The following is a 72,089-nucleotide window of genomic DNA, read 5'->3' as shown; positions in this document are numbered from 1 at the left end:
GCACCAGGCATTAAAGATGCAGGTCAGTGCAATTTCTTTCATGGGATGCATGCACATACGTTAGGTCAAAATCATCTAGAATGAAAAGTGCTACCTCATTCACTGCAAAGATTCTTTTAGGAATCTGGAAAATTAATGAAGTGGGTTCATGAGAAAGATTCCACAGCCTTCTTCAAGCGGTAGTCATATACTTTACCCTGTTAGGGGAAACGTGGAGTTCAAACAACTGGAAAGAAAACATCATCTGCTAGAAAAAAAAAAAAAAAAATCAAAGGATTTGGACTCAGGAAGAGTTTGGATTAAATACTAGCTTGGCAATGGGCTAATTGAGTAAATCTGGTACAATACTTAACTTCTGTGAGTATCTGTTTTCTGCTCTGTACAGTGAAAATAATACCTAACAAGCAGTGATTGTGAAGACCTAATAAAATATTGTATATCTATAATTTGGAAGAGCTCTCGGCATATTGTTAGTGCTCAATAAATCTTACCAATAGTTTATATTTAGTGTCATCTTCAAAATTAAAAAAAATGATGTAAAAACATTTTAATAGAATTGTAAAAACCTACATAGGAAACATAATTTAGAAGAGGAAAGGCAAAGATGGTTCACAGATGAGGTGAGGAGAGAATTCGGTCTCAGAGGATGGATGGGAGATACTTGGGAAGAGGAGGGAGTTTCCAGGCGATAAGAATGATAAGGCTTTGTTTGAGAAGGAGAAGTGTACATGGTTCTTTTGGTAAATAGCAAGGGGTTTGCTGTGCCTGAAATGGGAGTAGATGGTGAGTGAGTAGTATATGTATGACTATGAGAATATAATTTTTTTAATCAGATAGGAGGAAAAATTATAAAGTTTCATGTAAGCCATTTGAAGGAATCTAGATTTTTTTTTTTCTGGTATATTCAGCAGTGTGTTTTGGAAAAATTGAAAATAAGATGAGTCACAGCATTAGATGTTTGTTTAATAAAGATATCCCTGTTTTCAGTGTGTAAGTTGTATTTGAGGGGTCTAACATGAATTGGTTACAGCAATGGTTTAGGGTCTACAATGAAGCAGTGTCGATGTGATAGAGATGGAGTGAATTCGGAAGATTCACATGGATCAAATGTTATGGAAAGTGAAGAAGAGGATTTGATGTGGAGTTCAATGTTTGTGCTTGGGTGTAAGTGAGAAAAATATTAACTGAGATGGTAAAGGAAAGGAGCTACCAGTTTAAAGGTGAGCAGGATGGGACCTTTCTCCATGAGGTAATTGTCAATATGGTCTGGATCGCAGAGGAGAGTTATAGATTTCGGAGTGAACAGCTGATAAGTGAGAGCTGAAGCCACTGGAAGAAGATTAGTTTGCTCTAAAAGATGGCTTTAGGCACTGTAACAGTTTAGAAATAAGGGAGTGAGAGGAGGAGAAAGCATCTGCAATGAAAATAGTATATAAGCGAAAAGAGAATTTCAAGATTATTTCATACTTGTTTAGAATTGAAAAAGCTGGCATTAGTGGGAAGGGAGAGTAAGAAGATAGGATAAAGGGGAAATTGACCAATAAAAATTCTCAAAGAGGTGAAAAGAGATGAGATCCAAACCCAGACAGGGCTGATTGGCAAGATAAAGGATTCCTCCTAACATATAATTTAAAATATAAACAATAATAAACCAAAATAAGTGTAGGGAAGGCCAACAAAGTTTGTGGAAAAAAACTAATAAAACATCCTACCCCCCACCTACAAAACAAATTTTGAATCAAGAGAAAATGTATAAAATAGAAATCATGGCCTTCCTTACTAAGAATCATACTAGACATAAAAAGTTCTCTGTATTGCCTTTTTATACTATGTACTTGCACTCGTTTATTAAAATAAAATATAATTAAAAAAACAGGTGACAAGCGAAAGAGAGGCATGGACATATATACACTACCAAACGTAAGGTAGATAGCTAGTGGGAAGCAGCCGCATAGCACAGGGAGATCAGCTCCTTTCTTTGTGACCACCTGGAGGGGTGAGATAGGGAGGGTGGGAGGGAGGGAGACGCAAGAGGGAAGAGATATGGGAACATATGTATATGTATAACTGATTCACTTTGTTATAAAGCAGAAACTAACCATTGTAAAGTAATTATACCCCAATAAAGATGTTAAAAAATAGAAAACAAATAAACAAACAAACAAAAAACAAGTCTCGGGCTTCCCTGGTGGCGCAGTGGTTGAGAGTCCGCCTGCCGATGCAGGGGACACAGGTTCGTGTCCCGGTCCGGGAAGATCCCACATGCTGCGGAGCAGCTGGGCCCGTGAGCCATGGCCGCTGAGCCTGCGCGTCCAGAGCCTGTGCTCCTCAACGGGAGAGGCCACAACAATGAGAGGTCCACATGCCGCAAAAAAAAAAAAAAAAAAAAAAAAAGTCTCTGTAGTACATGATATATATATATATATATATATATATATATCTCCTTATATCTATCTCACATATGTATATCCTATCACATATATGTAATATATGTTATATATATAACTTTTTTGAAAAATAAAATCATAAAGAATTTCTCCTTTTAAGGCTTCGCTGGTGGCGCGCTGGTTGAGAGTCCGCCTGCCGATGCAGGGGACACGGGTTCATGCCCCGGTCCGGGAAGATCCCACGTGCCGTGGAGCGGCTAGGCCCGTGAGCCGTGGCCACTGGGCCTGCGTGTCCGGAGCCTGTGCTCCGCAATGGGAGAGGCCACAGCAGTGAGAAGCCCGCATACCGCAAAAAAACAAAAAAAAAGAATTTCTCCTTTTATATATTCTTTGCTTACATCCGTAAATCCTGCAGTCAAGTTATGAGGAAAAGACCAGTTTTTCTCAAACACTGTACCACTCTGCCTACATAGTTTACTTGAAAAGTTGGATTAACTTTTTTTATAAAGAAAATTAAAAGTAATTTTTATGTTAAAATTATGTTGAATTCTTGATTTAAAAATAATATTGAGATAATGGATCTAGAAAAATACATTAAATGCTAAAAATGTATTTAAATAACACACTCTTGTAATTCAATAGTGCACTAAAATATGAAACACTTAAATGCATTTTGTATTTTAATACATTTAATGTAAATAACTTGTAATTTATGATATAACATGTGAGGTAGGATAAGGAGTTTTTAAGTATAAAAAAGAAAACTATAAAGAAAATTAATATGTTAGTAATAAAGGGGGATATTGAGGTATGCCAGTTACTTTTTAAGTCTTCAAACTTTCTTGGTTTTCAAGACACTTTCCAAATCATAAACACAATTGATGGGTTTTGCAATTCATTGAAATAACTGGACTATTTGATAGAACTGTTTACAATGAGCACGTTGACCACACATTTCTTAGCAACCTCTACTTTCCCAAAAGTATATGCTTGGACCTTAAATTCCTGTTAATAAGGATTTTGGTGACTACTTCTTAAAAAGTAAGAGGAAAGGAAGGCAGAGAAAACTGATTTTATTTCTACTCAGAGCTTGATTGCAAATATGCACACCCCCAACTACGTAATCCTGTACACAAGGATCTCATTGTTTATTTTCATAGTTGCTGCTTTATTTAAAATTTTGTCTCTAAAGTTTATATTTGGCAAGACCAATAATGAAAATAAGCTGGTTTATATTTTTCTTATTCTAAGGTGTGCTTGTGTATGTGTGTGTATGTTTTAATTTTTTGTGGTTTATCCAGATGAGGGTATCAGTCTTAGAGACATGGCAACCCATGTAGGAGTGTTTATATACAGTGGGGTGGAGAAGATCAACCAAGTCCAAATTCTAATTTAGATCACTTTCACCTTGGTAATGTTAAAACTGTATGATTCTTCTCAATTTCTCTATTCCCCCTTCTCTCCTGCACTCCTGCTCAGAAAAGCATTAAGTTCAACTCAGGTGTATTTATTAATAAAATCCTTCAATTTCAGGTTTTTAAAAGTCATTGGAAGCAGAGCCCATGTCCTTATAAATTTCCACAATAAAACATTCACTTTCATGAGCTATGTGTATCTAGATGGTGACGTTATTATTAGGGGGAAAAAAAGAGAGGCCATTTGGTAACTATGGCAACAGAGATGTTTCGAAAGAAATATGAACTATTTTTCCTTGAAGAAATTAGATATTTTCCTTGACTGGTACATAGGGATCCAAGTCTAGAGAATAAATAGGATTTTTTTAAGGTTCACTACTGTAGTTTCTTTTTTTTCTTTCTTTTGGAAGTTGTTCCCCAGTCACATCTGACAAAATAAAGGATTTAATTTGAGGCTGCTGAAATAAAATTGTTGTTAAATTTGTCAGCATCTAGTCCATGTGAGGGTAAGCAATCACAGTAGATTCCCATTTATCTAAAATTTAAGCAATGGTACTGCTCAAAAAATAATTTTTTATTATTCTTTTTTCTTTAAAAGATACACAAAAAGTAAATGTTCTTATTACTGAGATTTATTGCAAAAGTCATTTCTAGTGTAAGTCATTACATAATGATTCAACCTAAGTCCCAAGTCAATAGTTTTGAACAATTTATTTTCACTGCAAAGATTCTGAGATACTATATGACTATGAATTATCACCTAAATCACACATTTTTTGGGCATATTTTTAAGGTTGAATGTGCATTATTCACATACAAAGTCTTTAAAAATGATGATATTAAGTATGATATGCTTCCAACCATCATCATATAAGAAAAGATCTCATTGTGAGCTCAGGGAGGAGGTGAACACAGTGATGTCTATGTGCAGGGCAGTGCTAGTGGAAAGGGAGAGCTTAAATAGGGCAACAGAATAAAACTTACTTGTATAAAAAGGAGTCAGAGATAGGACAAAAATATTCCATCCATGTACAATAAGGCATCAAATTTTAGTGTGCCTGTGAATAAGATCCAGAGTTAGTGAACACATTCATGTACAGTCTGACAGCAGTGAATATAGAGGTAATATGAGGAAACTGGGGTGGTTATGCCAGTAAGTTTGGGGGATTTCTGTGATTTTTTTGAAAGGTTTGATCTTTTAAACATTTCACAGAATGTGTAAACATTGAATTCATCAAAATATTCAGTTGACATAAAACATCTATTTTGTACTCATTCTAGTTAAACTAATTTTTATATTATCTGTATGTAAGTATAAATCCTTGAACACATTCACACACATATACAAAGATAAACCACTCTCTAAGCATAGCTTCTGCTTGCAAGAAAGTAAGGACAAGTGTTTGCCTTCATGTCTCTTCTCCATTTGGATTAAAGCTGATGAAACTCAATGCTATTTGATACCAAGATAGACTTTATGTAACAGTCTGTACACATTCTGTGGGGGAAGACAACCCAGAATGTTAGATATAAAGGTAGTTTACCCTTCTCTTCAATCAGTAGAATAATATATTTTGATGTATGCATCATCTTCCTCTGAATCCTCTTTGTAAGATAGCTTACTTTCTCTTCTGTGGAGGGGAATAGACAGGTAGCAGAATGGATGGTTAGATGGATAGATAGATAGATAGATAGATAGATAGATAGATAGATAGATAGATAAATTTTCTTCAAGACAGACATAGAAGAATGCTATTGCAATAGAAACTGCTAAACAAGATTGGACTGCCCCACTGAGTGTTTTACTTGAAATTGGTTAATAGCCAATTGATTTTTTCAAAGTGGAGCAAATCCATCAGATTGATCTATCATCTATCTACCTATCTATCTATTGATCTCTCATCTATCTATATTTGAAACTGATTAGGATTGTTTACACTGTTCATGACTGTTTCTTTTTAGTTTTCCTTCCTTATTTTTTTAATTTCTTCTAGTCTATTTCTTCTACCACTTTTTGAGTCATCTTAATGTGATGGCTACCTAGAAAGCTCCTATCTATTTTCTGAATATTTGCCTTAAACCATTCTAAGTATAGCTTCTTTCTGCAATAAAGTAAGGGTAAGCTTTGTCTTCATGCCTTTTCTCCAACTAAATTAAAGTTGTGGAACTCTAATGCTTTTGCTCTTATGATAGCTTTTGCATAACATTCTATTCCTTATGAGAACAAACAATGAAAGATTTACAAATTGGAGTACCATTCCTTTCAATAGGTATAAAGGTATAAGATGGTTTGATATTTATATTTTTTTCCAATTCTTCTTTTTTTTTTTTAAACATATTTATTGGGGTATAATTGCTTTACAATGGTGTGTTAGTTTCTGCTTTATAACAAAGTGAATCAGCTATACATATACATATGTTCCCATATGTCTTCCCTCTTGCGTCTCCCTCCCTCCCACTCTCCCCATCCCACCCTTCCAGGCTGTCACAAAGCACCGAGCTAATATCCCTGTGCCTTGCGGCTGCTTCCCCCCAGCTATCTACCTTACTACGTTTGTTAGTGTGTATATGTCCATGACTCTCTCTCGCCCTGTCAAAACTCACCCTTCCCCCTCCCCATACCCTCAAATCCGTTCTCCAGTAGGTCTGCGTCTTTATTCCTGTCTTACCCCTAGGTTCTTCATGACATTTTTTCCCCTTAAATTCCATATATATGTGTTAGCATACGGTATTTGTCCTTTTCTTTCTGACTTACTTCACTCTGTATGACAGACTCTAGGTCTATCCATCTCATTACAAATAGCTCAATTTCATTTCTTTTTAAGGCTGAGTAATATTCCATTGTGTATATGTGCCACATCTTCTTTATCCATTCATCCGATGATGGGCGCTTAGGTTGTTTCCATCTCCGGGCTATTGTAAATAGAGCTGCAATGAACATTTTGGTACATGACTCTTTGTGAATTTTGGTTTTCTCAGGGTATATGCCCAGTAGTGGGATTGCTGGGTCATATGGTAGCTCTATTTGTAGTTTTTTAAGGAACCTCCATACTGTTCTCCATAGTGGCTGAACCATTTCATATTCCCACCAGCAGTGCAAGAGTGTCCCCTTTTCTCCACACCCTCTCCAGCATTTATTGTTTATAGATTTTTTGATGATGGCCATTCTGACTGGTGTGAGATGATATCTCATTGTAGTTTTGATTTGCATTTCTCTAATGATTAATGATGTTGAGCATTCTTTCATGTGTTTGTTGGCATTCTGTATATCTTCTTTGGAGAAATGTCTATTTAGGTCTTCTGCCCATTTTTGGATGGGGTTGTTTGTTTTTTTGTTATTGAGCTGCATGAGCTGCTTGTAAATTTTGGAGATTAATCCTTTGTCAGTTGCTTCATTTGCAAATGTTTTCTCCCATTCTGAGGGTTGTCTTTTGGTCTTGGTTATGGTTTCCTTTGCTGTGCAAAAGCTTTGAAGTTTCATTAGGTCCCATTTGTTTATTTTTGTTTTTATTTCCATTACTCTAGGAGGTGGGTCAGAAAGGATCTTGCTGTGATTTATGTCATAGAGTGTTCTTCCTATGTTTTCTTCTAAGAGTTTGATAGTTTCTGGCCTTACATTTAGGTCTTTAATCCATTTTGAGCTTATTTTTGTCTATGGTGTTAGGGAGTGATCTAATCTCATACTTTTACATGTACCTGTCCAGTTTTCCCAGCACCATTTATTGAAGAGGCTGTCCTTTCTCCACTGTACATTCCTGACTCCTTTATCAAAGATAAGGTGTCCATATGTGCGTGGGTTTATCTCTGGGCTTTCTATCCTGTTCCATTGATCTATCTTTCTGTTTTTGTGCCAGTACCATACTGTCTTGATTACTGTTGCTTTGTAATATAGTCTGAAGTCAGGGAGCCTGATTCCTCCAGCTCCTTTTTTCGTTCTCAAGATTGCTTTGGCTATTCGGGGTCTTTTGTGTTTCCATACAAATTGCGAAATTTTTTGTTCTAGTTCTGTGAAAAATGCCAGTGGTAGTTTGATAGGGATTGCATTGAATCTGTAGATTGCTTTGGGTAGTAGAGTCATTTTCACAATGTTGATTCTTCCCATCCAAGAACATGGTATATCTCTCCATCTATTTGTATCATCTTTAATTTCTTTCATCAGTGTCTTATAATTTTCTGCATACAGGTCTTTCGTCTCCTTAGGTAGGTTTATTCCTAGATATTTTATTCTTTTTGTTGCAATGGTAAATTGGAGTGTTTTCTTGATTTCACTTTCAGATTTTTCATCATTAGTATATAGGAATGCCAGAGATTTCTGTGCATTAATTTTGTATCCTGCTACTTTACCAAATTCATTGATTAGCTCTAGTAGTTTTCTGGTAGCATCTTTAGGATTCTCGATGTATAGTATCATGTCATCTGCAAACAGTGACAGCTTTACTTCTTCTTTTCCGATTTGGATTCCTTTTATTTCCTTTTCTTCTCTGATTGCTGTGGCTAAAACTTCCAAAAGTATGTTGAATAAGAGTGGTGAGAGTGGGCAACCTTGTCTTGTTCCTGATCTTAGTGGAAATGCTTTCAGTTTTTGACCATTGAGGATGATGTTTGCTGTGGGCTTGTCATATATGGCCTTTATTATGTTGAGGAAAGTTCCCTCTATGCCTACTTTCTGCAGGGTTTTTATCATAAATGGGTGTTGAATTTTGTCGAAAGCTTTCTCTGCATCTATTGAGATGATCATATGGTTTTTCTCCTTCAATTTGTTAATATGGTTTATCACATTGATAGATTTGTGTATATTGAAGAATCCTTGCATTCCTGGAATAAATCCCACTTGATCATGGTGTATGATCCTTTTAATGTGCTGTTGGATTCTGTTTGCTAGTATTTTGTTGAGGATTTTTGCATCTATGTTCATCAGTGATATTGGCCTGTAGTTTTCTTTCTTTGTGACATCCTTGTCTGGTTTTGGTATCAAGGTGATGGTGGCCTCGTAGAAGGAATTTGGGAGTGTTCCTCCCTCTGCTATATTTTGGAAGAGTTCGAGAAGGATAGGTGTTAGCTCTTCTCTAAACATTTGATAGAATTCACCTGTGAAGCCATCTGGTCCTGGGCTTTTGTTTGTTGGAAGGTTTTTAATCACAGTTTCAATTTCAGTGCTTGTCATTGGTCTGTTCATATTTTCTATTTCTTCCTGATTCAGTCTTGGCAGGTTGTGCCTTTCTAAGAATTTGTCCATTTCTTCCAGATTGTCCATTTTATTGGCATAGAGTTGCTTGTAGTAATCTCTCATGATTTTTTTTATTTCTGCAGTGTCAGTTGTTACTTCTCCTTTTTCATTTCTAATTCTATTGATTTGAGTCTTCTCCCTTTTTTTCTTGATGAGTCTGGCTAGCAGTTTATCTATTTTGTTTATCTTCTCAAAGAACCAGCTTTTAGTTTTATTGATCTTTGCTATCGTTTCCTTCATTTCTTTTTCATTTATTTCTGATCTGATTTTTATGATTTCTTTCCTTCTGCTAGCTTTGGGGTTTTTTTGTTCTTCTTTCTCTAATTGCTTGAGGTGCAAGGTTAGGTTGTTTATTCGAGATGTTTCCTGCTTCTTAAGGTGGGCTTGTATTGCTATAAACTTCCCCCTTAGAACTGCTTTTGCTGCATCCCATAGGTTTTGGGTCGTTGTGTCTCCATTGTCATTTGTTTCTAGGTATTTTTTTATTTCCTCTTTGATTTCTTCAGTGATCACTTCATTATTAAGTAGTGTGTTGTTTAGCCTCCATGTGTTTGTATTTTTTACAGATATTTTCCTGTAATTGATATCTAGTCTCATGGCGTTGTGGTCAGAAAAGATACTTGATACAATTTCAGTTTTCTTAAATTTACCAAGGCTTGATTTGTGACCCAAGATATGATCTATCCTGGAGAATGTTCCATGAGCACTTGAGAAAAATGTGTATTCTGTTGTTTTTGGATGGAGTGTCCTATAAATATCAATTAAGTCCATCTTGTTTAATGTATCATTTAAAGCTTGTGTTTCCTTATTTATTTTCATTTTGGATGATATGTCCATGGGTGAAAGTGGGGTGTTAAAGTCCCCTACTATGAATGTGTTACTGTTGATCTCCCCTTTTATGGTTGTTAGTATTTGCCTTATGTATTGAGGTGCTCCTATGTTGGGTGCATAAATATTTACAATTGTTATATCTTCTTCTTGGATCCATCCCTTGATCATTATGTAGTGTCCTTCTTTGTCCCTTTTAATAGTCCTTATTTTAAAGTCTATTTTGTCTGATATGAGAATTGCTACTCCAGCTTTCTTTTGGTTTCCATTTGCATGGAATATCTTTTTCCATCCCCTTACTTTCAGTCTGTATGTGTCTCTAGGTCTGAAGTGGGTCTCTTGTAGACAGCATATATAAGGGTCTTGTTTTTGTATCCATTCAGCCAATCTGTGTCTTTTGGTGGGAGCATTTAGTCCATTTACATTTAAGGTAATTATCGATATGTGTGTTCCTATTTCCATTTTCTATATTGTTTTGGGTTCGCTACTATAGGTCGTTTCCTTCTCTTGTGTTTCGTGTCTAGAGAAGTTCCTTTAGCATTTGTTGTAAAGCTGGTTTGGTGGTGCTGAACTCTCTCAGCTTTTGCTTGTCTGTAAAGGTTTTAATTTCTCCATCAAATCTGAATGAGATCCTTGCTGGGTAGAGTAGTCTTGGTTGCAGGCTTTTCTCCTTCATCACTTTCAGTATGTCCTGCCACTCCCTTCTGGCTTGTAGGGTTTCTGCTGAGAGATCAGCTGTTAACCTTATGGGGATTCCCTTGTGTGTTATTTGTTGTTTTTCCCTTGCTGCTTTTAATATGCTTTCTTTGTATTTAATTTTTGACAGTTTGATTAATATGTGTCTTGGCGTGTTTCTCCTTGTATTTATCCTGTATGGGACTCTCTGTGCTTCCTGCACTTGATTAACTATTTCCTTTCCCATATTAGGGAAGTTTTCAACTATAATCTCTTCAAATATTTTCTCAGTCCCTTTCTTTCTTTCTTCGTCTTCTGGAACCCCTATAATTCGAATGTTGGTGCGTTTCATGTTGTCCCAGAGGTCTCTGAGACTGTCCTCAGTTCTTTTCATTCTTTTTTCTTTATTCTGCTCTGCAGTAGTTATTTCCACTACTTTATCTTCCAGGTCACTTATCCGTTCTTCTGCCTCAGTTATTGTGCTATTGATCCTATCTAGAGTGGTTTTAATTTCATTTATTGCATTGTTCATTGTTGCTTGTTTCATCTTTAGTTCTTGTAGGTCCTTGTTAACTGTTTCTTGCATTTTGTCCATTCTACTTCCAAGATTTCGGATCATCCTTACTATCATTATTCTAAATTCTTTTTCAGGTAGATTGCCTATTTCCTCTTCATTTGTTAGGTCTGGTGGGTTTTTATCTTGCTCCTTCATCTGCTGTGTGTTTTTCTGTCTTCTCATTTTGCTTATCTTACTGTGTTTAGGGTCTCCTTTTTGCAGTCTGCACTTTCGTAGTTCCCATTGTTTTTGATGTCTGTCTCCAGTGGCTAAGGTTGTTTCAGTGGGTTGTGTAGGCTTCCTGGTGGAGGGGACTAGTGCCTGTGTTGTGGTGGATGAGGCTGCATCTTGTCTCTCTAGTGGGCAGGTTCACGTCTGGTGGTGTGTTTTGGGGTGTCTGTGGCCTTATTATGATTTTAGGCAGCCTCTCTGCTAATGGGTGGGGTTGTGTTCCTGTTTTGCTAGTTGTTTGGCATAGGTTGTCCAGCACTGTGGCTTGCTGGTCGTTGAGTGAAGCTGGGTGCTGGTGTTAAGATGGAGGTCTCTGGGAGATTTCCACCGTTTAATATTATGTGGAGCTGGGAGGTCTCTTGTTGACCAGTGTCCTGAAGTTGGCTCTCCTACCTCAGAGGCAGAGCCCTGACTCCTGGCTGGAGCACCAAGAGCCTTTCATCCACACGGCTCAGAATAAAAGGGAGAAAAAGTAGAGAGAATTAGTAGAAGTATGAGTAAAGAAAGAAGGAAAGGAGGAAAGGAAGGAAGGAAGAAAGAAGCAAAGAAGGAAAGAAAGGAGGGAGGGAGGGAGGGAGGAAGGAAGGAAGGAAGGAGGGAAAGAAGGAAAAAAGTCAGAAAGATGATACAGTAAAAATAAAATAAAGTATAATATAGTTATTGAATTAAAAAATATTTAGAAAAAAAAAAAAAAAAGGGACGGATAGAACCTTAGGACAAATGTTGGAAACAAAGCTATACAGAGAAAATCTTACACAGAAGCATACACGTACACCTTCACAAAAAGAGGTAAAGGGGGAAAAATCATAAATCCTGCTCCCAGAGACCACCTCCTCAATTTGGGGTGATTCGTTGTCTAAAGGAGGGAAGGAAGGAAGGAAAGAAAGAAAGAACGAAGGTAAAGTATAATAAAGTTATTACAATTAAACTTAATTATTAAGAAAAAGAATTTTTTTAAAAAAATCATGGACGGATAGAGCCCTAGGACAAATGGTGGAAGCAAGAGTATACAGACAAGATCTCACACAGAAGCATACACGTACACATTCACGAAAAGAGGAAAAGGGGAAAAAATCATAGATCTCGCTCCTAAATTACCCCTCTTCAATTTGGGATCATTCCTTGTCTATTCAGGTATTCCACAGATACAGGGTATATCAAGTTGATTGTGGAGCTTTAATCCGCTGCTTCTGTGGCTGCTGGGAGAGATTTCCCTTTCTCTTCTTTGTTCTCACAGCTCACAGGAGCTCAGCTTTGGATTTGGCCCTGCCTCTGCATGTAGGTCGCTGGTGGGCGTCTGGTTTTTCGCTCAGACAGGACGGGGTTAAAGGAGCCGCTGATTCGGGGCCTCCGGCTCACTCAGGCCTGGGGTTGGGGGATGGGGGAAGGAGGGGCACTGCGTGCGGGGCGGGCCTTCGGCGGCAGAGGCAGCGTGACGTTGCGGCAGAGGCCGGTGTGACGTTGCACCAGCCTGAGGCCCGCTGTGCGTTGTCCCGGGGAAGTTGTCCCTGGATCCCGGGAACCTGGCAGTGGCGGGCTGCACAGGCTCCGCGGAAGAGGGGTGTGGAGAGTGACCTGTGCTCGCACACAGGCCCCTTGGTGGCGGCAGCAGCAGCCTTAGCGTCTCCCGCCCGTCTCTGGGGTCCGCGGTTTTAGCCGCGGCTCGCTCCCGTCTCTGGGGTTCGCGCTTTTAGCCGCGTCTCGCGCCCGTCTCTGCGGTCCGCGCTTTTAGCCGCGGCTCGTGCCCGTCTCTGGAGATCCTTTAAGCAGCGCTCTTAAACCCCTCTCCTCACGCACCAGGAAACAAAGAGGGAAGAAAAAGTCTCTTGCCTCTTCGGCAGGTGCAGGCTTTTCCCCGAACTCCCTCCCGGCTAGTCGTGGTGCACTAACCGCTTCAGGCTATGTTCAAGCCGCCAACCCCAGTCCTCTCCCTGAGCTCCGTCCAAAACCAAAACCCGAGCCTCAGCTCGCAGCCCCGCCCGCCTCGGCGGGTTAGCAGACAAGCCTCTCGGGTTGGTGAGTGCTGGTCGGCACCGATCGTCTGTGCAGGAATCTCCCCGCTTTGCCCTCCGCACCCGTCGCTGTGCACTACTCCGCGGTCCCGAAACTCCCCCCTCCGCCTCCCGCAGTCTCCGCCCGTGGAGGGGCTTCCTAGTGTGTGGAAACTTTTCCTCCTTCACAGCTCCCTCCCACTGGTGCAGGTGCCGTCCTTATTCTTTTGTCTCTGTCTTTTCTTTTGCCCTACCCAGGTACGTGGGGAGTTTCTTGCCTTTTGGGAGGTCTGAGGTCTTCTGCCAGCCTTCAGTAGGAGTTCTGTAGGAGTTGTTCCACGTGTGGATGTATTTCTGGTGTATACGTGGGGAGGAAGGCGATCTCCGCGTCTTACTCTTCCGCCATCTTCAAGGTCCCCCCCAATTCTTCTTTATAACATAGCTTGCTCTTCCCTCTTCTGAATCCTGGGCTCTCTTTCTTTTTATGTTTTTCTACATTTTAATTTTTTATTTTTGATCTGCATAATTCAATGTATAATAAGAAAAGCAATGAGTGGCAAGACAGTTCAAAATAGTAAGAAAAAGCTGCATTGCTGAACAACTTTATAGAAATATGACTGCTTACATTCCAGTCAGTAGTATTCTAACTTCCATGTGGCCCCTACTTTTTATAATTGTTTTTTTTTCTTCACAAACACACACACACACACACACACACACACACACACACACACACACTGTATTTTATTTTTACAAGAGGTAAATAAAATGACACCAAGCATTGTGCATGGATGATCACAACAAAAGCAACAATGGTAGCAATTACCAAACATGAAACACACTCATACTATGTCATAATATTGACATTCAGTCCAGTAATCCTCCACTGTAACAGCTCCTTTACTTTGCAGTGATAATTGATTTGTATATTTTTTGCTTCTGAGTCCTTATGGGATTTTTTTTTTATTCAAACTGAAAGTGACAAAAATTATAATCATCCTTATCAGTTCACTCAGTCCCATGTAATTAATATTTTTTCACCTTGATCTTTTGTTAGCACTTTTATGAATTCATCAGTTTTCCATTAGAGTTCTGAAAATGCTTATTCATTCAATTCAGCAGTAGAGTCAGTTACCAGAAACTTGTACTTGTCAGAGTCTTTTCCATGAATTCCTTGAAGATGAAACCCTTTTATAGGAACATTTTTACAAAAACATCAGAGTACACCCAGAACTGTCTGTAAATGCCAAAAGACTTAAAAATGACCATGGTTAAAGATTTGATGAAAGTTCAAAATAATGCAATTGACAAGGAAATTTAGTTATTTTTGAGATATACATTTTAAAGTAATAACTAGAATTATGACTTATAACATTATACCAGAACATATAAGATTTTTAGAAACTTCATGTAATGTCTGAAACATTTATATTAACATATTTCCATACAAATAACCCAAAGAAAATTTAGTATTAGTTGTTTTTATTGTTTGTTTGTTTGTTTGTTTATAAAGTTCTTATTAGTCATCAATTTTATACACATCAGTGTATACATGTCAATCCCAATAGCACAATTCAGCACACCACCATCCCCACGCCACCACGCTTTTCTTCCCTTAGTGTCCATACGTTAGTTCTCTACATCTGTGTCTCAACTTCTTCCCTGCAAACCATTTCATCTGTACCATTTTTCTAGGTTCCACATACATGTGTTAATATATGATATTTGTTTTTCTCTTTCTGACTTACTTCCCTCTGTATGACAGTCTCTAGATTCATCCATGTCTCAACAAATGAATCAATTTCATTCCTTTTTATGGCTGAGTAATATTCCATTGTATATATGTACCACATCTTCTTTATCCATTCGTCTGTCAATGGGCATTTAGGTTTCTTCCATGACCTGGCTATTGTAAATAGCGCTGCAATGAACATTGGGGTGCGTGTGTCTTTTTGAATTACGGTTTTCTCTGGGTATATGCCCAGGAGTGAGATTGCTGGGTCATATGGTAATTCTATTTTTAGTCTTTTAAGCAACCTCCATACTGTTCTATATAGTGGCTGTATCAATTTACATTCCCACCAAAAGTGCAAGAGGGTTCCCTTTTATCCACTCCCTCTCCAGCATTTGTTGTTTGTAGATTTTCTGATGATGCCCATTTTAACTGGTGTGAGGTGATACCTCATTGTAGATTTGATTTGCAATTTTAAAATAATTAGTGATGTTGAGCAGCTTTTCATGTGCCTCCTGGCCATCTGAAAGTCTTCTTTGGAGAAATGTCTATTTAGGTCTTCTGCCCATTTTTGGATTGGGTTGTTTGTTTCTTTAATATTGAGCTGCATGAGCTGTTTATATATTTTGGAGATTAATCCTTTGTCTGTTGATTCGTTTGCAAATATTTTATCCCATTTTGAGGGTTGTCTTTTCGTCTTATTTATGGTTTCCTTTGCTGTGCAAAAGTTTTGAAGTTTCATTAGGTCCCATTTCTTTATTTTTGTTTCCATTACTCTAAGAGGTGGATTAAAAAAGATCTTGCTGTGATTTATGTGAAACAGTGTTCTTCCTATGTTTTCCTCTAAGAGTTTTATAGTGTCCAGTCTTACATTTAGGTCTCGAATCCATTTTGAGTTTATTTTTGCGTATGGTGTTAGGGAGTGCTCTAATTTCATGATTTTACATGTAGCTGTCGAGTTTTCCCAGCACCACTTATTGAATAGACTGTCTTTTCTCCATTGTATATCTTTGCCTCCTTTGTCATAGATTAGTTGACCATAGGTGTGTGGGTTTATGTCTGGGCTTTCTATCTTGTTACATTGACCTATGTTTCTGTTTTTGTGCCAGTACCATATTGTCTTCATTACTGCAGCTTTGTAGAATAGTCTGAAGTCAGGGAGTCTGATTTCTCCAGCTTCGTTTTTTTCCCTCAATACTGCTTTGTCTATTTGGGGTCTTTTGTGTCTCCATATAAATTTTAAGATGATTTGTTCTAGTTCTGTGAAAAATGCCATTAGTAGTTTGATAGGGATTGCATTGAATCTGTAGATTGCTTTGGGTAGTACAGTCATTTTCACAATATTGATTCTTCCAATCCAAGAACATGGTATATCTCTCCATCTGTTGGTATCATCGTTAATTACTTTCATCAATGTCTTATAGTTTTCTTCAGACAGGTCTTTTGTCTCCCTAGGTAGGTTTATTCCTAAGTATTTTATTCTTTTTGTTGCAATGGTAAATGGAGTGTTTCCATAATTTCTCTTTCAGATTTTTCACCATTAGTGTATAGGAATGCAAGAGATTTCTGTGCATGAATTCTGTATCCTGAAACTTTACCACATTCATTGATTAGCTCTAGTAGTTTTCTGGTGGCATTTTTAGGATTCTCTATGTATAGTATCATGTCATCTGCAAACAGTGACAGTTTTACTTCTTCTTTTCCAATATATACTCCTTTTATTTCTTTTTCTTCTCTGATTGCCATGGCTAGGACTTCCAAAACTATTTTGAATAATGGTGAGATTGGACATCCTTGTCTCGTTCTTGATCTTAGAGGAAATGCTTTCCGTTTTTCACCACTAAGAATGATGTTTGCTGTAGTTTTGTCACATATGTCCTTTATTATATTGAGGTAGGTTCCCTCTATGTCCACTTTCTGGAGAGTTTTTATCATAAATTGGTGTTGAATTTTGTCAAAAGCATTCTCTGCATCTATTGAGATGATCTTTTTTTTTTTAACATCTTTATTGGGGTATAATTGCTTTACAATGGTGTGTTAGTTTCTGCTTTATAACAAAGTGAATCAGTTATACATATACATATGTTCCCATATGTCTTCCCTCTTGCGTCTCCCACCCTCCCACTTTCCCTATCCCACCCCTCCAGGCTGTCACAAAGCACAGAGCTAATATCCCTGTGCCTTGCGGCTGCTTCCCTCTAGCTATCTACCTTACTATGTTTGTTAGTGTGTATATGTCCATGACTCTCTCTCGCCCTGTCAAAGCTAACCCTTCCCCCTCCCCATATCCTCAAGTCCGTTCTCCAGTAGGTCTGCATCTTTATTCCAGTCTTACCACTAGGTTCTTCATGACATTTTTCCTTAAATTCCATATATATGTGTTAGCATACGGTATTTGTCTTTTTCTTTCTGACTTACTTCACTCTGTATAACAGACTCTAGGTCTATCCATCTCTTTACAAATAGCTCAATTTCATTTTTTTTTAAGGCTGAGTAATATTCCATTGTATATATGTGCCACATCTTCTTTATCCATTCATCTGATGATGGGCGCTTAGGTTGTTTCCATCTCCATGCTATTGTAAATAGAGCTGCAATGAACATTTTGGTACATGACTCTTTTTGAATTTTGGTTTTCTCAGGGTATATGCCCAGTAGTGGGATTGCTGGGTCATATGGTAATTCTATTTGTAGTTTTTTAAGGAACCTCCATACTGTTCTCCATAGGGGCTGAACCAATTCACATTCCCACCAGCAGTGCAAGAGTGTTCCCTTTTCTCTACACCCTCTACAGCATTTAATGTTTCTAGATTTTTTGATGATGGCCATTCTGACTGGTGTGAGATGATATCTCATTGTAGTTTTGATTTGCATTTCTCTAATGATTAATGATGTTGAGCATTCTTTCATGTGTTTGTTGGCATTCTGTATATTTTCTTTGGAGAAATGTCTGTTTAGGTCTTCTGCCCATTTTTGGATTGAGTTGTTTGTTTTTTTGTTATTGAGCTGCATGAGCTGCTTGTAAATTTTGGAGATTAATCCTTTGTCAGTTGCTTCATTTGCAAATATTTTCTCCCATTTTGAGGGTTGTCTTTTGGTCTTGATTATGGTTTCCTTTGCTGTGCAAAAGCTTTGAAATTTCATTAGGTCCCATTTGTTTATTTTTGTTTTTATTTCCATTACTCTAGGAGGTGGGTCAGAAAGGATCTTGCTGTGATTTATGTCATAGAGTGTTCTGCCTATGTTTTCCTCTAGGAGTTTGATAGTTTCTGGCCTTACATTTAGGTCTTTAATCCATTTTGAGCTTATTTTTGTGTATGGTGTTAGGGAGTGATCTAATCTCATACTTTTACATGTACCTGTCCAGTTTTCCCAGCACCATTTATTGAAGAGGCTGTCCTTTCTCCACTGTACATTCCTGCCACCTTTATCAAAGATAAGGTGTCCGTATGTGCGTGGGTTTATCTCTGGGCTTTCTATCCTGTTCCATTGATCTATCTTTCTGTTTTTGTGCCAGTACCATACTGTCTTGATTACTGTAGCTTTGTAGTATAGTCTGAAGTCAGGGAGCCTGATTCCTCCAGCTCCTTTTTTCATTCTCAAGATTGCTTTGGCTATTCGGGGTCTTTTGTGTTTCCATACAAATTGCGAAATTTTTTGTTCTAGTTCTGTGAAAAATGCCAGTGGTAGTTTGATAGGGATTGCATTGAATCTGTAGATTGCTATGGGTAGTAGAGTCATTTTCACAATGTTGATTCTTCCCATCCAAGAACATGATATATCTCTCCATCTATTTGTATCATCTTTAATTTCTTCATCAGTGTCTTATAATTTTCTGCATACAGGTCTTTCGTCTCCTTAGGTAGGTTTATTCCTAGATATTTTTTTGTTGTTGTTGTTGCAATGGTAAATGGGAGTGTTTTCTTGATTTCACTTTCAGATTTTTCATCATTAGTATATAGGAATGCCAGAGATTTCTGTGCATTAATTTTGTATCCTGCTACTTTACCAAATTCATTGATTAGCTCTAGTAGTTTTCTGGTAGCATCTTTACGATTCTCGATGTATAGTATCATGTCACCTGCAAACAGTGACAGCTTTACTTCTTCTTTTCCGATTTGGATTCCTTTTATTTCCTTTTCTTCTCTGATTGCTGTGGCTAAAACTTCCAAAACTATGTTGAATAAGAGTGGTGAGAGTGGGCAACCTTGTCTTGTTCCTGATCTTAGTGGAAATGCTTTCAGTTTTTGACCATTGAGGATGATGTTTGCTGTGGGCTTGTCATATATGGCCTTTATTATGTTGAGGAAAGTTCCCTCTATGCCTACTTTCTGCAGGGTTTTTATCATAAATGGGTGTTGAATTTTGTCGAAAGCTTTCTCTGCATCTATTGAGATGGTCATATGGTTTTTCTCCTTCAATTTGTTATTATGGTTTATCACATTGATAGATTTGCGTATATTGAAGAATCCTTGCATTCCTGGAATAAACCCCACTTGATCATGGTGTATGATCCTTTTAATGTGCTGTTGGATTCTGTTTGCTAGTATTTTGTTGAGGATTTTTGCATCTATGTTCATCAGTGATATTGGCCTGTAGTTTTCTTTCTTTGTGACATCTTTGTCTGGTTTTGGTATCAAGATGATGGTGGCCTCGTAGAAGGAATTTGGGAGTGTTCCTCCCTCTGCTATATTTTGGAAGAGTTCGAGAAGGATAGGTGTTAGCTCTTCTCTAAACGTTTGATAGAATTCACCTGTGAAGCCATCTGGTCCTGGGCTTTTGTTTGTTGGAAGATTTTTAATCACAGTTTCTATTTCAGTGCTTGTGATTGGTCTGTTCATATTTTCTATTTCTTCCTGATTCTATCTTGGCAGCTTGTGCATTTCTAAGAATTTGTCCATTTCTTCCAGATTGTCCATTTTATTGGCATAGAGTTGCTTGTAATAACCTCTCATGATTTTTTTTATTTCTGCAGTATCAGTTGTTACTTCTCCTTTCTCATTTCTAATTGTATTGATTTGAGTCTTCTCCCTTTTTTTCTTGATGAGTCTGGCTAGTGGTTTATCTATTTTGTTTATCTTCTCAAAGAACCAGCTTTTAGTTTTATTGATCTTTGCTATCGTCTCCTTCATTTCCTTTTCATTTATTTCTGATCTGATTTTTATGATTTCTTTCCTTTTGCTAGCTTTGAGGATTTTTTGTTCTTCTTTCCCTAATTGCTTTAGGTGCAAGGTTAGGTTGTTTATTCGAGATGTTTCCTGCTTCTTAAGGTGGGCTTGTATTGCTATAAACTTCCCCCTTAGAACTGCTTTAGCTGCATCCCATAGGTTTTGGGTCGTTGTGTCTGCATTGTCATTTGTTTCTAGGTATTTTTTAATTTCCTCTTTGATTTCTTCAGTGATCACTTCATTATTAAGTAGTGTATTATTTAGCCTCCATGTATATGTATTTTTTACAGATCTTTTCCTGTAATTGATATCTAGTCTCATGGCGTTGTGGTCAGAAAAGATACTTGATACAATTTCAATTTTCTTAAATTTACCAAGGCTTGATTTGTGACCCAAGATATGATCTATCCTGGAGAATGTTCCATGAGCACTTGAGAAAAATGTGTATTCTGTTGTTTTTGGATGGAGTGTCCTATAAATATCAATTAAGTCCATCTTGTTTAATGTATCATTTAAAGCTTGTGTTTCCTTATTTATTTTCATTTTGGATGATATGTCCATGGGTGAAAGTGGGGTGTTAAAGTCCCCTACTATGAATGTGTTACTGTCAATTTCCCCTTTTATGGCTGTTAGCATTTGCCTTATGTATTGAGGTGCTCCTATGTTGGGTGCATATATATTTACAATTGTTATATCTTCTTCTTGGATCCATCCCTTGATCATTATGTAGTGTCCTTCTTTGTCTCTTCTAATAGTCCTTATTTTAAAGTCTATTTTTTCTGATATGAGAATTGCTACTCCAGCTTTCTTTTGGTTTCCATTTGCATGGAATATCTTTTTCCATCCCCTTACTTTCAGTCTGTATGTGTCTCTAGGTCTGAAGTGGGTCTCTTGTAGACAGCATATATAAGGGTCTTGTTTTTGTATCCATTCAGTCAATCTATGTCTTTTGGTTGGAGCATTTAGTCCATTTACATGTAAGGTAATTATCGATATGTATGTTCCTGTTCCCATTTTCTATATTGTTTTGGGTTCATTATTATAGGTCTTTTCCTTCTCTTGTGTTTCTTGTCTAGAGAAGTTTCTTCAGCATTTGTTGTAAAGCTGGTTTTGTGGTGCTGAACTCTCTCAGCTTTTGCTTGTCTGTAAAGGTTTTAATTTCTCCATCAAATCTGAATGAGATCCTTGCTTGGTAGAGTAGTCTTGGTTGCAGGTTTTTCTCCTTCATCACTTTCAGTATGTCCTGCCACTCCCTTCTGGCTTGTAGGGTTTCTGCTGAGAGATCAGCTGTTAACCCTATGGGGATTCCCTTGTGTGTTATTTGTTGTTTTTCCCTTGCTGCTTTTAATATGCTTTCTTTGTATTTAATTTTTGACAGTTTGATTAATATGTGTCTTGGCGTGTTTCTCCTTGGGACTCTCTGTGCTTCCTGGACTTGATTAACTATTTCCTTTCCCATATTAGGGAAGTTTTCAACTATAATCTCTTCAAATATTTTCTCAGTCCCTTTCTTTTTCTCTTCTTCTTCTGGAACCCCTATAATTCGAATGTTGGTGCATTTAATGTTGTCCCAGAGGTCTCTGAGACTGTCCTCAGTTCTTTTCATTCTTTTTTCTTTATTCTGCTCTGCAGTAGTTATTTCCACTATTTTATCTTCCAGGTCACTTATCCATTCTTCCGCCTCAGTTTTTCTGCTATTGATCCCATCTAGAGTACTTTTAATTTCACTTATTGTGTTGTTCATTGTTTCTTGTTTCATCTTTATTTCTTCTAGGTCTTTGTTAACTGTTTCTTGCATTTTGTCCATTCTACTTCCTAGATTTCGGATCATCCTTACTATCATTATTCTGAATTGTTTTTCAGGTAGACTGCCTATTTCCTCTTCATTTGTTAGGTCTGGTGCATTTTTATCTTGTTCCTTCATCTGCTGTGTGTTTTTCTGTCTTCTCATTTTGCTTATCTTACTGTGTTTGTGGTCTCCTTTTTGCAGGCTGCACGTTCTTAGTTCCCATTGTTTTTGATGTCTGTCTCCAGTGGCTAAGGTTGTTTCAGTGGGTTGTGTAGGCTTCCTGGTGGAGGGGACTAGTGCCTGTGTTGTGGTGGATGAGGCTGCATCTTGTCTCTCTAGTGGGCAGGTTCACGTCTGGTGGTGTGTTTTGGGGTGTCTGTGGCCTTATTATGATTTTAGGCAGCCTCTCTGCTAATGGGTGGGGTTGTGTTCCTGTTTTGCTAGTTGTTTGGCATAGGTTGTCCAGCACTGTGGCTTGCTGGTCGTTGAGTGAAGCTGGGTGCTGGTGTTAAGATGGAGGTCTCTGGGAGATTTCTGCCGTTTAATATTATGTGGAGCTGGGAGGTCTCTTGTTGACCAGTTTCCTGAAGTTGGCTCTCCTACCTCAGTGGCAGAGCCCTGACTCTTGGCTGGAGCACCAAAAGCCTTTCATCCACACGGCTCAGAATAAAAGGGAGAAAAAGTGGAGAGAATAATTAGAAGTATGGGGAAAGAAAGAAGGAAAGGAGGAAAGGAAGGAAGGAAGAAAGAAGGAAAGAAAGGAGGGAGGGAGGGAGGGAAAGAAGGAAAAAAGACAGAAAGAAAGAAGATACAGTAAAAATAAAATAAAGTATAATATAGTTATTGAATTTAAAATATTTAGAAAAAAATAAAAAGGGATTGATAGAACCTTAGGACAAATGTTGGAAGCAAAGCTATACAGAGAAAATCTTACACAGAAGCATACACGTACACCTTCACAAAAGGAGGTAAAGGGGGAAAAATCATAAATCTTGTTCTCAGAGACCACCTCCTCAATTTGGGGTGATTCGTTGTCTAAAGGAGGGAAGGAAGGAAGGAAGGAAAGAAAGAAAGAATGAAGGTAAAGTATAATAAAGGTATTACAATTAAAATTAATTATTAAGAAAAAAATTTTTTTAAATAACCATGGACGGATAGAGCCCTAGGACAAATGGTGGAAGCAAGAGTATACAGACAAGATCTCACACAGAAGCATACACGTACACATTCACAAAAAGAGGAAAAGGGAAAAAAATCATAGATCTCGCTCCTAAATTCCACCTCTTCAATTTGGGATCATTCCTTGTCTATTCAGGTATTCCACAGATACAGGGTATATCAAGTTGATTGTGGAGCTTTAATCCGCTGCTTCTGTGGCTGCTGGGAGAGATTTCCCTTTCTCTTCTTTGTTCTCACAGCTCACAGGAGCCCAGCTTTGGATTTGGCCCTGCCTCTGCGTTTAGGTCGCTGGAGGGCGTCTGTTTTTTGCTCATACAGGACGGGGTTAAAGGAGCCGCTGATTCGGTGTCTCCGGCTCACTCAGGCCGGGGGTTGGGGGAAGGAGGGGCACTGCGTGCGGGGCAGGCCTGCGGCGGCAGAGGCCGGCGTGACGTTGCTCCAGCCTGAGACCTGCCGTGCGTTTTCCCGGGGAAGTTGTCCCTGGATCCCGGGAACCTGGCAGTGGCGGGCTGCACAGGCTCCGCGGAAGAGGGGTGTGGAGTGACCTGTGTTCGCACACAGGCCCCTTGGTGGCGGCAGCAGCAGCCTTAGCGTCTCCTTGTTCCCAGTCTTAGAGGAAAAGCTTCTAGTTTCTCAGTGTTAAGTATGATGACACCTGTAGGATTTTTGTGAATGTTCTTTATTAGATTTAGGGAGCTCTTTCACCTCTATTTTAGTTTGTTGAAAATTTTTTATTATGGATAGTTGTTGAATTTGGTCGTATGCCTTTGTGTCAATCAATATGATTATATGACCTTCTTCTTTATTAATCTGTCATGTGGTGAATTACATTGATTTTTGAATGTAGAACAGCTTTGCCTACCTGGAGTAAGTCCCACCTGACTGTGGTATAGAATTATTTTTATGTATTTTCAAATTTCATTTGATAATATTTTATTGAGAAATTTTACATCTATGCTTGTAAGAGGTACTGATTTTCAGTTTTCCTTTCTGTAATATCTTTACCTGATTTTAGTGTTAGGGTAATGCAGGCTTCATAGAATGAGTTAAGAATGTTCCTTCTCTTTCTACTTTTTGAAAGAGATTGTGGATAAATAGTACAATTGCTATTTTTAAATGTTTGGTAGAATTCACTGTGGTGGTCTGAGAACATACTTTTTATTATTATATTCTTTAAAATATTCAGGGTATAGACCCAGTAGTGGGATTTCTGGGTCATATAGTAATTCTATTTTTAGTTTTTTAAGGAACCTCCTTATTGTTCTCCATAGTGGCTGTATCAATTTACACTCCTACCAAAAGCGCAAGAGGTTTCCCTTTTCTCCACACCCTCTCCAGCATTTATTTTTTCTAGATTTTTTGATAATGGCCATTCTGACTGGTGTGAAGTGTCTGTCATACAGAGTGAAGTAAGTCTGAAAGAGAAAATCAAATACCTTATGCTAATGCATACATATGGAACTAAACACACACAAAAAATAATGGTACTGATGAACCTAGTGGCAGGGCAGAAATAAAGATGCAGATATAGAGAATGGACTTGAGGACACGGAAGTGGGAGGGGGAAGCTGGGGTGAAGTGAGAGTAGCATTGACATATATACACTACTAAATGTAAAATAGATAGCTAGCGGGAAGAAGCAGCAGAGCACAGGGAGATCAGCTTTGTGCTTTGCGATGACCTAGAGAGGAAGGATAGGTTTGGTGGGAGGGAGGCTCAAGAGGGAGGGGATATAGGGATATATGTGTGCCTATGTCTGGTTCACTTTCTTGTACAGCAGAGGCTAGCACAGTATTGTGAAACAATTATACTCCAATAAAGATGTGTAAAAAAAAAATTAAGGTAGGTCTTATGGCCTAGACTGTGGTCTATCTTGGTGAATGTCCCATGTGAACTTGAGAAGAACATGTATTATGCTGTTGTTAGATGGAGCATTTTATAAATGTCAGTTATTAAGTTGAGTCATAGTGTATTCAGGTCAACTATATTCTTACTGATTTTCTGACTGCTTGATTTATAAATTGCTGAAAGAGTAGTCTTGAAGTCTCAGACTCTAATAGTTTATTTGTCTACGACTCCTTGCAGTTTTTCAGTTTTTGCACTAAATATTTTTGATACTCTTGTTATGTTGATACACAATAAGAACACCCTATTATGTCTTCTTGGAGAATTGATCATTGTATTATTATGTTATGCCCTCCTTCACCCCTAAAAATATCTCTTATTCTAAAGTATACATTGTTTGAAATTAATATAGCTACTCCAGCTTTCTTTTGATTGATGGTGTGGTATATCTTTCTCTATCCTTTTACATTTAACTTGTGTCTTTATGCTTAAAGTGGTTTCTTGTGGACAACATTTAGTTTGGTCTTCTTTATCCACTATGACCAAGTCTTTCTTTTAGTTGGTATATTTAGTTATTTCCTATTTAAAGTGATTATTAATATATTTGGATGAATATCTACTATTTTTGTAACTATTTCTGGTTGCACTTGTTTCTCTTTCTGCCTCATTATACCTTCTTTGGTTTTATGTGAATATTTTGTATGATTCCATTTGATCTCCCTTTGCATATCAGTTGCCCCAAAGTTTACATTATACATTTTTAACTATTTATGTCTACCTTCAAAAATACTCTGTAGGTTCATATGTAGTGCAAGTACCTTATAACAGAGTATTACAAATTCTTTTCTCATCCCTTATGACACTGCAGTCATTCATTTGCTTATCTACATGTTAAAACCATTGAATATATCCTTACTAGTATCACTGTAAACATAGGTATCTTTCAGATTAATTAAAAATGAACAAAATTAAAGAGTTTTTTACCTTTATTAATTCTCTGACCCTTCCATTTTTTTATGTAGATTAGAGTTTATTATTATATTTGTTTTCTATTGCTACTGCAATAAATTAACCCCAACTTAATGACTTAAAGCAACACAAACTATTGTCTTATAGTTCTAGAACTTCGAAGTCCAAAATGTGTCTTATGAAGCTAAAATCAAGGTGTAAGCAGAGCTGAATTTCTTCTAGAAGTTTTATGTGAGAACATGCTACTAGAGGCTGTCTGCATTCCTTGGATCATGAACATGTCATTCCAAGCTATTTCATAGCTCCTTCTCTGACTCTTGTCTGAATCTTTTCCTTATAAGGACCCTTGAGATTAGATTTATCCCACAGGGTTAATCCAGAATAATGACACCATTTAGAGATCCTTAATCCAACATGCAAAGTCTGTTTTGCATGTAACATAACATATTCATTAGTTAAGAGAATCAGGACATATTCTCTTATCATAGTCCCTCTTCTGGACCCCATATGCTCACATCTATCACACATGTAAAATACACTCACTCCATCCAAATATTTTCCAAAGTTTCAACAAAATACGTAATCAATTTAAGGCTCAAAAATTTCATCTAGATCTCATCAGCTCAAAAATTTCAAATTTCGTCATCTAAATCATTTAAATCATGGGTGAATCAGACTCTTAACATGATTTAATTTGGGGCAAAATTTTTCTCCATTGGTGCATCTGTGAAATCAGAAAACATGTTATTTACTACCAAAAGGCAAAGATGGAACAACTGTGAAGTACAGACTTCCCCTTTTAAAAAGGGAGAAAATAGAAAGAAAATGAAGTCAGTGCTCTCAAGACATTTAAAAATCCAGGTGGGAAAGTAACATTAGATTTCGACTTGGGAATAAACCTCTGTGGGATCATAGCCACGACTCCTTCCCCTGTGCTGAAACTCTGCCCTCTGGGCTCAGATTTCCACCCTCAGAATCATCTTTATTTTTTTCTGAAAATAAAGCCTGTTGGCAGAATTACCTTATCAACCCATTTTCTACATATAGAATTTGGGGATTCCAAAGTCTTCTCTAATTTCATATTTTTTTTTTCTCTTTCAGGTCAAGGTGTCAGTGTTTCTGGTGGCATAAAATTATCAACCTTATGGATGTCCTGCATATGTAATGGGGATTTATTGGACAATAGGCTTCTTTAAAGAACTTTTCTGGATAATCTCATTTCTATTTCTAGTTTCTGCTAAGATGTCTGAATATATCTAGGAGTCACATGCTAAATCTTTCCAAAGTACCTTTTGTGTGACAGAATGCTCTGAACCTTTGGTTCTTCTAAGGTATTTGAAAAATACAGTCCAGCTACATTCTCAGGTTTTTCTTTGGATCATGCTTTCCTGACAGTGAAATGTTTAAATATTACCTTTTATTCTTCTATAAAAGCTTCTCAAATCATCAAGTTCTGGCTTCTTTTTGTTTATCAATTCTTCCTTCAATTTATCTCTTTCTTTTTTGAATCTACTATAAGCCGTAAGGAGAAATAAGGCCATACCGTCAACACTTTCTTAGAAGTATAACCAGCTCAATATTGTATTTCATCACTTTCTGCATAATTTAGGATGTAATTATTTCATGCTTTCTGCCACTGTATAATAAGGGTCTCTTTTCCTACAGCTTCTAATGAAATGTTCCTCACTTCCTCCTGAGCCTTCACCAGCAGCACTTAGTATCCATATTCCTACCAACAGCTTATTTATAGTGATATAGATATTCTCTTAGACAATATATGTTTTCTTTAGCATGTTTCTCACTTTCTTCTAAGCTCTCACTAGCAGAATCATTAACATTCATATTTATACTAACAATGTTCAAGGCAATCTAGGTTTTCCTATTATGCTCCTTAAAATGCTTTCAACATTTACCCATTGCTCAATTCCAAAGTCTGTACGTTAAGTATTTTTTCTATCTATCTATCTATCTATCTATCTATCTATCTATCTATCTATCTATCTACTTATCTATCTATCTATCATCTACTCTCCAGATACCAAAAATCTGTATTATTTTCCTATTGTTACTGTAACAAATTATCTCAAGCTTAGTGGCTGGTGATTATTTATTATCTTGCTCTTTCTTATCTTTAAAGTAGTAAGATATATTTAGTAAGATAATATAAAATATACTATCTTACTTCTCTGACCAACAGAAGTCAGAAACGTATCTTATGGGGCTAAAATCAAGGTTATCTCAAAGCTACATCCCTTCTGAAGGCTCTAGGGGAGAATTTATTTCTTTCCTTTTCCAGTTTCTAGAGCCTGTTCTCATTCTTTGGCTCATAGCCATATCACTATGACCTCTGCCTCTGTTACATCTTCTTTTCCAACACCTCCACCTCCTTCTTTTTCTTATATCGACCTTTGTGATTACATTGGGCCCACTTGGATAAGCTGGGAAAATTTCTCTATCTCAAAATTCTTATTTTAATCATATGTGCAAAGTCCTTATTTGTGTGTAAGATAACATATTCACTTAATAAGGGGATTAGAATGTGGACCTCTCTAGATGGTCATTATTTTGCCTGGTACACTGACTTATATCATTTTCCATGAAGAATTTTTAAAAAAATACTCTTGCAGGACAGGTATGCTGGTGATGGGTTTCTTCAGTTTTTATTTGCCTGAAAAATGACTTATTTCCCCTTTACTTTTGAAGGATAATTTCATTGGACATAAAAATTCTAAGTTGGTGTTTTTTTTTCTTTCAATACTTTGAAAATTTTACTCCACTCTCCCCTTGTCTACATGGTTTCAGAGAAGAAGTCAGCTGTAATTCATATTCTTATTCCTTTATAGGCAGGGTTTTATTTTTCTCTCTTCTTTCAAAATTTTCTTTTTCTTTTTTTGATGTTTGAATATAATACTTTTATATGTATATTTTTTTGTTATTTGCTCTGCTTTGCATTCTCTGTGCTTCTTGGATCTGTGGTCTGATGTTTGTAACTAATTTTGAAAAATTCTTGGCAATTGTTACTTCAAATATTTCTTCTACTCCATTCTTTATTCTTTTTCTAGTATTTATCTGTGTGTATGCTACATTTTTCAAAATTGCCTCATAGTTCTTGAAGGTTCTGTTTTTTAAAAATTATTTTCCATTTTTAATTTCTGAAGTTTCTATTGACATATCTTCAAACTTATTGACTAGTTCTTTCACCATGTCCAGACTAGTCTTGAGTTCACCAAAGACACTCTTCATTTATGTTATATAGTTTTAAATTTCTCTTATTTTTCCTTTGATTCCTTCTTATAGTTTTCATCATTCTGCTTACATTATCCATCTTTTCTGCATACTGTTTACTTTCTCCATGGCCTCTTAAAATATTAATCATAGTTATTTAAAATTTCTTGTAAAATAATTCCAAAATCTGTGTAATATCTGAGTCTGGTCCTGATGCTTGCTTTTTCTCTTCAGACTGGGATTTTTCTTATATTTAGGATTTCTTGTGATTTTTTTTTAAAGCCAGGATGATGTCTTGGATAATAGGAGCAGAGTTAAAAGAACTATGTAGTATAAAGTTTTACAGTAATATGGTTAGGATTTAGTCTTTGTTTAATGCTTGCTCTGGCTATAGATACCAGAGGCTTCAAATTCACCTAGTGACTATTTTGTCTTATCCATTACCTTAGGTTTCCACTAAGAAATCTTCCTCAGGTAGAGTCTATGTCTTTTAGCTCTTTTACCTGTAATTCTTTATTATTACACTGGAACTTTATTTTTGTGGATATAAGGTGTAGGAGAGGGGAAACATTCTATAATCTTTTGATACATCTTAATCTTTTAGTGGGTTGAGATTGTGTTCCTGAGCTGTAACATTTATTAGTGTTTTTTAGTTGTTTTTCCCCTTAGATGAGACAGGTTGGGTAAAAGTGGTTACAGATGGGAAAATATCATTTTCCCAGATGGCATAAGTCTGTGGGTAAAGTATTTTTCTCTCTCCATGACTAATGACTAGAGCTACCAAGGACTCTTTCTTGACTCTTCAATGTGAGAACATAGTGAGGATTTTTTTTTTTTAGCATCTTTATTGGGGTATAATTGTTTTACAATGATGTGTTAGTTTCTGCTGTATAACAAAGTGAATCAGCTATACATATACATATATCCCCATATCTCCTCCCTCTTGTGTCTCCTTCCCATGCCTCCCTCCCACCCTCCCATAGTGAGGCTTTTGGTCAATCTACCTGACTCCCCCAGGAGTTCCTCATTCATCCCACACCGAAACTTCAACAATTCGTCAAAATTATCATTTAGATATTCCTACCAGTTTATGGCTCCACTGGCTTCTGCTCCAAATAAGTAGATCTCTGCTGTTGATTCTCTGCATTTGCCTCCCTCCTTAGATATCAGAGTGACAGTTTGTCCTGTAACTTATATTCTCTTATGAGTCCAAAAAAGTAATTTATTTTCAGTTTGTCCAGCTTTTTGTTGTTATAATGGTGGAAGTGAGCAAAAATTAAATGTTTCAGAATATAGACCAAACTAGCATTGATATAATATATTTAAACAATTAGAGTACAGGTTGTAATAACTTCAGTAATTTGAAAATGAACTCTAGGGGGAACTTTTTATTGTTTATATCTTTCTGTAGTATAAAATAAATAATTCTTTGGCGGACTTTTGATCTAACTTCATTTATCAGGCAGTTCTACACTGGGAGGAGTTATTTTTTTAAATGTGTTTTTGTATATTTGATATATTTTGATAAATATTCCTGAAGGAAGTGGAGAGAAAGAGATCTTTAATTAGTAAGAAAAAAGTATCTCTCAGAAATGTCAATAATGAAATAATTTGTAGGTGAGTTGTTATAACATCAATGACTAAGTATCCAGGAATTTTTTCTTCACCTTGACCATAGTCCAAATTCCTCAACTGAAGACACTACTACATCAGTTGTGTTTTCCTCTTATTCTAAGGTATTTTTTTGGCTACAGGGATGTGGCTAAAATACTCACTGTCATTCCTTAAATGACGTATTAAGGAAAAGTCTAACATGTCTCAGATAAGTTGGAAAAAATATGAACAAAAATGTGTCTACCCTATTCAGAACAACTAAAATGCCTTAAGAAAGACCATGTTAAACATGGACTAAGTATGGAATGTATGCAAAAATACTAGAACAAAAATAAAGGCAGACATAAAGTGTAGAAAGGACAGAAGAATTCATTGTAGAAGAAAATACAAGTGAAAGAACAAAAGAGAAGAATTTTTCCCACAAAAGTTTCATGCTATAGAAAAACGTAAAGGGAATATGATTTTAATGAGAGAAGACATCAAATATGAGATAATTAAAAATGTGAATGATCTGAAAGGAGAGCTTGTAAATTAAGTGTATAGAAGACTAAAGTGACACCATTACAGAACTAATTAAGTAGAAGCTACAGGGAACAGATTAGACAGTGTGAGAAAATAAAATTAGCAATGTAGAAAGCCATGAAGTAGTCCCAGTAAAATGAAGGAGAATAGATAAAATAATCAAAAATATGTTAATATCCATGGTATGTAGGAAATGTTGATCCAAAATAAAGATTAATAGTGAGACCAAAGTGAAAACCCATCAAATTAAATTTTAAAATAATTATATAATAGTAGAAAACATTTCTGAAATTAAAAATAATACCCCAGATCAAAAGCACACTGTTTTCAAAAAATTCATTAGAAGAACAATTTCAAGACATTTTGGTAAAGTGATTAGATTTCAAGGATAAAGAAAGAATTCATTAGGTATCCAAGAACTTACAAAGGGAATAAATCTACTTGGGCTCAAATACATCCATGGAAAAATGACATGCCAGAAGATAATAGAACAATATTTACAAAATTCTAAGGGCAAATTATGTCTTGAGAATATTATAACCAGGCAAGTTATTATCCAAGTACAAAATAGGAACACTGGTATAATTAATTATATAAAAACTCAGAGAGTATATTATCCCTCAGCCATCTTAGAATGAAACTATGTGAAAGACAAATGAAAAAAACATTGTAAAAGAACTGAATGGTGAACTTTGAATCCATGTATACAAAAAATAGAGTAAATATTGTGAAAATATTTTCTAAAAGGTAATTTAAACAATCAAATGGCAAAAATATAATATATTAAAAAGAATAATAGTTGTTAATTTTTAGATTAATATTCTACAATACAATTGTTAAGTTTTCCTACTGCATATTTTGGAATATGACAAAATTTTAAAATAGTTCAAGTTTTGTTAAAAATGCAGGAATTCTTTATCTGAAGAAAGACTGTTTCATGATATGAACAACACTTAATTTTATGAAATATAGAACATTAATGAAATTCATTGGAGCATCTTAGTTTTTAGAGAAAAAATCTGTTTGCATATACCAACCCTGTATAAAGACTGCAATGCTCTTAGATGGTTTAGAAAAAGACAGAAGCAAAGCTCTTAATACTTAAAGCTGTTTGGCAAGCATCCTACCCACAGGGCTAAGCATTAATTTAGTGGTTATTTATTTAGAGCTTAAAGATGCAAGGTGCTATGCTAAGCATTTTGACACTGTCCTTAAATACTGAAGTTCACATTGGACTATAGGACTTTTAATATAAACAGTTTCAATTTCTTAAAGTTCAATTTCTGTTCAATTTCTTAAAGTTAGCACAGGTATCAAGTACAGTGAAATATCTACGAAGTCTAAGATAAATTTTTGGTGTAGTGGTTTGGTCAAACACTGCAGAAAAGTGGAACTTGAGTTGCACTTGGATGGGTTGTTGTGTTTAGAGAGGCAGAGATGAGGGTGGAGCATTATAAATTTGGAAGATAGTATAGTAAAGGCACAATGGAAGAAAAAAATTAGGTTCATTAAAAAGCTAGAGTGAGGAGTTCATAAAAGAAATATTAGAATATAACAGTGGAAAAGTAGGTGGAATTAGGTTCAACTGTCAAGAGCCTGGAGTGCCAGTGAAATAGTTTGGACTGTTTAGTACTGGAAGCATAGTCTTTGCAGAATTTGAGTGTGTATAGAGGATCAAAGGAAGGTAAAGGTTTTGTAAAGATTAATCTACTGGCAATGGAGAGGGTTGCTAAATAAATAACTTTATTAATTAATAAATTAATTCACAGTCTGGTTGGAACTGTTTCTATGAAGCGAGGGTTGTCTTCCACAACTCACTGGGTTTCCTGTGAAAGAAACAGAGGTTTGACTTTTCTTTGTTTATTTGTTTGTTTGTTTGTTTGTTTGTTTCAAGTACATAAATGTTTAAATTTTATTGTCAAATTATTGAGTATTTTTCTTTTCTGATTTATCCCCATTCCTTCCTTTTTTTTTTTTTTTTTTTTTTTTTTTGGCTGTGCGGCCTACAGGGGTCTCATTCCCAGACCAGGGACTGAACCTGGGCTACAACAGTGAAAGAACCAGTCCTAACCACTAGACCACTAGGGAACTCCCCCAATTCTTTTAATAACTCAAAGGTTCTTTTCTATCTCTGGATTAGTTGAGTATTCACTTATAATTTTTCTATGTTTCTGATTATTTCTAATTATGCTTAGTTCTCTAATCTATCAAGAATGTGTTTTGTTAAAAGTTTTTAAATGATGATATATTTATACAGCTATTGTAACATACTTAGTGAATATGCCTACTTTTCTACATATATGTGAGATCTATCTTTATTATTTATGACATGTATTTACATGGAAAGATCTATTTCCAGAACATGTTTTTCTTTCCATCTGCCTTGTTGACCTCTCCAGGTCAACACTGTGTATTCAATTTCCCCACCATGCACTAAAATATAATTGCTGTTTTATTGTCTGTATGCTTGAATACCTTTCTACTCAGTAGGATTCATGGACCAGTAGCATCAGCATCTCCTGGAAGCTTATTGGAAAATTGACTTAGATCCCAGCCCAAATAAGTGAATTAAAATTTACATTTAAAAAAAATGTTCCCCAGTAATTTGAGTGAGCATTAAAATTTGAGAAGTCCTGCCTTACTAAACTACAGCTCTTTGAGAGCAACAATTGTTTATCTTGTTCACCATCATATCTTCCTCTCCTTGGATAGTGCCTGGCATATAGTATTTGCTCAGTAAATATTTGAGTGAATAAGTGAATTAAGTATTTTAATAATATAAATAAAAAGGTACTTGTGAATTATTACTAAAGAACATAAACATGTCCATTTTAATGAACAGAACACAACTTTGGGGAGCTATATGAGGGTTTACTAATGCTTATAGTGCTGGTGAAAAAAAGAGGTATAGATTGTGACTTGTCTTCACTTTTTTGAAATTTTGTATATCATAATCCATAGAAATTTATTCTTACCACAGGACAAAATTCAACCTGCCTGCACATAAAAGTTGAGTTTAAGACTTCCATTTTTCCCAATGCATGAAAAACTATAGAAACATTTCCTGAAGTTTCTTCAGGAAACTTCCTTTTCTGATGAGGCATTCTTTCTCTGTATTCTTATAGTCATTGTCCTTATTCCTTATGCCCCACTCACAGCTTAGTTTATCTTTCTGTCTGTTCACTATATTATCCTTCTAAGGGCAGGGACCTTTTCTAATTATTTTTGAAACTTCAGACTGAGAATATCCATGTATTGATTCATTTCATTCTTACCAGAAAAAAACTCTTCATTTTATAAAGATCATAAGTGAATTTATAAATGTTTTTATTTTCCCAATTTGGTCATTGTTATGCTGTTATCAGAACACAGTTTGATTATTCAGTTTCTCACTACACAAAAACATCAACTCTCACCACATTTATTTTACTGTTATGGTTATTGCAATAGTCATAAAAACTAAAGAATGTTAAAAAACATGTGTTTACAGAACTTAAACAATTACAAAAACTTTACACATCTTTCATCACTTGATCTCCAAACTAACTCTTTAGGGTAGACATCATTATCATGATTATCCCAAGCATATGCAAAAGTGGAGACCTGAATGGCTAAGTACCTAGTAAGCTGTGGAGCTGAGACTGAATTTTCAGTTTCAGACTGTAAATTTTAAAACGTTTCTATTTCATAATGAGAGAAACTATATGGTACCTAAACTAGAAGGTTAAATGGTTTCTTTATAGAAGGAGTTCTGGAGACAACATAAAACAGAAGAAAACAATGCCTCATTTCTCTGGAAATTTTATTATGTGCTGTAAACAAAAGACAATAAATACCCTTTAAGATAACTCATCAACTTATTAATAAATCATCCTTTTGTGACTCCTTAATTTTCCTATGTGAACCCATGTATTCTTGTAAGGTAAGAAGAGTGTACAAAAGGTTTAGTTTTAGCTTTACTCAAAGAATCATTAGAAATGTTTAGATATTTGCTTATTGTAAAATTCCAAACAAGTTCTTTATATTTGTTAGATTAGTGGATATAGAGCCAACATTGTCTAGTAGGTCTGAGGTGGGGCTCATGTATTTCATGTATTCAAAGATGCCATCATTTATAAAACTTGTTAATTTAATATTAAATTTGGTGGCAATGCCACTTCATTGAATGTATGACAAAATTTTAAGATGTCTTCCACTTTCAGAGGAATCTTATGAAAGAGGAAATCCAGTTTTTTATTCTGCTACCAGCATGAAAGTGACTAAGCCAACCAGGGACTTTTGCTCTTTGTCCATTTCAGTGTATCATTTAGAGAGCACAGTCAGTGCTCAATAGAGGCATCAAGTGAAATCAGCATCATGGCAACACAAATTGATTCCTTATGTGAAAAAAAATTCCCACACTGCTGATGGACAATTTAATATCGTAGTTTCCATGTTATTTCCCTGGAACCTAAAGTAGATTTAATTAGGTCCTGGTTCATTGTTCAATATGACTCCGAGTTTTACTATATCATTTTGTCATTGAATGAATAAATTACTCAGAAGCAATTAACATTAATGGCATGATTATAGTGATAACCCCCTCAATTGAGAGGTTTTCAGCTTCAAGTTATTGAATACACAACCCAAAGTGGACATTAATTATATTAGAGAATACAAAGTACAGATGCAGGGTGGTTCCAGGGTTGGTTCAGCATCTCAGTGGTACAATCCATGTGCTGGGTGTTTTCCACCTCCACACTTTGCTGCACTCCTATCAGCCCAGTGCAATTGCATATGTCCAAAATGGTCACAGCAATTCCTGGCACTGCAGGGAAACATGATCATGACCACACCGTCTGAAGGAGAAGAAGAGAATTTTCACCCTGAGTGTGCTTTTATTAAAGCAGAAAACCTTTCCACATGCTCAGACTTCACCCCGAGGACATTCACATTTCTTACTTTTTAGGAGCAATTAATTTTGTTTATTTGACAATAATTTATGATCATAAAGCTATGAAGTTCAGGAAATTACTAAAATATGTTTAAAAATAGCAGATGCAGTTCTTGCTTTCATATCTAATATCTTACAACAGACTGTTTTAACAAATAATTTGTGAAGTGCTAGTATAATCTCCAAAAATATGTCTAATTTAATCTATGAAGTGAAGAAACTAATATAAAATACTCATTAAAGAGTTAATGGGGTTCGGCTGAGGGGAGGGCCGTTGGCCGGGGCCTGCGGTACGCCGCTTCAGTGAGGGGCTCAACCACGGTCAACCGGCTTGTTGCTTTTCTGGTCGCCACTCCCCTGGCCAGCCCGACAAGACGCGCTAGTAACGCGGCACCGATTTCTCTCGGGCTCGTGGGCGCTGCTCTGAGCAGCGTCACCCTTTATACCAGAAAGCTGGCGGGCACTATGGGGAAAAAACAAAACAAGAAGTGGAGGAGGTGCTAGAAGAAGAAGAATATGTGGTGGGAAAAGTTCTTGACCGTCGAGTGGTAAAGGGCAAAGTGGAGTACCTTCTAAAGTGGAAGGGGTTCTCAGATGAGGACAACACATGGGAGCCAGAAGAAAACCTGGATTGCCCCGACCTCATTGCTGAGTTCCTGCAGTCACAGAAAACAGCACACGAGACAGATAAATCAGAGGGAGGCAAGCGCAAAGCTGATTCTGATTCGGAAGATAAGGGGGAGGAGAGCAAACCAAAGAAGAAGAAAGAAGAGTCAGAAAAGCCACGAGGCTTTGCCCGGGGTTTGGAACCGGGGCGGATTATTGGAGCTACAGACTCCAGTGGAGAACTCATGTTCCTGATGAAATGGAAAAACTCTGATGAGGCTGACCTGGTCCCTGCCAAGGAAGCCAATGTCAAGTGCCCACAGGTTGTCATATCCTTCTATGAGGAAAGGCTGACGTGGCATTCCTACCCCTCAGAGGATGACGACAAAAAAGATGACAAGAATTAACTCTCCTGAGTACCAGCCCCTGTCACATCTGACTGTGGGTTTCAGGTGGGGAAAGAAGGAGTTCTACTTGTCTTGACACCGTAGAGGGGGCTTGAGAAGATGTCCTTTGAAGAGCCAGTATAGTTTCTGTGCCCTACAGCAGCCCAAGTGCTTTAAAGCCGCTCCATGATGTATAGTTTGCACACCCATCCCAGTGGAGGGGAAGGAGGGTCAGTGTTTCAAGGCAACACATTCTGAACTTTGCTGAGAAAAGCAAAGGGCCTTCTATGAAGGACAAAACTTGCAGAATGCGATGTGGGAGAGCAAAAGATACTGCAGATCTTCAAAGAGCATCTCCACAACCCACAGCCTTCTTCCCAATAGTGTTAACTCTGCATTTTTACAGCGTAGCATGTATGTAGTTTTTGGCTGTTTCTGGTGTGTTATTTGGGGTGGGAGGGATGGGGTGGGGAAGAAGGGAGATGGGTTAGGATCATTTTTGTTAAAATTTGGGGCCTGTTGGGGGGAAATGGTGAAAGAAAGGAAAGAACAACTAATGATGATTTGGTTCTGTGTCCAGAATATTTCATCCTTTCAAAAACTGTCATTGGCAACCTAAATGAGGACTGTGAGAGACTGTTTAAAAGCTGTGAATGCCTGAAACTTAGAAGCCAAGGTGTTGCCTGCCTGAGCTTAATGCTGTTCCCAAAAAGCATTAAGCTTTGGTAACTTCTTAACTTCCCAATTCAGAAGTTACCAAAGCTGCCATTTGGGGGATGGAAACTGGTTGAGGAAAAGTCTTATTGGAGTGTATACACAGGCAGATCATTCTGTCTTAGAGGTGCTAATTCTTGAAATCGACAAGAAGACCCTTTCTTTTCCAATTTTGAAGTTATAAATGTCAGCTTCTCCATCCAAGCCACTGGCTCTGAAGTATTTGGGGAAGGGCAGAGGGTGGTATAGGAGATGGGAGAGTAGGCAAAGACAAGGGCCGGTGCTCTTAGGGTGGAAAACTCTTGGAGCCTCTGTTTTTTGAACTTTGAAACCATTGGTGGCAGGGTTCAGTCACTGACAGCACAAGTTCACTGAGTCACTTCAAGAGTTGAATGATTTCTGAAGCCCTGGTCTCAGGAGATTAAATTTTCATACTGGGGCAGTGGTTCACTTTAAAACAAAACACATTTTTTTAATCCTAAGAATTAACTAAAACCCAAAATGCTGTCTTGAATCATGAGATCCATCAGTTCTTGACATCATTTAGACCTGCATCTAGAACTCCGTTGTAAAATCTTTTTAGGCGTGTGTTAGGTTTCTGTGAAAACTTTTGTTTTTAAATGTTAAACTTCATACCAACACTGTCAGTTTTTGTCTTAATAAAACTATAGATTTATAAAAAAAAAAAAAAAGAGTTAATGGTTAGTGAAGGAATGTCAAACTACTTTTTCTCCCCGTGAGTTTTATCATAGTGACATTAATCTATGAGCATTTACATAGAATTGATATTGATAGGGTACACATTTTTTGGGTACACATTTTTTATCTCTTTCTCTCTTTCTTTTCCTCCTTTCCTTCCTTCCTTCTTTCCTCTCTCCCTACCTCCTTCCCTTTCTTTCTTTGCCATATAAGGTAAAATTCACAAGTTTGAGGAATTAAGATATGGGATATTTTGTGAGACATTTTTTGGCCTACCTACACAATGATTCACTCATTCATTTATTTACTTATGCATTTAATGAGTAAATACAACGGTTCAGGCACAGATGGTGGAGCTGTAACAGCGAACTAAATAGGAAAAGTCTTGCATTCTTGGAGTTTGCATACTAGTACAAGGGTTGGCAAATTTTTTCCATAAGGAGCAGATAGTAAATGTTATTTGCAGCCACACAGGTCTCTCTGTTGGAACCACTGAACTCTGCTATTGTAAGCAGGAAAAGAACCCCCAAATTCAGAAATGAATGGTGTGTGCAAATTCAAATAAAAATGTATATACAAAAAGACAAAACATGCTAGATTTCTCCCATAGGCTGTCATTTGCCGACCCTCATTCTAGACAGAAGACACAGTATATATATATATATATATATATATATATATATATATATATATATGCTTTTCAAATTCTTTTTCCTTATAGGTTATTACAAAATATTGAGTATAGTTCCCTGTGCTATGCAGTAGGTCCTTGTTGTTTATCTATTTTATATATAGTAGTGTATATATGTTAATTCCAAACTCCTAATTTATCCCTGCTCCCCCCACTTTTGTAACTCTGTTTGTTTCTTAAAAGATACAAAAGAACTTCTTTACAAAACAGAAATAGACTCACAGCCATTGTCAGATTTAACTTGTACTCTGAGTAAAATAATTTATATCATAAGAAAGATAGGGTCTAACTTTCATTTAAAAATGATAGTCTCGGTTCTTTTGCTGAGAAATGATGTGAGGGGAAGTGAAACCAGAGTAGCCCATTAGGACGGTATTACAATAATGCAGGTAAAATGTGATGATGGCTTGGAACAGATGGTGTTGGTGAGGGGATTAGATGTGCCCTGTGAGAGAAAAGCGTAAATCAAGGATGAGCATTCAGTTTTCCACAACAGCATGTGGGAGAAAGTGTTTGCCATTAACTGAGAGGAAGACTTCAAGCTTCACCTGGAGGGAGGGAGACATGAGGAAGACCGAATGTGAACACGAGATGTTTTTTAGACATATTTAGAGTACATATCTGGAGTAGATATTTCGTCTTGGAAATATAACTTGGGAAGCCACCAGCAGATAGATGATATAAGACTGGATGATTTCAGTAGGACAGTGAGTATTTTAAAGAGGAGGTATCAAGGGACTGAGTTCTAGACATCCCAGAATTCAGAGGCCAGAGAGCTAAAGAAGATCAAACAAAGAAATCTGAGCAGAATCTATGGAGAGTAGGAGAAGAATCAAGAAAATTGCATCCTAGGAATCAACTGTAAAACATGTTTCAAGAAAGAAACAGTGTTAATTAATTCAGACACTGCTATGAGATCAAGTAAGATGGGGACCATGGACTGGCCTGAAGTTAGCAGCTCAGGGTCAATGGTGGTCTTGGTAGGGGATCTTCTGGTAAAGCCATGGAGTTGAGAGCATTTTAGGACCAGGTCAAGGAGAGAATTGTGAGCAGAATACAGTTTGAGGAGCTTTAAGGTAAAGAAAAGAAGATTAATGGGGGAGAAAAGGGAAGGGGATCTTGGATCAAGACAATTTTTTTTTTTTTTTTTTGCTGTGAGCTTATACAGCTGTATATTTATAGAAATTCTTTTTTAAAAAAGGTAAAAGTTTGTGATGCATGAGAAAATGAGGGCAGATGCTAGAATAATATAAGTGGAATCTAGTGAAGAGAGGTTTTCTTTGGATAGAAGCATAGAAAAAAATAGTTCACAGTGGCAAGAAGGAAAGCCAAGTTTTTGGACAGATACAGGTAGAGTGATGGTTTTCATGGTGGAAATTTGTACAGTTCCCGTCTGATCTTTACTATTTTCTTTGTAACATAGGAACCAAGTCATTTGATGAGATAGATACTGGTAGGTAGGGAGAAGAGGTAGGAAAAAGATTGAAAATCATCTAGGGAAATAAAAAATCAAGACAGAAGGTAACTGTAGTATTAGTGGGGATAGATAACAGCCTGCTTGAAATTCTTGTTTAGCAATTAATAGTGAAGTCACGTGGCATGGTTTTGGGTTTTACTTGTGGGTGACAAGTATGAAAGTAGGCACAGAGCTAGATTTAACCAGGGTGAGGATTTTGCCAGATGTATATGACAAAGGGAGAGCAAGGCAAGGGAATTAAGATTCAATGTTAGGAAATAAGTGTAACTTGATGAAGACAAAGGCCATGTTTATTTTGCTCACTGCCATGTATCAAGCACCTAGACGAGTGCCAAGTATGTGTAAACATAATGTTTGTTGAATGAATGAATGAAATCTAATGCCTAGAAATATCATTTGGGGGACACAGGAAAGCAGGAGGGCATTTCAAGTGAAAGAGTGAATAATGGTAGGATTCATGGATTGTGAGTATCAGCGACTTAAAGGAGATATTTAAATGTGGATGAGCTACTTATCATTCTTGAAGGCTTTTGTCCTCAAAAGTAAAATTGCATTATATAATTACATGGAATCACTTCAATAACTTATGAAAAATGTTTAGCACAGTGCCTCATACATAATAAGCACTCACTACACATTCTCTGTTATTGTTTTATAAAGGGGAATATGCATTATTTTTACTTTAATTCCTTGGCTTAAATAAAAAATGCTTGTTGGCATCATATACACCTGGATATTTCTATATATTATTACCAAAATCATACTTTTATGGCTAAAACAAAAGGTATCTTATTGAATTGAGAGGAAATATTAAATACACTATTCAGGGACTTCCAGAAAAATCAGAGTTCTTTTATTACTTAAAGTCAAATTTGCATAAAACCATCCTCTAAAATATTAGCATCCTATAGCATGTACAACCTTCCTAAAAGTTTCTCTTCTAGGTTATATATTTTATCAACCTGTGTCTACAAATACTGTGAACTAGAGCCAACCATAGTGGTTGACAACATCAGCTTTAGTAGAATGGATTAGATTCCATGTAATTAATACAGATCTCTCTGAAAGATGTGCAGACTGATTAGGGTTGAACAAATATATAAGGAAGCTGTGTTCTTCAGCTTCTCCTGCTCACTTGCCATTTCCCCATCATTCACTTTTAATTAAAAGATTAGTGGATAGTTTTTGGGGAAAAAAAAAAAAACAAGGGAAGAAGTTCCTGTCTCCTTCTATGGTTTCAGGTTGTGGAGTTATTAAAAGCAAGAACTTCTTGCCAGAAGGACTTGGATAAAATACAGATCTCATCTTTTCATACATGTGGCTTTTTTCTTGACCCCTGTATTGAAGATATAAATCGGTTAGAAACACGATGAGAATTACTCTATGCAATTAGGGTTTTAAGGTAGGTTGTGTGTGTGTGTGTGTGTGTGTGTGTGTGTGTGTGTGTGTGTGTGTGTTTTCCTGTTAGGTTTATATTTTGAATCTCTGCATTAAAGTAGGTCAGTCTTGCTCACTCCACTTTCCAGCCATCTCTAGGAATATTCAGCAGTCTCTTGATTTTCTTTATTCAGGTTAACTAACTACTAAACTCAAAAATACTTAGGTTCTAAGGACAGGAATGTATGAAAATTTTACAATGACTTGGAAAGAGCATTGAATTAGACATGAGACTCGGGTCTTTATTGTGTTTCAGCAGAAACATGTTGGGAATTTGTTTCCTTATGCTTTAAGTGAGAAGTTAATATTGAAAGTCTCCAATGGTCCTTCTAAAGTGAATATTCTACAAGGGTTACATGAATGTGGATTGATTACTGGAATTGATCTAAGAATGTATGCAGGTGTATCACAGGTCTCAAAGAGAGTGGAAAAGAAACGCTAAGGCTAGGTGTGTCATGTCTGTGTGTGTGTGTTTCTGGGTGTGTCTTTATATTTGGGAAGGGGACAGAGGGAAAGTCTAAAGTCAACTCTGGGGCATTAACTATGTTCTCGGCAAGAGGTAAATCCTAGATGATTTAAGACTCATCTTTGTCAGAATGCAGCTTGGGGAAACTGAAGAAGTACTTTCCTCCCTCATGAATAAGCTGAAGCAATTCCATTAGTGGTCCCTACTCTTGCCTCAACCTCACTTCACATCCGCGGAGCCTTGAAGACAAAGGCAAGATGTAGGCATGTCTCAGCTATACCTCAAGAGATATTCAGCTCAAGTCACACAAAAAGGAAATAATTTAGTGAAAACTAAGTAAATTTCCAATTCTTTTTCATTTTGCGTGATAAGCCTGCATCTGTTTTGAGAAGCCCTAAATTAAAGAAGCCATTTCAAGAATTCTAAGAAAAAACATCTATATTATTATTTTACAAGCATTCATGTAAAAATATTTGTTTGTGTTATGTTTGATAATTCATATCTTAAAGAAGACAAAATGATAATGACTTATTAGGATATATTTGAACACTAAGTATATCTTAGGGTCACCACTTTTATTCTAATGCTAAATACTGGAATAAAGAGATGAAAATATATAGTAGCTTAATGAAGAAAAAGGTATCTCTTGCTCATGTAATAATGCCAAGGGCAAAGAGAACAGTGTTAGAAGGGCTGGACAACCTTCCTCCACACAGGGTTCCAGGCTGACTGAGACTCTGCCAACTTCAACAGACAGCTTCCTAAGTCATCCTGGTTGTCATCTTGGACCCTGCAAGTGAGGAGAAAAAGCATGGAGGAGTATTAGTGGGAGGTTTTATGGGCCAGGATCAGAAGTGATTAATATCATTTTTGCTTGACATTCCACTAGCTAGTAATTAACCCTGTGGATACCCCTAACTGCAAAGAAGTCTAAGAAATATGATTTAGTTATGTGCCCAGGAGTAAGAATGTGGATTTGGGTGAATTATTAACAACCTCTGCCATGAGTGTTATACATGATAAGTCTGATTATCACAAGGAAGACCAATCTCAATGATTTATTAGGACAATTTTGATTACTAACAATATTTTAAGGTCACGGATATTCAATATTCCAAGCAGGCCAGTGATCTGGAATAATTATTGTTAAAAACAAAATATAGTAGATCATGTAAGTAACGTAGTACAGTGGAATTTTTGTTGTAAATACTGATTAATTGCTATGGTTTATCATTATTATAGTTGCCATAATAATACTAATGAGGTTTAAACTTAATTCAGGCTCTTTTCAAACTGGAATACAATACAACAGGAAAAGGAGACAATAGCTAATATATCTGCACTGACAGGTAAGAACAAATCTTAAACTCATACTTGCATGGTACCTGATATTTTTTTATTTCCGTAATACAACCTGATGATGGAAAAAGACATACTAGTAAAATTTTTTTTTTTTTTTTTTTTTGACCCCATTAACACCTTTCCAATATGAAAATACTTAACGTTTCTAGGCTGCAAATGTATTCCCCTATTCAATCTGGGCTGCCACAAAGACAGACAGAAAGCGCAGGGATTTTTCTTTTGCATCCTAGTGCAAACCAAAAGAACAACAGCGGATTGTTCAAGGTCTATCAGTGGATGCGGTAGTAAAATTTTATATGCATTTTTGGAATGTTAATAAATATTAACATTGTTAATTTATTAGCTCTTTTGATTTTATATCATCTTGGTTTCTTCTGATATGACTTGTCATTTCAAAAGATGATGAAAATAATTTATCAGTAAATAAAATTTATCATAATGCTAGCATTCAATGAAAATTTTATTTACCTTATATTAGTATTATTAAATTAGGCACCAAATATCTATTTCTAATATATGGGAGAAAATAATATTTGCATAAAGATAATGGGCACTGCTTAAAAGAATTATAGCATCAACAAGGAAAGGATTGTGTAAAAGTTAAATTGCCATTTAAAATATGTAAAGCAGATTTATAACATTCCTTATTTGCCATTTAAGTAGTGAAGGCACTAGAGTTGCCTTCGCTAATTAAATTTTACCGAGACATTAATTTGAATGAGAAACCATGATACTCTTGTAAGAAGTTAAAGGAAATAGCTCAATATGTATTGCATAGGAACTGCCAACCTTCTACATCTTGACTTGATTTTGCAGTACTCTGTTATGTCTTGTCTATATCTTATGGAGAAAATTATATGCGCTCTGAATTTGAAATTTAATAAAGTTCTCTGGATTGCTCCTGAGTGGCCAAAGCCTACTTTATTATAGGTTTTGATATTCTGGGTAATTTTATAAATTGTGATATATTTAATCTTTAATAGAAGTTGAAATGATAGGAAAAATTGTGGCAGTGAAGATATATTCCTAAGTTTTCTTTGTTTGTTTGTTTGCAGCAATGAAGATATATATTCCTAAGTTGTTTTTCTGTTTTGTTTTGGTTTTTGTGTGTGTGTTTTCTGTAAGGGGATAGCTAGTGCAGAAAGATATAACTAGAAAACAATGTATGTGGGAGGGTGTTTATGACTGAATGTATTATATAACATCCATGGTGTCAAATTTTACTATCATTAAGCAGATACAAATGAAAGGCAAATATATCCGGGGAAGAGAACCAATTTCTACCTGTATAAAATATTTATGATAGCATTATTTTATAGTTGAAAACATCTTCCAAATAAATTTTAAACATCAGGTGAAGCCAAGATTTTCTACAAGTCACCTTTACAAGAAATCATTGACTGACTTCACTGAACCTTGAATACTTCAAACCAAACTGAAGTCCTGGCCACCATATTTCCTACCACCTTGTTTCTTGTCTCTTGATTGCTGAATTATTTCACTCAGATCTCCAGGCTTAGTTAGCGACCATCTTCTGGGACATTTATTTTTTTCAGAAGTCATACAAAGCAATAATTAACTGAACCCTGGTAAATGTATATTTGACCTTACTCTTCAGTCCTAGTAATCTGGCTTCTGCCTTGCTCGAAGCAATTTAACATCTATGGCTTATTTTTAAATTGAATGCCTACTTCCACCTGTTTCCCCTGTGCCTGAATTCCTGACTTGGTGTTTTGACTCCTGTCCTCCAGCTGTGGAATTGGCTAGAACTCTGCTCCCTGGACTCAGGACTTCATTTTTTTCCCTTGTTTGGATTGTGACCAGTGTCATTTTCTCTATTCCTCTAATTTCCTGCATACCTATTGGAAAAATACTTGTTCTTCCTGGACTTCCTGGATGTTACTATTTTGAGGGACCTTTATTATCGCCATTGCATTTTTGAATCAACATTTATTCCTAGCATGGAAAGCAGGGTATTATCACTTTTCTACCTAACATCAAATCTTGAGGTGTCCCTGAAATGAGTCAATATGTGACAAAAAAGCAAACATGGAAAAATTTAACCTCCTTATTTAGCCTCCTTATTACTGATTTTATCATCATTTTTCCCAAGGGACAGAGGATTCTGGGAAAGAGTATTTATTCCTAGGAGACTAAACCTTAATGTATTTCTATGTAATGGATTTCTCACATATTTTAAGAAAGCCAGATAAATTTAAGAAAGCCGGAAAGTTGATGGGACTTTGTCTTGAGGTTCTAGGTAGAAGTTGTATGAAAGGCTGAAAAATAAGAAGAGTCATTGAATTAAAGTTATTACTGTCTGTTGGAAATTTACAGTAAGAGAAAATATGCTAGATTGCTGTTAGGGTTTTTTTGGTTCAGTTTGTTTTCCTTCAAATCATTCATTGTACACATTATCCTGTCTTCCTCTAACAAGTCTTCAGTAATGTCATTGGATATAAAACCACTTCCTCATCTGGTACAGTAAAATAAACCCACCATTGGGCACTGTGGACACCCCTGCCTACCACTGTCACCTGTAGGCCTTAGATTGAGCTGAGGGACCACAGTTTGGTAAAAGAAAGCCTTGTTATTAATGACTGGGGACAGCTGACCTAGGTGATCTTTCTCCTTCATGGTATTGGAAGCATCTGAGCATAATGGCAATAAAGATTCATATTCTGTCCCAAATCCAAATCCAGTGTCACTTTTGCTTTTTGTTGTTGTTGCTGCTTCAAGAGAATAGATATGTAGCTTCTTTAATTCTCTAGTCATTGTCCCAGATCACTACCAAGACACAGAGTCAGATAATCAGGGTTTCAAATTCATTACCTACTAGATATCATTTCCTCCTATTCAACACATGAAAAATTCTGGAGGAGAGAATAAGAATGAAGTAAGACACAATAATCAGTAGTAGTGATGCTTCATTTATCATGTCCATCGGACTAGGGTACCAGAGTTGCCAGGACTGATTTCCTACAGATACTATCAGAGAACTAATGTTAGAATTTGTTAAAAGATAGATATTTTCTGGAGACTTCTCTGAGGCCCTATCTCTATTCTATCACTCTTAAGAGCAGTTAGGTAGTTCTAATTGTTTTACAAATTGAAAAATTAAGCCAGAAATATTATCTGGAAACTTCCCACACCCTTTCTCAGATTTCAGTCTCCTTGATATTAGTTAAGTCTATCATAGCTTTTACTTAGTCAGTTAAGCTATCAAGGTCCCCATACAATAATAAAATGTCTCCAAAAACAGTTTGTTTTTTGTAAAATATAAATAAATAAATACATAAACAGAACAAGAATAAAGTTGTGTAAGGGAGACTCAATCATGTTGTCAACTGACTGAAGGATGAGCACTATAATGTTTTCTTAGGTATCATAAATGGGGAAAGAGAGCATTAGTGGCATTATGGTATCATCTAAGAAACTAGAGACCAGGTACTGATTGGAATTTTTCTCACACTTTATTGTACTCTGATCTCTTACCTAGAATGAGTTCAAAGGCACACATTTACTGATGTGGAAATTTGCCTCTGAAATTCAGATTTATGGTTCACTCAGAATAAATTATAATGTTGCCTTCCAAATTTCACAAAACAGAACCCATCAGCATATTCTTGAGTTACTGATCCATAGGCCCCTGGATTATTATTTTTTTTCAACATCTTTATTGGAGTATAACTGCTTTACAATGGTGTGTTAGTTTCTGTTGTATAACAAGATGAATCAGCTATACATATACATACATCCCCATATCTCCTCCCTCTCACGTCTCCCTCCCACCCTCCCTACCTCACCCCTCTAAGTGCTCACAAAGGTGATCTCCCTGTGCTATGTAGTTGCTTCCCACTAGCTATCTGTTTTACATTTGGTAGTGTATATATATCCAGGCTACTCTCTCACTTCGTCCCAGCTTACCCTTCCCCCACCCTGTGTCCTCAAGTCCATTCTTTGGTTTGTTTGTTTGTTTGTTTGTTTTTTTGTGGTACGCGGGCCTCTCATTGTTGTGGCCTCTCCCGTTGCAGAGCACAGGCTCTGGACGCTCAGGCTCAGCGGCCATGACTCATGGGCCTAGCCGCTCCATGGCATGTGGGATCTTCCCGGACCCGGGCACGAACCCGTGTCCCCTGCATCAGTAGGCAGACTCTCAACCACTGCGCCATGAGGGAAGCCCTCAAGTCCATTCTTTTTTTTTTTTTTTTGCGGTACACGGGCCTCTCACTGTTGTGGCCTCTCCCGTTGCAAAGCACAGGCTCCGAACGCGCAGGCCCAGTGACCATGGCTCAGGGGCCCAGCCGCTCCGCGGCATGTGGGATCTTCCCGGACCGGGGCACGAACCCGCGTCCCCTGCGTCGGCAGGCGGACTCCCAACCACTGCGCCACCAGGGAAGCCCTCAAGTCCATTCTTTATGTCTGCGTCTTTATTCCAGTCTTGTCCCTAGGTTCTTCAGAAACCTTTTTTTTTTAATTTTTTTAAATTTTAATTGTTTTTTTAAGATTCCATATACATGTGTTAGCATACAGTATTTGTTTTTCTCTTTCTGACTTACTTCACTCTGCATGACAGTCTCTAGGTCTATCCACCTCACTATAAATAACTCAATTTCATTTCTTTTTATGGCTGAGTAATATTCATTGTATATATGTGCCACATCTTTATCCATTCATCTGTCGATGGACAATTAGGTTGCTTCCATATCCTGGCTCTTGTAAACAGAGCTGCAATGAACATTCTGGTACATGACTCTTTTTGAATTATGGTTTTCTCAGGGTATATGCCAGTAGTGGGATTGCTGGGTCATATGGTAGTTCTAGTTTTAGTGTTTTAAGGAACTCCCATACTGTTCTTCATAGTGGTTGTATCAATTTACATTCCCACCAACAGTGCAAGAAGGTTCCATTTTCTCCAAACCCTCTCCAACATTTATTGTTTGTAGATTTTTTGATGATAGGCCCCTGGACTTCTTGATTGTGAAGTTGTATTATGATAGGAACAATGCTCCCTCTTTCCAAAATTAGCATAGTTCTATGTGCTTTCATGTTCTCTTCAGTCCTGTTTTATTGGAGTCCCTTTCCATGTTAAAGTAGCTCAAGGATATATTGCCTTAATAATAAGCTTTGTGATTTGCAAAATGGTTTTCCCTTACCTATTACCAGTTATGATGGTTAAGTTAGGCTACAGTACCAAAATATTTGGTCAAACATTATTTTAGATGTTTCTTGAAGGTATTTTTAGATAAGATTAACATAATAAGTCAACTTTGAGTGAATCAGATTACCCTTCATGATGTCAGTAGACCCCATCCAATCAGCTGAAGGCCTTAATAGAAAAAGACAGGCCTCCTTCAAAGAAGAGAGGACTCTGCCAGCAGACTGCTTTCAAACTCAAACTGCAGCACCACTTCTTCCCTGGTTTGAGCCTGCAGTCTAGCCTGCAGATTTTGGACTTGCCAGCATCCACAATTTTGTGAGCCAATTCCTTAAAATAAATCTCTTTGTCTTCTTTCCATCTCTCTCTCATATATATATATATATATATATATATATATATATATATATATATATAATTGCTTTTGTTTCTCTGGAGAACCCTGATTAATAAAATATACCAGGAAAGAGGTTTAGCTGTTTTACAAATATAAATGGTTCTAAATGGCTCTTCTAGCCACAATTATCACTACTCAATGGGCACAATGTCTCCATCTCTCATAAGTGCACTAAATTTTCATATTTTCTTGGCAAGAACAATGGTATTCTAATTCCTTTGCACTCATTATCAGCTTAGTGCATATCAACCTGTCATAACCTTTTGACTCAAGAGGTTGTTCAGGAGGATTGGCTTAATTATCCCAATTGGCTAGAAAAAGTTGGATCTACAAAGCAGAAGGAAGAGGACCTCTTGTGAGTTTGGTACCCAGGTAACAGACTGAGGATAAGAAGGAAACAAGACAGATTTCCTACTGTGTTCAAGTGAGCATCATTGGGGAAATAACCAAAAAAGAAAAAAAAAAGCAGATAAAAACCTGACCAAAATATCAGGAGAAAATGGAAGTGTTGGATAGGTTTAATGTAATAAACCATAGTCTAGAACAATGTTGAGAAGGTGATAAACAGAGAATCAACCAGAGAACTATTTCCATAAAAGACAATTGCAGTGTTATGAAAAGCAGTATCAATCCCAAGGCCTAGACATGAATTCCGATTCAATAAACTTAGGCAATTAGTCAAGTTAGTTACTTCCTCAGTTTCAGTTTTCTCCATTTGTTTCATACTAATATTAAGGTCTCAAGATTTTAGTAAATTTGACACATAAAATATTCATTAGTTCCCAAATCTGACTGTGCAACAGGACTTAAAAAAGACTGCAGAGTTCTTGAAAAGTTCTTAGTCTCATGGACTCTACCCCAGATATACTGAATTATAATTTCTGAGGTGTGAAACTCCAAGCCTATTCCTGGAAAAATGACTTCAGGTGACAGTGATGCAGTTGGCAAATTGCTCTGCCTTTGGGATTCATTGAGCTCTAGTGTCTCATCCACTACCTGGTCTAGAGAAAATGCCCACAGGAGGATGAACCTGAATGAGTAGTACAAATGAATGGGTTTTATGCCTTCCTCATAGTCTTGTTCTCATTCTCATTGGCTGGAATCCAGAGGGGGTAATTGTTCCCTCAACTGAGTCAGTACTGACCTATACAGGCCAGCACTGAAAGGTCAGTGGGTTTCTGTTGTGTGTGAAAATCTGTCCAGTACTCCACAGTTGTAGAATTCAGCTGGAAGATATGATTAGACTGAGTCAGAAGAATTTTTTAAGTCAGTTATCAAAAGTGGTAACCAATTCTCCTGGTGCTACTTCTTCCCACTCACCCATTCCCTGCAATGTGTTTCTTTAAGTCCTAGTGGCTAAACTGAACACCTACACATTACATGTAATGATACTCTAAATTAAGACAGAATTCAGAGGTGAGATTAAAGGCAGAACACATATTGCTTAATACATGGATTTTTCAGACCATGAATGGAGGACTAAAATATATTAAGTGTTTCCATATACAACCAGTTTTATTTTTCATATTATGCCATATATAATTTAGATTTGTATATAAAACTACTTCATTTTATTGATTGGCCCTTTAGAGAAGAATATTTCATGTGAGAAGTCACACATTTAAAAAAAAGAAAGGACAAAGGAAGATGTGTTATTATTTTTTAATAGCATAAGATAACAATGTTACCATTGAACTGAAATAGTCCTTCCTGGGCTTGGCAGTGATCACCTTCTTGCTAATATCAAGCTGTACACCATTTTTGATCATTCTTCCAATCTGGTTTTTTTATTATTGATCACTTACTCCTTCTGAAAATATATCACTGTCCTTATATAATAATTGGACTCTGCTTGTGGCTCTGCCAGCTTCTCCCCTGGGTTCTGCGCTTCTCCTCCTATGCCTCTTCCATCTGGTCTCCTTTCAGTCCACACTCCATCCATCATTGACCCAGTTACTATGATGGCATATGGTTACCTGCACTGACTCATTAGCTCTCTTGTCTAATTCTCAGATTTATCCATTGTGGTACAGTTTAACCAGTCTCCCTCTTTTATATTAGGGGAAATATTGTAAACTTACAGTTTTCCTTCAGTTTTCACATCTCCATTATTAAGTCAAATCTATATCAATTTGTTCCTGAATTGCTATAGAGTTCCTTCCCAATTTTTCTTCAATCCGGGTTACCCCAGAAACACAATCCAATTTGCCAGTTTTTCCAAATTAATTTTCAGACATCAATTACATTATCCAGTCAACATGTGCTAAATGCTCACTAGTCGCAGAATTCTGTATTTGACATTATATGACATACAAACCAAAGAGTGAAGCAAGTGACCCAACCTTTAAAGAAAATACCACTTATTGGTGGAACAATACAAATTCATTAGATAGCTAGAAAACAAAATGGAATACATAAAATTACATAATAGATAAATATTCACAGATTTCTGAGAAAGTTACAATATCAAGGAAGGGGAGGAAATGTTCTTAGAATAAATATTCAGCATATGAAGTTCAAGTAAAGCAAATGTAGAAATTGTGTGCAGTATTTTAAAAGTACTTTAATAAGTTTGTTCTGAGATAAAAGTAGGGTAGAAATAGAGGATCAAAGATTGAAACTGATGGTTGAGGCTAGACCATTGACGTATTGAACCTAGATAGATTAATACATATGTAGATAGATAAATATATAAATATATACATACAAAAAAGATGTACAAGTAGTAGATAAATGAAACAATAGACAGATGAATAGATGAGTGGATAGAATGATAGATATATAGATATAGAGAGAACATTATGCATAAAGATGCAGAAATTTAAAGGTGTCCAGGAGAGATATTCAAGGAAATTACTTTGGATAACTTTTTAACTTTTAATTATATTAGGATGGAGTGTCACCTGATGATATTTGAATGAAAGGATAGGGACTGAGGATTGGCTCAGACATTAAACTCATAGCTAAATTTCCAGGGGCTGTTTGATGTTGTTGTTGTTTTAAGTAATAGGAACAAGGTACAGGTGACTCTAGAGATATTTTTATTTGTAGGGGAGCTCTTGAGAAGTTGAGAGAGTTCTCTATAGGGAAACTGTAGTTCATGAATAGCAGGCATTTAACTGAGGACAATATCACAAAGTTGATTAACTTATTTTTCTGAATTTTAGGTTTATTTTCTTAAATAAATTACAATATGGTTATGTTCCACACTTTTAAAATCTCTCACAATACACAAAGTACAGAACATTTTTTTTATTAGATGATTGAGTGCAGTGATTGTATGACTTCTTAATCATCTATTTGAAAATAAGAGGATCCATTCCTGCTTTAGTAATAACTTCTAGATAAAAAGAAAGAGTAAACATTTTTCATTCGTTTTTTCCATTCAAACCCTGACAAAGGTTCATATGGAGCAATCCAGAGTGGATACCAACCTTCAAATGTAAGTAAGACATTTTGCATTTTTTAAGTCTTGTATAGACTGGTAAAAAGAACTTTTTATTCTTTCAACCCTTTTATTCATTAGTTGATATAAAAATATAGTCTCATTTGGGTATTTTCAGCCATGATATTTATGGCCAAAATCATTTTTTTTTTTTTTAGTGAACAAACATTCCAAATTCAGTAATGTTAAATTTCATTGCTAAAAACAAGACAACAGACCTCCCAATGGAGTCACTTGTGCTAAGGCCCACATCACCAAACCAAGACTTAATTAGAGTTTTAGCAGTCCTGCAAATGGAATCTTAGACCAAAGAGGAATCTCCTGGTCAGCACCAGTTAGGTCATCTGCCTGACAGACCCCTGCCATCTCCTAAAGGAAAGTGACCTTGCAATAACCAACCTGAGTTTTTTGGCTAATATAACTTCCTTGTTCCTGCTCCCTTCCAGCTATACAAGTCTTTCATCTTGTATAACTCCTTGGAGTTCCTTTCTATATGTTAGATTGCATTCTGCCTGATTCAAATCAATTTTTGCTCAATTAAACTTAAAAAATTTAATATCCTCAGTTAATCTCTTACCACCATCAAGCTGAAAGTTAGACTCAAACTTCCTAAGTGATATGGATTATGAAAAATATTTATGGTGATAGTTGTCTGACTAGTGAACATCTAATACTTTTTACCCAATGTGATCTTATATTGGCCTCAAAATAAATAATACATTCTTTCCCAGTCTCTCAATAGTAGCCAACATATAGGGAAAGGAAAGATTGTAGTAGGAATAATTCAAATAAAGCAATAAGTAATACTTATTGAGCCTCTGTATTGTACTTGCAATAATTTAGAGCAATGCTTAGGGCTAGGTGGCATTGTGGGGTTTTAGCCTTCGTTTAACTTTTATACTTCATTTAACTGGTATTGCTAGAAAATACTTTTATTATCTTTGCCCACTTTATAATCTCAAAAATATAAGTTCCATTTGCCCTTCTAAATAATTTTCTACTTCTCTGTCTATATCAAGTCTCCAGCAACAAAATCAGCCATGCAGTTCCTTCTAAATATCACATTAATATTGCTTATATAGAAAAATTCCTTGAAATGATTTATCCTTGCCATTAATTTTAAGAGTTTAATAGATCTAGCAAATGATTAACGTGCTAACTGTCTGACCATTTTAGGGCAATGTTTTCACATGGCTAAACAAATAGATCTTTGCAGAGCATAATAAGATATGTGTCGGCTCTCTGTTTTCTTGATTGATTTGGCTCGCTGTACAATCATTAAGCTGAAGTCTCTCTTAAACGGTAGAAAGGACTGCTGGCAGGGAGCCACTTTGGCTGGCTCTTCTATGTTGTGGTCTGTTTGGTTCATCTGCAGAGACATGGATTAAGATAGAATTATAGGAAATCCTATTGAGGTAAAGGCCTACTGGATAAGAACAGGGAGAATTAATTTAAGCCTCTCTACTCCTTCAACATAACCTTTTAAAATACCAGATTACAGTGTGTTCATTTCACTTGTAATTCTGATATAAAAGACACTAATGGAAATGACATTTGAAAAGGGACTGACTTTCATGTATAAACTATCACTGGTACGTCCTAATAGTACCTTTCCATGTAGGCCTTAAATATGATAGTATTTTCCAGGTTGTGAGCACAGATGAGAAGCTTTTAAATTCTAAACCTCTGTAGATAAGCATATATAATCTCTATCCCTTAGAGAGTAAAGAGTTCTGAAATGTTGATTTATAGATTAACCCAGCACTGTTACGGATATCACAATTTTGTTGTTGTTTTTTGAACGGGGATGGAGTCTTCAAAAGTCATTATTGTTCTTACTTGGCCTTTAAAACGTCCATTGTAATGATGCCAACTGATGCTTTAAAGAGAGAAGAGGACAGTTTAGCTGAAAGATAGCCTTGAAATAGTTAATTGAATACCTTCAGCTCATGCCCCTGAATCAACCATAGGTCAGGGGCCATCTGACCTGATAGTAATAATAATACATATGGCAGTTACTTGCTCTTCCCACAGTCCTATAATAGGGCTCCTTTTGTAGATAAGTTTACAGGACCTGAGAGAATTTAAATGACTTCTCCAAACTCATAGAGTCAGTTAGTGATTGGGCTAGGAGTTGAGTTAAAACCAACTTGAAATCAACTCTTGTTGAAGTATTTCCAATAGTGTCACTGTAGGTGTAACTTATCTTGTTCTTTGGAATTAAAAAAAGAAAAAAGAAAAAGAGGAGAAAGAAAAGAATGGAAATGAAAGAAACAACTCTTGGCATTTTGGCAGAACTATCCCTGATGCCCTGGCATAAAGGCGAGGCCTCACATTCCAAGGGCACAGATGTGTGGCCTTCAATAGAATGGTCACAGGCCAGACAGCCAGATACCCATCCAGGGAAGGCTCCGTTCTGGTGCTAGGAGAATAAAATGGGGGAGGGGAAGTAAATGACCCGTGTGCCCAATAAAACGAAAAGGCCAGAATGTTGCTTGCTCAGCTCGCTTACTATTTTAACCAAACTTTTGGACACCATAGCTAATGAAAGTATCCAAAAAAACGTTTGAATAGTTGCTGTATGAAACAACTGGAAAATGATAATGGAAAGACAAACAGAATAAATGATGCCATGGGCCTGTGTATCCTTCATGTTGCAGTGAGAATATCTCAGCAAACTGGAAACTTCCAGGGAAGATGGCAACTTCTTAGGAGCAATTGTCCTAGGGCTCTTTATCCAAGTGTTTCTATATTTTGATAAGCTTTACTATTTTAGCCTCTAATGAGGAAATGAGCAACAGAATTATAAAGTAGAAAAAGAAATTCAGCATTCGTATTCTTAAAGACTAAACATGTCCTCTTTGCTTTAGAAATAGCCTGTGTTCAATTTACTCAAAATGACTTCAGACTTGGCCAGGATGAAGCTGCCTCTTTTCCACTTAATGCTCATTCTTAAAGTAATTAAGATTTGATTTATAGATAATTGATTTGTCTTTTCTTTACTGATGTGTATGGTTGGGGGTGGTAAGGGCAGGAAGGGAAAAAGAAGAGACTGCAATTTTCAAATGTCAGCCTACTTTCCATTTATTCTTTTTATTATGAACAAAACAGGTAAATCAAAATTTGCAATCAAACCTGTTATGTGACATAAATATTCAATAATATGAAATGTTCCTCAAGTCATTAGGACAAAAATATCTTTAGTTGACATAATGTTTAAACATAGTGTGTGTGTATGATGTGTTTGTGTGTGGTGTGGTGTGTGTGTGTGTGTGTGTGTGAATTGCTATGTTTGTGATTAAAATGGACTTTATACAGATGTACTAGAATATGCTAGATTTGTCAAGAGTGTGTAAATACTGCTTTCTTGAAAATAATTATCTGCCTAACAGAAAGTGGGAAAAAAAGACATGGATGCTTGTTACTCTCTAATCCAAGTCTGGTAAGAAGACCACATGAGAAGATGCTTTGAAGACTGTAGTGAGAGGATGCTTTGGAGAACAGACTGTGGGTCTTTATGGTGACCTATGGGTGATTTGGAGACTAACCTTATGGATTCCATAGAGATTAGTGCCTGCTTTATCAGATAACATCTGAACAGAACTTTCAATTCAAACAGGGCATAGGCTATGGAATGTGTGGAAGTGGTCAGGGGTGAGCCTTCACTAATGAACCAGCTCGAGGAGAATAATGGGCAGAACCAAGCAAATCCAGGTGAGGGGCTACACTGGGAGGATGAGTTGGAAGTTGTGGCTGCTAAGGGCATTGCTTGCTTCAGAGAATTGCACGATGACAGTACTCAGTGGGGAAGTTGCCAATGAGCCTTCAAAGGCTCACACAGGGGATAAATAGCCAATATTTGAAATTGATGCCCCACAGAGCAGTGACACTGGATTACAAATGCACCAGTGAGGTAGGATGTGCTCTTTTCCTCTCAACCTGCCTCTCCTGTAGCATAATGAGTGGATAGGAAGAGAAGAGCAGAGAGAAAAATTGTAATAAACACACACACATACATGCACATGCACACAAACTCATACGTGCATGCATGCACAAATTTACACACATATTCCAGCCCTCTTGATCACTGCAAGATTTCAAGCTTAGGTCAAGAGGCCTGGGCTGGATCTCTGTGTGTGTCCTTGCGTGTGCATAGAATCTTTGAAATGGATGTGAGATTAAAGTTTAAGTTTGATGTTTAACCTTGGTTAACTTTAATTTGAGAAAAATCAGAAAACATTTCCAGCCATATAATTTACACTGTGACACACACATACCACATGCTTGTACATAAGCCATCTAGGTACTTGCTTGTGCTCTAAATATACATCAGAAGAAATATGTTTGCATTATAACACATGCATACAATAAGTTTTCATACAATAAAAATTGTTTTGGGATAATTTGTTGATATTTATGTTTCATCCTTACCTGTAAATAACTAATTTTAAAATTTAATGAGAAATTTCAGATTGTCTTGCTTTTTCTGAATTAGAAGGAAACTATTCTTGTGAGGTTTGCTGTATAATCATCAAATACTTTTTTTCCAAATCTAACGAGAAAGCTGACTTATAAATAAACTTTTGCTGCTTGGCATTTGTACTTTCATGATAAATATTACATTTAAACAGTTGTCTCATTTAGGCCATATCTGATTTTATCTTGAACTATTTCCCACTATAGTAACATAATTTTTATATTATTCAAACATAACTTTCAGTGGATTTATCCTTTGACCATAAAGGCTATTAGATTTTTAAAAAATCTATGAGGATAATTCTTTAATCATCTTTCACTAAACTGAATGAACAATTCAGATTTGAATTTTAGAGCTAGTTAGAAAATGGACATTACTACTTGGGAAAGATGAAAGAAAGTGAAAGGCTTCAAAATACACATGTGTAATCTCATAGGTGGTCCATCCGTGAATTATGAGGCATGAATAATTCCGGAATGAGGAGATAAAATGCATGTCAAGACCACCAGCTAAAGTTATGACATATTTTCCTCATTAATCAATGCGTTATTATATTCAAAACAATTATTTATTGATTATCCCTTCTTAGGGAAAAAACATTGAATAACAATTTGATTTTCACCTATAGTTGGTTAATATTACCTAGTATAAAACAGATTTGGCTAAATTCAAAATGCATCATTTGAAATTTCTTGGTTTTCCTTTATCTAACCCAATAGGTTTAGGTTACTATATTTTCACATGAATATTTTTTACAAGTTAAATGTCTTCTTTTCATATAGGGAAGCATATGTATTTAAGTCCTGAGGTAAAGATGATCCTTATTATGCCCCCTCATTCCTTAATTTTCAGTCAGTGTAGTTTGGGTCTTATCTCTACTGACAGTGTGCGGACAGTACCTCTAGAATTTCATTTTAGTCAACCTATCCCCCATCTAAGCAACAGGACAGCTTGAAGTGCTGCACTCCAAGCAGGCAGAAGTGATATCACAGTGGCACTGGCTGTGGATTGCCAGAATCACCAGTGGCAGGTGATGAGACATTTTGGGACTGACAGGTGGTGAGAGATTGTTGCTGTCCTGAAATGCAAGATGTCAAGAAGCCTTCCCAGATGTTTGCCAGATGACAGACTGGTTGCAAATATTTGTTGTGAAATGCTCATTCTCATTCACAGGCAAACATTTCAGCAATGACTTCAGCATTTACTTTAGAGATAAAAAAGAAAAACACAAGCAGATGCAGGCATACGGTCTATCTTTGTAGAAGTTTTCTTATTTTCTAGCTACATATATTTCCTTTTAATGGTTGTTTTACATGATTTGGGGAGTTTTATTTCATTATAACTAATACCTGGCCTAAAAACCCTTAGTTGGACTGCTATGAGATGGATTTTGGAGTTCCACCTTGTTGGCTTCTAAAAACAAAACTACCCTTTTTTAAGGAATGTCTAAATATCTCATGGAATAATCCCTATCTGTATTTTCCACATGCCTGTTTCTTTTCTTTCTTTTTTTTAATCTTTAGGGCAATGCTGACATCATTGCTTAAGAGTTTGTGTGTGAATGCACAAAAAGGGACTCTGAAATAGACTTGTGTTAGCAGCTCACCCTAGGAAAGAGCTGTTCAACTGCCCGTGGTCCTTTCTTACATGGTCAACTCAAGATAATTGACTGAGAAAGCAATTAGGAGTATATTTCAAGAATCTATAGAAAGTTTCCTGGTGTACCTGGAAGGTAACTGAAAGTTTCTCAGTACACAGAAATGGAAGACTAACATAGCCCAAGATAAAGTACTGAAGGACCAAAGACTTACACAGAAAGTTGAGAAGAGATTAGTACATTTAGGTGGAAGACTGCTGGAAAATTAAAATCACATCTTGGATGAAAAAATTATTTATAACTGCAACATAAGAAGTCCCATTAAATATTGTTCATTTTTTAGTTGGTATCTAGATGTAACAGTATTCAAAATTCTAAATGTAAAATCATTCTTAGACTTTGGTTTACTTGGCACATACATGTAATATGACTGCTATTTCACAGGAAGGCAGAATGGACTGCTCAGATATTTAACTCCATTCTCACTTATAGACATCTATATCAGCAGGTCCCTAATAATAACAATTCTGTCCTCTATGATTATTATAGGTAACCATTACTTATTTAATTAACTAGGATACATAATAAAGTTATGTGATAGCATTAGATGTATATTACAATACCCTGGTAGACAAACCAAAAATACAAAGAATCCATTTGAGTATTATAGGATTTTTTCCCCCAAGGCTAAGACTGAAGATCTGTGTTTCCTTTGTTGATGCAAAAGCTATATCTGACTTGAAAAATGGCAAAATCTCGTGACGTAAAGCCCACGTACGTCACTGGTTACACACTGCTTCTTTCTAACATTCAGGAGAAGCCAAATCATAATGTTTACATAGACCTGTTCATTTACTTCAAAACACCCACCAAAAGAAATGTGACAAAATTTAAACAGCCATGCTATTATTTAGATATTTTTTTCCATGAAAATCAAACTAAGTTATTTTTCCTAAAATTATTCCCCAAAGAAAGCAGAGCTTTACCTTATTGTGTTGACTTGGGAATTTTCCATGAAAGATTGTAAAGTACATGTAGAGTTTAAAAGGTATATTACAGTATATTACTATTCAAAAAATGCCTTTAAACTGTTTTAAAATTCCAGGGCTGTACCTGAATGTTCCATGCAACACACTTACTTGCCTTACATGTCCTCTATATTTCTAGGTTGGAAAAGAGGGAAAAGTGTAACAGGAAGTCTGAGAATTCCTTCATGTTATGATTCATAAATATAAAATCACAGTGATATTAGCACAAAGTGTTATTTGTTTTTATTAGGGAAAAATGGATTCAAAATGCTCTTATTGTTCACAAATAAAGGTTATTATACATTTTTTCAAATAATATTTACTGGAGGGTAACCAAGTACTGGTGGAATTTGAGTTCACTAATTATTTAAGGTCATGAGAAAATTGTGTTTGAACTGCAATCATTCTTATCTTGTTTTCCTCTTCACTAAATTTAAGAAAGTATGTGAGTGTGTATATCTGTATTTTGACTTGTTAACAATAAAGGAAATTAGAATATACAGGTTCCCACGTGACTACAAGGAAGAGATTGAAGTCATGTCATTGCCTTAATTTTCCCACAGGTAATCTAAGCAATATTTTCAAGTGCAAGTAATAAATAATACTGGAAATATAAAATGTTTTGCTCTTTCAACAAAAGAGATTAAAAAAAGTGTAGACCTATTATTATTATTATTATTATATTGTGGTTAAGTCTTTAGGCTTAACCCAACTTCCTCTTTTCTTTCCTTGCTTATTTCTTTGTTTTCCCCTTAAGGAGTACCATCCACTTTTTCCTCTTCTATTGCACTATTATCTGCTGGCTGGTCTTTCATATATGGCTCCACTCTACAATCAGACTGTGGAGTGGAAGCAGTTATCTCCATACTCCTCGCTTCTCAATTGCCTCTAAGAAAAAAAACACCTTGTCTCTTTGCATTTAAAATTTTACTGCTCAGCACCATGGGGAAACACATAAAGAAAAGAAATATTTTAAATAAAAATGTTAAAAATATTCATAGCGTATATTCTCTAGTTAAGAGCAGAATGTTAGAGTCAGATTGCTAAGGTTAGGTAAGCAGTTCCACTATTTATTACTTAGCTTTGTGACTGTGGTCAGGATACTTAACAGCTCCCTTTTCCCGTTATTTCAAAGAATATAATCATATGCCCACCTCACATCACGTTGTATAGATTAAATGAGAGCAGGCCTGTAATGTGTTTAATACAGTGTCTGGCATGTAGAAATAAGGGATTCCATACTCATTAGCTATTCCACTGGATATCTATATCCATGAGATATCTATTCTCTCACTCTCCCCTCATTTTCCTCTCAACTTCTGTTTTCAGTCCTCAATTTATGTTTAAGCCAATTTTAAATCAATAAATCTCTTTTTGTTCTAATTTACCCCCCCATTTTTGTAGGTGAATGTGAAAGCAATAGCTATGAATGTCCCCTTCCTTAAAAGGAACATAATGGATCTTTAGAAAATTTCAGATTTGATGACATTTATTCTTCTAGGATTCAGTTCCTCCAAAGAATGATTCCTGTAATGAGTTAGTGCAAGTAAAATACTTAGATCAGTGGCACAGAGTAATGCTTATTTAATGTCATCTGTAACTATTTGTTATTGTTATTACTGTTAATATTTTCTATTGTAATCATCATTAATATTATCATCAGGATTATTCTTTGGGGGTATTTTTTGCACTGGTTGGAACTGCAGTAAATCTTACATTTTGCCTACTGTATAATGGATTCTCTTGAAGTAATTCACAATTCTTCAGTATATGCACCTCCATAGAGCATTCTCCACTTAGAGTACTCAGCAGCTAAGAGAGCCTATTATCATTTCTCTTCCCTAAGGATATATGATGAAAGAAAATAATAGCAATACCAATAAATCCTCAATGTACAGACAATGTCTCCCCAGTGCTGAAAAGAGCCAAGAATGGGGGAACTTCTCAGTGGCACAGCCAATATTTAAATGCAGTATAACTAAATCCATGACATAATGAAGCACCAAAACAGGCTTTTAGTATGTTATTCTTTTTTTTAAACATACTAAAACAAGATATGGAAACTATGTGTGGTAGAAATTACTCAGCAAAAAAATAAGCTTTTCTGATTGTCCAATGTGTTTGTCTCTTCTTCCATCTTTTCTTTTTCAAATGGCTACAGAGTCTAGCCATTCATATGTACTCCAAAGAAGATGTTCATACAGAAGATGCCTTTTTGGATACTTACTGTAAATATTTCATTAAAATGTAGTTTGAAAGAAATATACTGCAACACAAGTGAAGTTCCAGAAGAGTAGAAGACACTAGCTACCTGGAAAATTTTGACTTAGTTTTGGGGTCCTTATATTGGATAGAATTTAAACAAGTCATTTCATTAGGAGGAAAGAGAGGGAAGAGGAGGGAAAAAGAGACAGAGTGAGGAGACAGGAGGAAATGCTAAGAAAAGGATTTTGTGAGTCAGTCTGGAATCCTTCAGTGCTTCCCTGAGAAGAGGTATCAGCCTTGTTGAAGCTTTTTTTGGGTAAACCAAAGGGATTATTATTGCTTTATATGTAGCAATTAAATGAGCAATAGCACTTTCTTGATGTTCATTCATTCAGCTCACAAATATTCATTGAGCACCTGTATGCGATAGGCCTTGTTCTAGGTTCTGGGGCTATAGTAGTTAACAAAATCAACAAATATCCCTGACCTTATGTAGCTTGTTTTCTTTGGGGGGTGGAAATGGAGAGAGACACATATTAATATATGTAAGTAATATATATATATATATATATATATATATAATGATAGATGGTGATAAGTATGATAGAAAAAAATAAAGCAGTAATAAAAGAAGATAAGGAAGCTAGAAATGGGGAAAGCTTAAATAGTTAGAAGTGAAGCCCTCTCTAAAATGAAATATCTGAGTCAAGTTCTGAAAGAAATGAAGGAATGAGCCATGTGAATAATCATGGGGAGAATATTGCAGGCAAAAGGAAATAGAAAATTCAAAGGCTCGGGTTGGAAATAAACTGGCATGGATAAGACGTGGTGCACAAGCCAGCATGTCTTCAGAAGAGTGAGCAGGGTGGGAGTAGTAGGAGATAGAGCAGAAAGAGAAAAGAAATCCAAGTTAACAAAGTATAATTTTCCCTTTTTTAATCAAATTCTAATTATATCAAGAGCAGTTGAGTTACAGAGCACCCTGCCGTTTTTTCATTTCTCTCATCTTAACTTCCCTTGATGGAAATTTGATAATGCCATTCAGTCTTCTAGCTCAAGAGTAAATCATTTAGGGGATAGAAGGTCATTGTAAGGGAGCCAAAGATGGCTTAGAAGAGAGGAAAGTCATGATCTGACTAGAATATTTTGAAGATCACTCTGGATGGCTATGCCAAGAGTAGGTGGCATAGGGTGAAAGCAAAAGCCAACCAAGAAACCACAGCAATAATTTAAATGAGAGATAATGGAGACTCGGACCAAGGTGGTAACAATGGAGGTGATGAAAATGATTGGGTCCAGAAATACATTTTTTGAAGGTAGGGAATTGGAAGAATAAAGTTGTTGATGACTGAGATGGGAAGAGCTGCAAGAGGATAATATTATGGTTAAAAAAATGGAATCAGTTTTGGACCTGTGGAATTTGAAATACCTATTATTAAGTTACCAGTTCTAATGAAAGTGAATATGCTATTGACTGATATGTAATTGATATAAAATTGCAATTAATTTATACTGCTCAGTTATTCATTCCACAATTATTTGTTGAAGGCTTACTATGTGACCAACATCATGGTTGGCACAAGGTTCATTTTCAAGAGCAATGAGAATGTATTTGGAGAAATTGATATTAAAGACAAAATTAAGAGAACAATCAAAGATACATTCACAGTGCCATTCATTATAGCTTGATGTATACTAGGTTTGCATGACATACATTATCCTATCAGATTGACATATATTATAATAGGTGATTAACAAGTAAGAAGGGATCACCTACCACTCCTACATCTATTTCTCACCTACTGCATTTATACCTATCTTGTTTAGTTGACGGGTTTATCTGGCATCAAGCGTGAGAATTTATTTGGCCCCTATAACTTCTGGCCACAGTGTCTCGCTAACACTTATGAGCAAATTGTGAAAAATTTTTCAAAATAAATTCCTACTAAAGGTCTAAGAGAAAGGAAAGGAACACCAAATTAATACAGTACAGTTTTCTTAATATAGTTTAATCAATTGAGAGATGAGTTACACACATTCTCTTTTTTTTTTAACATCTTTATTGGAGTATAATTGCTTTATAATGGTGTGTTAGTTTCTGCTTTATAACAAAGTGAATCAGCTATACATATACACATGTTCCCATATCTCTTCACTCTTGCGTCTGCCTCCCTCCCACCCTCCCTATCCCACCCCTCTATGTGGTCACAAAGCACTGAGCTGATCTCACTGTGCTATGCGGCTGCTTCTCACTAGCTATCTACTTTACGTTTGGTAGTGTATATATGTCCATGCCACTGTCTCACTTTGTCACAGCTTACCCTTCACCCTCCCCATATCCTCAAGTCCATTCTCTAATAGGTCTGTGTCTTTATTCCTGTCTTACCCCTAGGTTCTTTATGACATTTTTTTTTCTTAGATTCAATATATATGTGTTAGGATACGGTATTTGTCTTTCTCTTTCTGACTTACTCCACTCTGTATGACAGACTCTAGGTCCATCCACCTCACTACAAATAACTCAATTTCGTTTCTTTTTATGGCTGAGTAATATTCCATTGTATATATGTGTCACATCGTTACCCATTCATCTGATGATGGACATGTAGGTTGTTTCCATCTCCTGGCTATTGTAAATAGAGCTGTAATGAACATTTTGGTACATGACTCTTTTTAAACTAAGGTTTTCTTGGGGTATATGCCCAGTAGTGGGATTGCTGGGTTGTATGGTAGTTCTATTTGTAGTTTTTTTAAGGAACCTCCATACTGTTCTCCATAGTGGCTATACCAATTCACATTCCCACCAGCAGTGCAAGAGGGTTCACTTTTCTCCACACCCTTTCCAGCATTTATTGTTTCTAGATTTTTGGATGATGGCCATTCTGACCGCTGTGAGATGATATCTCATTGTAGTTTTGATTTGCATTTCTCTAATGATTAATGATGTTGAGCATTCTTTCATGTGTTTGTTGGCCCTCTGTATACCTTCTTTGGAGAAATGTCTATTTAGGTCTTCTGCCCATTTTTGGATTGGGTTATTTGTCTTTTTGTTATTGACCTGCATGAGCTGCTTGTAAATTTTGGAGATTAATCCTTTGTCAGTTGCTTCATTTGCAAATATTTTCTCCCATTCTGAAGGTTGTCTTTTGGTCTTGTTTATGGTTTCCTTTGTGGTGCAGAAGCTTTGAAGTTTCATTAGGTCCCATTTGTTTATTTATGTTTTTATTACCATTTCTCTAGGAGGTGGGTCAAAAAGGATCTTGCTGTGATTTATGTCATAGAGTGTTCTGCTTATGTCTTCCTCTAAGAGTTTGATAGTTTCTGACCTTACATTTAGGTCTTTAATCCATTTTGAGCTTACTTTTGTGTATGGTGTTTGGGAGTGTTCTAATCTCATACTTTTACATGTACCTGTCCAGTTCTCCCAGCATCATTTATTGAAGAGGCTGTCCTTTCTCCACTGTATATTCCTGCCGCCTTTATCAAAGACAAGATGACCATATGTGCATGTGTTTATCTCTGGGCTTTCTATCTTGTTCCATTGATCTATATTTCTGTTTTTGTGCCAGTACCATACTGTCTTGATTACTGTAGCTCTGTAGTATAGTCTGAAGTCAGGGAGCCTGATACCTTGAGCTCCGTTTTTCATTCTCAAGATTGCTTTGGCTATTCGGGGTCCTTTGTGTTTCCATACAAATTGTGAAATATTTTGTTCTAGTTCTGTGAAAAATGCCAGTGGTAGTTTGATAGGGATTGCATTGAATCTGTAGAATTGCTTTGGATAGTATAGTCATTTTCACAATGTTGATTCTTCCCATCCAAGAACATGGTATATCTCTCCATCTATTTGTATCATCTTTAATTTCTTTCATCAGTATCTTATAATTTTCTGCATACAGGTCTTTTGTCTCCTTAGGTAGGTTTATTCCTAGATATTTTTTTGTTGTTGTTGTTGCAATGGTAAATGGGAGTGTTTTCTTGATTTCACTTTCAGAGTTTTCATCTTTAGTGTATAGGAATGCCAGATATTTATGTGCATTAATTTTGTATCCTGCTACTTTATCAAATGTATTGATTAGCTCTAATAGTTTTCTGGTAGCATCTTTAGGATTCTCTATGTATAGTATCATGTCATCTGCAAAGAGTGACAGCTTTACTTCTTTTCCGACTTGGATTCCTTTTATTTCCTTGTCTTTGATTTCTGTGGCTAAAACTTCCAAAACTATGTTGAATAAGAGTGGTGAGAGTGGGCAACTTTGTCTTGCTCCTGATCTTAGTGGAAATGCTTTCAGTTTTTCACATTGAGAACAATGTTGGCTGTGGTTTTGTCATATATGGCCTTTATTATGTTGAGGAAAGTTCCCTCTATGCCTACTTTCTGAAGGGTTTTTTATCATAAATGGGTATTGAATTTTGTCAAAAGCTTTCTCTGCATCTATTGAGATGACCATATGTTTTTTCTCCTTCAGTTTGTTATTATGGTGTATCACATTGATTGATTTGCGTATACTGAAGAATCCTTGCATTCCTGGAATAAACCCCACTTGATCATGGTGTATGATCCTCTTAATGTGCTGTTGGATTCTGTTTGCTAGTATTTTGTTGAGGATTTTTGCATCTATATTCATCAGTGATATTGGCCTGTAGTTTTCTTTCTTTGTGACATCTTTGTCTGGTTTTGGTATCAGGGTGATGGTGGTCTTGTAGAATGAGTTTGGGAGTATTCCTCGCTCTGCTATATTTTGGAAGAGTTTGAGAAAGATAGGTGTTAACTCTTCTCTAAATGTTTAATAAAATTCTTCTGAAAGCCATCTGGTCCTGGGCTTTGGTTTGTTGGAAGATTCTTAATCACAGTTTCAATTTCAGTGATTGTGACTGGTCTGTTCATTTTTCTATTTCTTCCTGATTCAGTCGTGGCAGGTTGTGCATTTCTAAGAATTTGTCCATTTCTTCCAGGTTGTCCATTTCATTGGCATAGAGTTGCTTGTAGTAATCTCTCATGATCTTTTGTATTTCTGCACTGTCAGTTGTTACTTCTCCTTTTTCATTTCTAATTCTATTGATTTGAGTCTTCTCCCTTTTTTCTTGATGAGTCTGGCTAATGGTTGATCAATTTTGTTTATCTTCTCAAAGAAACAGCTTTTCGTTTTGTTGATCTTTGCTATCATTGCCTTCATGTCTTTTTCATTTATTTCTGATCTGATCTTTATGATTTCTTTCCTTCTGCTAAATTTGGGGGGTTTTTTTGTTCTTCTTTCTCTAAATGTTTTAGGTGCAAGGTTAGGTTGTTTATTCAAGAAGTTTCCTGTTTCTTAAGGTAGGATTATATTGCTATAAACTTCACTCTTAGACTGGCTTTGGCTGCATCCCATAGGTTTTGGGTCCTCATGTCTCCGTTGTCATTTGTTTCTAGGTATTTTTTGATTTTCTTTTTTATTTTTTTCAGTCATCACTTCGTTATTAATTAGTGTATTGTTTAGCCTCCATGTGTTTATATTTTTTTCAGATCTTTTCCTGTAATTGATATCTAGTCTCATAGCATTTAGGTCGGAGAAGATACTTGATACAATTTCAATTTTCTTAAATTTACCAAGGCTTGATTTGTGACCCAAGATATGATCTATCCTGGAGAATGTTTCATGAGAACTTGAGAAAAATGTGTATTCTGTTGTTCTGAGATGGAATGTCCTATAAATATCGATTTAGTCCATCTTGTTTAATGTATCATTTAAAGCTTGTGTTTCCTTTTTTATTTTCATTTTGGATGATCTGTCCATTGGTGAAAGTGGGGTTTTAAAATCCCCTACTATGAATGTTTTACTGTCGATTTCCCCTTTTATGGTTGTTAGTATTTGCCTTATGTATTGAGGTGCTCCTATGTTGGGTGCATAAATATTTACAATTGTTACATCTTCTTCTTGGATCAATCCCTTGATCATTATGTAGTGTCCTTCTTTGTCTCTTCTAATAGTCTTTATTTTAAAATCTATTTTGTCTGATATGAGAATTGCTACTCCCGCTTTCTTTTGGTTTCCATTTTCATGGAATATCTTTTTCCATCCCCTCACTTTCACTCTGTATGTGTTTCTAGGTCTGTAATGGGTCTCTTGTAGACACCATATATATGGGTGTTGTTTTTGTATCCCTTCAGCCAGTCTGTGTCTTTTGGTGGGAGCATTTAATCCATTTACATATAAGGTAATTATTGATATGTATGTTCCTATTCCCATTTTCTCAATTCTTTTGGGTTTGTTATTGTAGGTCTTTTCCTTCTCTTGTGTTTCTTCCCTAGAGAAGTTCTTTTAGCATTTGTTGTAAAGCTGGTTTGGTGGTGCTGAACTCTCTCAGCTTTTGCTTGTCTGTAAAGGTTTTAATTTCTCCATCAAATCTGAATGAGATCCTTGCTGGGTAGAGTAATCTTGGTTGCAGTTGTTTGTCCTTCATCACTATAAATATGTCCTGCCAATCCCTTCTGGCTTGCAGAGTTTCTGCTGAAAGATCAGCTATTAACTTTATGGGGATTCCCTTGTGTGTTATTTGTTGTTTTTCCCTTGCTGCTTTTAATATGTTTTCTTTGTACTTAATTTTTGACAGTTTGATTAAAATGTCTTGGTGTATTTCTCCTTGGATTTATCCTGTATGGGACTCTGTGCTTCCTGTACTTGACTATTTCCTTTCCCATATTAGCGATGTTTTCAAGTATAATCTCTTCAAATATTTTCTCAGTCCCTTTCTTTTTCTCTTCTTCTTCTGGAACCCCTATAATTCGAATGTTGGTGCATTTATATTCTCCCAGAGGTCTCTGAGAACTGCCCTCAGTTCTTTTCTTTTCTTTTCTTTTTTCTTTATTGTGCTCTGCAGTAGTTATTTCCACTATTTTATCTTCCGGTCACTTATCCGTTCTTCTGCCTCAGCTATTAATCCCTTCTAGAGTATTTTTAATTTCATTTATTGTTTTGTTCATCATTGTTTGTTTCATCTTTAGTTCTTCTAGGTCCTTGTTAAATGTTTCTTGCATTTTCTCTATTTCCAAGATTTTGGACCAACTTTACTATCATTATTCTGAATACTTTTTCAAGTAGACTGCCTATTTCCTCTTCATTTGTTAGGTCTGGTGGGTTTTTTCTTGCTCCTTCATCTGCTGTGTGTTTTTCTGTCTTCTCATTCTGCTTATCTTAGTGTGTTTGGGGTCTCCTTTTTGCAGGCTGCAGGTTCATAGTTCCCTTTGTTTTTGGTGTCTGTCCCCAGTAACTAAAGTTAGTTTAGTGGGTTGTGTAGGCTTCCTGGTGGAGGGGACTAGTGCCTGTGTTGTGCTGGATGAGGCTGGATCTTGTCTTTCTGGTGGACAGGTCCACGTCTGGTGGTGTGTTTTGCGGTGTCTGTGGACTTATTATGACTTTAGGCATCCTCTCTGCTAATGGGTGGGGTTGTGTTCCTGTCTTGCTAGTTTTTTGGCATAGGGTGTCCAGCACTGTAGCTTGCTGGTCGTTGAGTGAAACTGGGTGTTGGTGTTGTGATGGAGATCTCTGGGAGATTTTTGCCATTTGATATTGCGTGGAGCTGGTACATCTCTTGTGGACCAGTGTCCTGAAGTTGGCTCTCCCACCTCAGAGGCAAGCACTGACTCCTGGCTGCAGCACCAAGAGCCTTTCATCCACACAGCTCAGAATAAAAGGGAGAGAAAGTAGAAAGAAAGAGGATTTAAGGAAATAAAGTAAGATAAAATAAAATAAAGTTATTAAAAGAAATAAATATTAAGAAAAAAACTTTTTTTTAAAAGTAAAAAAAAAAAAACAAAAACGGATGGATAGAACCCTAGGACAAATGGTGAAAGCAAAGCTATACAGACAAAATCTCACACGGAAGCATACACATACACACTCACAAAAAGAGGAAAAGTGGAAAAAACAATAAATCTTGCTCTCAACGTCCACCTCTTCAGTTTTGGATGATTCGTTGTCTATTCAGGTATTCCATAGATGCAGGGTACATCCAGTTGATTGTGGAGATTTAATCTGCTGCTCCTGACGTTGCTGGGAGAGATTTCCCTTTCTCTTCTTTGTTTGCGCAGCTCCCGGGGCTCAGCCTTGGATTTGGCCCCGCCTCTGCGTGTAGGTCTCCGGAGGGCATCTGTTCTTGGCTCAGACAGGACGAGGTTAAAGGAGCCGCTGATTCGGGGGCTCTGGCTCACTCAGGCTGGGGGGAGGGAGGGGTATGGAGTACGGGGCGAGCCTGCGGTGGCAGAGGCTGGCGGGACATTGCACCAGCCTGAGGTGCGCTGTGCATTCTCACGGGGATGTTGTCCCTGGATCCTGGGGACCTGGCAGTGGCGGCTGCACAGGCTCTCGGGAGGAGAGGTGTGGCTAGTGACCTGTGCTCGCACACAGGCTTCTTGGTGTTGGCAGCAGCAGCCTTAGAATCTCATGCCCGTCTCTGGGGTCCGCACTGTTAGCCGCAGCTCGTGCCCGTCTCTGGAGCTCCTTTAAGCAGCACTCTTAATCCCCTCCCCTCACGCACCAGGAAACAAAGAGGGAAGAAAAAGTCTCTTGCCTCTTCGGCAAGTCCAGAGTTTTCCCCGGACTCCCTCCCAGCTAGCCATGGTGCACTGACCCCTTCAGGCTGTGTTCATGCTGCCAACCGCAGACCTCTCCCTGTGCTCCAACCGAAGCCCGAGCCTCAGCTCCCAGCCCCGCCCGCCCTGGCGGGTGAGCAGACCAGCCTCTCGGGCTGGTGTGTGCTGGTCGGGCCTGATCCTGTGTGCGGTAATCTCTCCGCTTTGCCCTCCGCACCCCTGTTGCTGCGCTGTCCTCCTTGGCTCCAAAGCTTCCCCCCTCGGCCACCTGCAGTCTCTGCCCGGGAAGGGGCTTCCTAGTGTGTGGAAACCTTTCCTCCTTCACAGTTCCCTCCCACTGGTGCAGGTCCTATCCCTATTCTTTTGTCTCTGTTTATTCTTTTTTCCTTTTTCCCGATCCTGGTATGTGGGGAGTTTCTTGCCTTTTGGGAGGTCTGAGGTCTTCTGCCAGCATTCAGTAGGTGTTCTGTAGGAGTTGTTCCACGTGTAGATGTATTTCTGATGTACCTGTTGGGAGGAAGGTGATCTCCACGCCTTATTCTTCCACCATCTTTCACATTCTCCTTTTGTTTCTCTTTTCTTAATTTTGCCTACTGGACACTTGATCATTTCATTCCAGCTTGTAGGTCAAGAGTCATTTAAAATTCATTTCTTTTTTTTAGAGGAATTTCAGCTGCTAAAAGATCTGTTAGTCTTCTCTGTAGTTATGAACCAACTCTGGGAAAAATGTTGCATCAATTCAGACCTGTCTTATTTTGTTACATAATGAATATTCTGTTTCATTTGTCGAGATCACACTCAATAGCCAAAGTGGAGTTATCAACTTTGGTGAAACTTGGCTTTGTTGTGCAACCTGTTTTCTAAACTTATGTCTATACTGTGTTTATTTATTTATTTATTTTTGCCAAATATGAAGGCTGATGCTATCTTGTTCTGGAATAAACCTGCTCAAGTCTTTGCCAACAGCCATGCCAGAAGCTTTTGGTTTTAAATGCTTTCCTCTTTCACCTACAGGCCTTTGCATGTCTCCCTCAAGATCCTCTGAGGAAGACCTACAATTCTCATGTCATTTGCAGCCTTGCCCTA

The 72,089-nt window shown here is 36.7% G+C and overlaps 1 protein-coding gene and 1 non-coding gene across 2 annotated transcripts; one reads left to right on the top strand and one right to left on the bottom strand.

Moving 5' to 3' along the window:
* Nucleotides 1-35,260: 35,260 nt before the first annotated feature.
* On the top strand, nucleotides 35,261-37,702 carry LOC116752704 (chromobox protein homolog 1-like). Its single transcript, XM_032629442.1, has 2 exons — nucleotides 35,261-35,275; nucleotides 36,736-37,702. The coding sequence occupies exons 1-2, from the start codon at nucleotides 35,261-35,263 to the stop codon at nucleotides 37,297-37,299; spliced, it is 579 nt and encodes a 192-aa protein (XP_032485333.1). The 3' UTR covers nucleotides 37,300-37,702.
* Nucleotides 37,703-44,278: 6,576 nt separating this feature from the next.
* On the bottom strand, nucleotides 44,279-44,406 carry LOC116753710. The gene has a single exon (XR_004349812.1). It is a non-coding gene; the product is annotated as a small nucleolar RNA SNORA31 (small nucleolar RNA).
* Between the last annotated feature and the right edge of the window lie 27,683 nt (nucleotides 44,407-72,089).

This window comes from Phocoena sinus, chromosome 4 (assembly GCF_008692025.1).
Source record: "Phocoena sinus isolate mPhoSin1 chromosome 4, mPhoSin1.pri, whole genome shotgun sequence".
Taxonomy (NCBI): Eukaryota; Metazoa; Chordata; class Mammalia; order Artiodactyla; family Phocoenidae; genus Phocoena; species Phocoena sinus.
The sequence above is the reverse complement of the archived record's forward strand: the minus strand, read 5'-3'. Positions and strand labels throughout refer to the sequence as shown.